We start from the raw sequence: 72,089 nt of genomic DNA, 5'->3' as shown, positions 1-72,089 counted from the left end.
AATTTATATATATATATATTCTATACAATATTCTATAGAGTAACATTAGAAAGCGTTTTGCAATAATATCTTCAATCGTAGTAGTGTACATATTCTTCCACTTAATTTCAATTTCGATTATGCTTTGTGAAAAGGCAGTAGTTCCTACGCTCGATAAGAACATAAAATTACAAATTTCACGTTTTCAACATTAACTGATAATTTAACGGGTAAAAACAATTTTAACGAGCGTCCGATCTAATCTTCAAATCACGTGTTTTTCTATAAATGCATCGAACCACTCCGATACAATGATGGAAAGATTTTACGATAAAATACAAATATACATAAATATCTTAATAATTACCGTTAATAATTACCTAAATCGTCTAACAATATAATCACGCGCTATCCATTGCAACACGAACCAAATACGCTTAACTTTCAGATTGTAGAAGTTTGATAAAACGTTTTTTCATATATATATATATATATATATATATATATTTCGTTGCATAATTTCGATACGAGATTAAATATTTCTTGTTTGAAGTAAAAATAGCAAATAAAAAGATTAATTACTCCAAGTAACTTTATTTGAAAATAACGCTTGAAAACGAATTATTATTGCTAGAATTGCATTTAATATCGTGCAAATATACATACAATTTCGCCATTACTAGCTTTATTACACATTCTGCAATAGGTATTCTCAGAAGTAGGTATTTAAACTAAATACTGCGAGATAGAATGCTTGTCTTGTGAACAATTTAAGTTTCCAAGTCTGTGCAAATTATTGCGAAGCTTATAAAATGAGGTATGTGAGATATTCATAAGCTTATTCCACGGAATTTAATACACGGAATTTAATACAATTTAATACTGTAAATTTAATGCTTGAAAAGAGGAAGGTTTTTCTTCGAGTCGGGTTGTATACTACCGCATAAAAATTTAATCCTCCAATTACACCACATTAACGTTTAGATACATTATTTCATTATATATTTCGTCATATACTTTGCAATATATATCGCAAGATATATATTATTCGCAACATTATTGCAATGATTTTATTCTTTATAACCAATATTGCAATATTCTATTTAGAAGTATTAGGACATTCGTGTGAAATTTGACGATTAACATGCAAAATATAAAAGTCAGAGTATCAACAGAAATCCACTTATATTTTCTCACGTGATCTGTAATTAGAGGTAACTTCAAAATCGTAATTTTATTTTTATACTTCCATGTATAATTCGTTAATTATTATAATAATCTTATAATATAGAATCACTTATTAATCAATCAATAACCGATGTATACATATCTTGTAGTTTTATCTTTGTATCATCATTTCGTAATATGTTGGATGTAATTTACGATAATGTTATTGTATCTTTATGTTAAATAATGTATTCTACTTATTAACTTGCAGTATGATATGATTATGTATTATAATTTAGTCGCTGGAACCGTGTCATTTGCTATTGCCAATAATTAAATTCTGGACGTTTGTGCATATTAAATTTACAGAAAACGTATGATATATATACGCATATAAAATATGCGCAGTACGTCGGCAGTACGTCAGTACATCATACAAGCTAATATGTCGAACATTATTATACATATAATATTTAACGATCAATATTTAACAGCACTTCTATAATTATTCTGATATGCGCAGTTTGCGCGATAAATTATCAGGTATTTGCCCAAATTTGTAAATGTCAACTGATGAAGTTTATGCAGAACAAGGACGTAAAGTTGGATATTCACTATTATACACGTATAAGATGACAGTTGGATACTGTTGAAAATATTGATGATAGAAAAAAATGTTAAGAAAATCAAAAATATTGCACGGGGAAGAAAATTTGGTGTAATTGAATTTTTTGCACGAGGGCATTTCAAGTTCGCTAAACATAATGATGAATTCAACGACTATACTCATTCAAGATTATTCAAAATCAATCTAAGTCACAGAAAATTTGGTGGTGTTCGTGGTCGATTTTACGAAGCCCACAAGGATTCTCTGTTGCTCGGTACATATTTCCTTGTTCCTTTGATTTTGTTAGTTATGGTACACGGTCGCTATCTACGAGGTTCCGTGAAAGGAAATCTACGTGGGCCATTCGTTTACCTTCTCGGTACATTATGTCAAAAGTAAAATTTTGTAAATAAGCCCACCACCTGTAAACCCCGTCATTCACTTTATTACCGGTTCCCTTCAACGAATTACAATCAATAACAACAAGAAATTCCCGTCCATGTAGATAGTGGCGAAAATGTTTAACGGCGTTTACAACTGCCAACGTCTCTAGTTCATACGAATGATACGTAGAATCCACAGGACTCGTTTTCTTACTATACTATACTATTCTATTAGTCGGTTTTTACCGTCGACCTTATTGGTCAAAATAGCCCCGTATCCACGCGATCTAACGTTAGGATGTAATTCTATCGGATAATTAATTAGGGTTGAACATCATTTACGCCAGTTCATCAGTCAGGACGGAAATTACCTTTTGGCTTATATTTTCATGTTTATCTGTCCAATTTAAGGTAAGCAACAAGATACGAGTAGACGAGGTCGCCCAAGACCTTGGGAACAGCCAAACGACGTCGTTACGTACTCGTATTGCCCGTTGGGGGTGAAAACTGCTGTATATTCTGTAGAATTAGGATGAATGGGAATTTCATGGAACCCGCTGGCCATGTTCGGGCTAATAAGAGGTAGAAGATATCGATCCGCGACAGTATTTTTATTTAGTTCCCGAAAATCTACGCACAATCTGTCCGAGCCGTCCTTTTTCTTTACGAGTTTTCTTTACATAACCGTGAATTACTAGGCCTTATAATTTTTACTCTAATTAATTCGCTTATTCTATCACGCATTATTCTTCGCTCTTTCTCGCTCAATCTATAAGGGCTTCTTCCTTGCACGGCAACGTTTGGATCAATAAACCGTATTTCTAGCTGGGTCGTATCTACACGAGTGCGTGGGAAGCCCGTAACGAATGAACTTTTGAACTTTTCGAGAACAAAGATCAAACGACTTTTAGCATGATCAAGTACCCCTCGGTATCAACTTCATAAACATCGATCTTCTTCTCAGCGGTTTTGTCACAGACATTAACAACTTTTGTTTTACAAATAGCAAGACATTTCTGTAATATTCACGTTAAAAGCTTGTCTCAAAATTTCACGATCAATCATGATATCATATTCCAAGTAAGTAACTATCAGCAAGGACATGAAAAATGATCTCCCATGTAAAACCATTAATACATACTGTGAACAAAATTTGTGATGTACATTTAATACAATGTTTTCTATCCCTCGCAGTATTACTAAATTACTCATTCTTTTGCCGGAAAATTTTGGGGCTACGGATTCTTCAATTAGTGAGCATTCAGCTCCCGAAACAAAGTTAAATTGGAACGATTCACCCAGATGATTTAATCTACCAATTGGATCTTCCTCTACGCGGGAGTCTACTCGACGTTCGTTATTACAATCGTAGTTTTTCCTCCACAATAACGGACAATTAGGCGCGACATATCCCTTCTAGCGGCACTTGAAGCAAGATGCCGTCGATGATGTGGCTGATCGGTTTTCATCAGAGTTTCGTATATTCTTCACCTGCTCCAATTTTATCCTCTTGCGACAACCCGACATTCGATGTCCGTAGTGGCCACAGTGATGGCACTTTATCCGGGGCTTTCTGACGAAGCCGTCGACTTCTCCTCGTCGCAGAGAAATCACATTTCACTCTGAAATTGATCTTCCGTCTCTATGTCATTCGTGAGTGCTAGTCGTTCGGAGAGTTGATCTTGTAGACCGAGGCAAAGAGCGGCGGCATTAATTATTTCGGCCGTCAATAAATTTTGCCATCTTGTCTTCAGAAGGGAACGGAGACGATTACCGTAAGCTCCTGAGGATTCGCTCTTCGATAGTCCTTCCTTGTATATCTCCATTAGCGCCGAGGTCGCCGTCTCTTGGCCACCAAAACGCGTGATGAAAAGTTCATTAATTACCGGCTAGGTAATTTCTTCATCGTTCAGTACTTGCGTAATCCAATGCGCTGCAGAACCCTCTAAAGCACGATTCAAGGCAGAAAATAACTCGCTGCCTCGTAAAGGATTTTCTTTCATCATTAGGTTAACGATTATGCACCATGCAGCCGGGTCGGCGCTCACGATACCGGGGTTAAAACGTGGTAGCGTTAAATTTCCAAGTCCGCCGCTCGATCTTTGCTCTCGCGGCTGAGTCAACTCGCGCACAATAGGTCACGAGCTGTTGCATCGTTACAATCGGCACTGATCCCACTTCTGTGATGTCGGGTTATCATTAAGATTAAAGTTGTCACACAATCGAGGTAACGTTTATTAACACAAGTATGGATGTGACAATAACTATATAATAAGTATGGATGTTCGATAACGAATCCGCGGTCAACGGGATAACAGATGTACTTTGCTTAGTTTTTATCATTTTCAATAACTATCATCGACGATGGAAATTCTTTTTGACTAAGAATAATCACTAGCGTTATCGGCGATAAAAACATTTTTGGATTATTTCTGACCAAATGGTTGGCAAAGCTAACCTAAGCTATTCTAAGAACAATTTATTTGTTATATATATGCAAAATGGAGAGGATAGTCGTAGTACAATCGGAAACAGGCTGATTCTACATGAAAAAATAAGTCGAAACTGTACAATAAAATTTGTTCATATGACGCTTCGTTTCTGAGAAAATCAAATTTGAAAATTTGTCAAGCATACTTTAATTTTCCTATGTTTTTCCTATATTTTTTTACTTATTTTCAAATGAAATTTAAATCCCTGTCGATTATTTACCCTTATCCGGAATTAAGCAAATTTAGGTATATTTGTCAAATCTTCAAAGTCGATTTTCTTGAAAGCGAAGCCGCAGACGAACGAATACCATACGAAATTGCTTTCATATTTTTCACGTGGAATCACCCCTGCCGGGTCGTACTGCGACTACCGCTCCATCTCGTGTAATAAAATTTTTCGATATGAAATAGCATTTATATTAACTTTTATTCTTACAGTAGATTTCAATTTAATATCTATAATTCGAGAGGGTAACATTTTTGTCCAAATATTGGCTTCGTAAAGACGTCAAAATCCGTAAACGTCAAGCTTTGACAAATAATTTGAAACTTGGTAAACTAGATTGAAGATCTTTCAATTCGTTACGTTTCTATGTTCTCGTGATCCCACGAAAAACAGTTTACAAGCTTCAACGTTCCGTCTCTCATGTTACAACCCCTGGTTAACTCCCCAATCTAATTTTTCTGCGCTGATTTGATTCGCTTGCCGAGCGGATTTCAAATTGTATCTACCGATCGATTTGTTGACCAGGCACGTTTCACTTTCGCGACACGACGACTGCGTTTATTCGCAGCAAACGTATTACGTTACATGGAATGTAAAAGCTCCAACACGATACGAGAACAAAGAGGGGCTCTAGTCCCGTTGAAAATGTTTCCGCGGTCGAGGCATACGAGCCGACTCTCCACCTCACTCGCTTTTTCCCTGCCTCGTCCATGATAAAACCAATAGATCGCCTTGGTCGAACAGGAAAAAATTTGATCTCATCTTGTTAATATGAACGTTCCTCCTCCTTAAGCACCAAATGCCGAAGATTTTATGGAAATGGCACGGCTGTTATATTCCTTCGAGGGGGAGCAATGATCGCATAGGCACTATCGGTTTCCATTATACGTCTCGATTCCATATTGTCGATCGCCTATTTGAGGGGGTTGAACGATAGGCGGAAGTATCAGAGGTCGAGGGTTGAAGCTTAGGGAAACGGAGATTGTAACTACAGGTCGGTTAGAGGTATTGCATCGTAATGTTTCGTTGCAGTGTACCGTTGCTCGTAAGTATAGTTCATAAACGTTGGTAATCTGTGACGATATCATTGATAGCTGATAATGTATCTAGGCAATTGAAACGATTTGCGACAACATTATTTAGATTTGTTTGAAGTGTAGAAATTAATGGTAAATATGATTATAATTAGAAGTCTAGTATAGTAATTAAAAAAACTATTGGCACATACTGTTATTCTCCAATGAAGCAGTCTTCCGTCAGATTTTGTTCTTCAAATTTTTGTAACCATATTAAAGTACTACTGATATGAAAATGATATTGATAATGAAATGTAGTATATTTTGACCTAATTAATTAGCATGTAAATGCTGTAATAAATAGAATGGTATGCCGATAGTTTCTGTAGCCGCGTGTGCCTTTTTATGCAATCACCAAACTATAATAATAAATTATCTATTAAAAAACAGCAACATTATATTTTCCTATCTAGCGTGTACAATTTGCTATTTAAATATCGCTGATTTTAATATCGGAAGTCAAATTACAACTGAAAGAGATCTGCAAGATTTCTCTTTATCTAATTTATAATCAAAAGATTAAAAAGTTAAAAAATTTGTAGCTGAAGACTTCGTCAATAGTTTTGTAATATTTTACGATTACAAACACCAGTTTTATTGTTGCGTATTAGCTTCGAAAAATTAATTCAATCCGACCATAATATATTATTATATGAAACTAAAGTAATTACGAATGTAGTTATAATAATTTATTCTTAATTTTGTAAAATATACATCAAAAATAAACAAGTGTCTTAATACTTTTTAAGAGTAATGCACACTTTGGTCGATTTGTATGAACAAGACACGAATGCTACTAAAACACATGGTAGAACAAATAAACATCCAGGACCACTTTATTCTCTGTTACAGTCATCCCTGAATATCATAACAGCCTGTTATGCCCGGAGCTATCAAATATTATGGAAGAGTCTTGTTACCGAAAGAATCCATTGTTTTTAGCTCACTCGGTGATAAAGCTATATATACAGTAGATATGATGGAAACGGATTGAATAAATTGATAGATAGAATATTGCGATTAACCGAGGCAATAATATTTAATGTTATTTAACACCTAGATCAATCACGTATTCAATTCAATCAGTACGACACTGATATAGTTTTAAATGAATAATTATTCCACAACAGGATTATGAAAGATGATTAATTCATACGTTTTAGTAACATTCGTGCATTGTCAAAACAAATCAATTAACATATCCAAATACATAGGAGCGAAATCCTACGTAAACATTACAATTTGGTTTAGACACATGTTTAATTTCAGAATATTATAATTTTAATTGATGTTCTACACTTTATACGACGTATGTTATTAATAATAACATGCACAGATTTTGTTATATAGTATACTTTAATGTCACGATCGTTTATCATATATATGTGAATTTTTAACAAATTAAAAACGGATAAAATGTAGAATATAGATAAATAAATATGACGGATGTAAGTGCAATGAAACAAATCAGCCTATTTCTACAACAAACTGAAATTTAACTTTCAGAAAGACTTTTAACAAACTAGGATTTAACCTAGCCGTTTAGAATGTTGTTCATCCTTATAAAAAGTAACCAATTTTTGTTCTCTTTCCATCAATCACGTACGTATTACGCGCAAATTCTGTCAAACATTTTTAAATACAAAGTGTAAGAATTGTCGATCTTTCCAGGGAAATTCAAATTACTTTTCACTGAAATTTCATTGAAGCTTTGGAACGAAATATTTTATTTTTTGTTTCGACATAAATTGATTTATTTTTAGACATTTACAATTTCTATTTATTTGACAATCATCAAATAACGTGTCACACAAACTGTTGTCGTTTAATATTTTGCGACAGTGCTTAAAGAATTCATAGCTAGAAGATAATGTACGCATTATAGGACTGTGTAAAATAGTACGTAGCAATTGAAATGCTGCACAAAGGAAATTATTTGATCGTTGACCCAATAGAAGTGAAATAGAAATAATTATGTCGTGTCTTATTATCGAGAAATAACCCTTTATCCTTGTTGAAAAATGTATAATAAAATTGGCCAAAATGTACGCCATGCTGTTGTGAGAAATTTATACGTTTCTAAAGGATATTCCCGCTTTAAAATTTCATTAGTTACCGCTAAGGACATTTCATTAAATCTTCCGACGAGAAGAGTCAACAGAAAAACAAATTTAAAACCAGAATAATTATTTGCAGAAAGAGAGGAATGTGTTTTTCGATCAAATATGAGAGCATATACATCAGAAAATTTAGTCCACCGTAAAACCAGAGAAAATTAATACCGCTGCAAAACAAATACACGTAATCCCCGCAGATATTAAACCGCCAATGTAATTTATTTTTGCTCCTCGCTACTTTTAATTTAGTTTTTATCTTTCCGCTAAATTTCATAAGATTTTTCATAAATTTTCATAAATTTTCACAAGTCTAATTTCCATATGTGCATAGTATTATAATATTTATACGTATCTAATATTTGCGTATTATTTTTCTATATTATATTATATTATATTAATAAATATTTTTACGTTATCCCTTTTATACGTATACACCTGCTAAATACTATAAAAAATACTACACTTTGAATGTTTCAAATATTTGTATATCGTCTCTTCAATTTTTACGTCTTTAAAATTGAACATTATTGATTATGACATTATTTCCTATTATATCCTATTATGGAAATTGTTAATTTTAGAGTCATCATTCTTGTGGATCTGAATACATTTCTATGTGTACATTATTTTCGTTATAGTCTCCCTATTATCGTATTACAATAGACAGATCCATTGGTTATAAGTTAGACATATACGTACATTCTGCCTGTTTATTCTTTCCAATTTCAAATCTTAGTGCACAAATTGCAGATTTTTCGTAACTGTAGTCAATGATTGACCGGATTTGAAAGTAGTACTACAGAAATTGCGAACCACGCGAATAAGTGATCGCAAAAAAAAAAGAAAAAAAGAAATTTTTTCAGGAAGTACCGAACCCTCTGATAATTCCTGTAAAATTCTACCGTAATTCAACCCTCACTGTGTTGCTTCCTACGCGCGAATAGAAGCTGGAGGATGCGCCAACGCGGTATGGATGACGGAAGGGGGAAGTTATCGATCGTCCGCCACAAACACGGTCGAGGAGGCACGCTTCAAAAGAAACGTCCAAGCTACTGATGTTTAGAATAGTTGCGAAAGAACGTTTATGCAATACCTTAAGGACTAGAGACGATATTCTTTCGCTTTACCGACCATAACAGAGCCGATCCTCGCTGTCGAAGATTATACATTCCGTGAATCGACGAGCTGGCCATCGTTGACGTAATTTAACACCGTATCAAAGACCTTAAAAGTATTATAGTTCCTGTCAAAGGAGCATCTAGTATCGAGATAACGAACCATTATTTTCCTATAGTACGTCATCATACGCCGTTTTATAATAGGTTTGATCGCGCGATGTAACACGATTTTGGTACCGTTTATCGTCTCACATGCGAAATGAATTTTACTTTTACTATGCATGACTTTCTGTATCAAGACTCTGATGAATTTTAACCTATTAACTAGGGTCATCCTTTGATCAAAAACTTCTATAACCGATCAAAGTCAACGACAAAACCAGCACAGCATAGACGCAATAACTTATATTATATTATTATATTATAATAATATAATAATTTTTGTAACCTCTATATAGATTTTCAGACTCGTTACAAATTTGAGCAGCGTAGTCACGATATATTTGTGTTTTATTACAATATTGGCGAAACTTCAAAATGTTACGTATAGCAAATAGAATATATGTGAGTCGCAACATGTGGACCATTTTGTCGATTTACATCAACAATTCACGAATGTTACTAAAATATATAGATAAATGACAAATTAATAATCAAAGCCATATTTATTATCTTCTTATGGAATCATTAGATTTTTTAAATTACGCATAACGGTTGTTACGTCGAGTGACACCCTCATCGACCGGATCATCTACCGCGGGCAGACTGGCAACCAGATGTTCGCACATTGTCACGGCGCCCCTTCAATGTCGTGTTTCTAACCGTCGCTAGCGGTCCGCCGGCGTCGTATATCAATACAATGTATCGACGAGTGTATGGTTGCCACCTGGCCGCGAGTTCCAGAGACTTTTATCTCTTGTGACGCTCATATTAGTGTATGACTAATCGTTGAATATAGACGATATTTTAACCTATTAACACAGTGATAAATTCATTAAACCGCTCCGGTTATCCTAATCGAAACACGAGGAACCACTACTTCGCGGTGTCGATTACACGAATCGTAGCGAGAATTTACCCCTCTCGCTGACGCGTTTTCCCCGCGACCGCGTCTCTCCGCAAACGGTCGTAACAACGTTCGACGAGATAAATACGTCACATAAATACGTGATAGATACGTTTGCATATGGCCTTAAACATAAATATGCAAAACATGCATCATACAAAGAACGTGAAATAAAACAATACATTTTTATAGTCTGCTAATCATTCTAACAAACTTCTATCTTTATATATTTCATTTTATTTATTATTTATTTATTAATTTCGTTCTCCTATTTGCATTCTATAAAAAAGCACATTTGCATAAACGTCAGCAGTGTCATAACATGTACAACGTACATATCTATAAAAATGTTCTATGGTAAATGTCGGAAAACTTTCATGAGCCACTGTGTGTAAGTAGTACTTGACGTAACTGACAAGAAAAACATACATGGTGAACAAAGGAAAGAGAGAAAAAGGAAAAGAAAAGGAAAAAAAAGAAAGAAAAGGAAAGAAAGAAAGAAAGAAAAGGAAAGAAAGAAAGAAAGAAAAAGAAAGAAAGAAATATTATAATGCAAACTGTAACAGCAGGTAGAACCGCAGAAAAATTCGACTCGATAACCGCAGGAATATCAATGAGCCGGTCGCATTCTTCGATTACAAATAGTTGTTATTGTGACACACGGCAAGCAGAACGTAATTTGCGTTGCTCGTTCGCGATGTGACTGTTAAAACAAACGAGTAACCGGCCCGTGGCTGTTCACTTCGAGAACATCAGAGCTCGTAATGGATGACAGCTATTAGTGTCTGGTGCACGCCCGAAAATTGCTGGCGTTAACTTTATCATCGTGGTCAGTGAAACTGTTGATTATTGTCGGTTACGGTTTAAACGGTATTGGACCATGCTGCAACAAATCATTGGAACGCATCGATTGCCCGGCTAAGCTTCACGCGATTGCTTTTTTCACGCACCGAGTGTGCCGATGGATACGATTAAAAATCAAATTTCGAATAATTTCATACTGGCCAAGGCAGATAGAAAATTGTTAACCTGTTGATAACTAGGTCATTTCTTAACCAGAAACGTCTACAATTAATGAATTAAAAATTTACAAAAAGAATCAACCTCGGTTAAATTAATTATAGTATTTGCAAATATACGTATATAAGTATTGTATACGTATGTACATACAGTGCTGGACAAAAGTATTGGCACAGCATGATTGTTATGATAGAAATGCTTATAACTACTAAACAAATTGATTTAAACAAAAAACTTTTTGACGTATTTATTTATTATCTATTCTAGTTTATTACATAACAAGAGCAACAATATAAATAAAATAATACGCAAAATAATAACAAAAATATATTTTTTGAACATTTTATGGGTGGACAAAACTATTGGCACAGTAGAATATTTACGCTTATAACTAATTACATAATAAACTTCTAATATTTTGTTGGCAGTCCTTTTCTTTTAAGGACTTCCTTTAATCTTCTGGGCATCGAGTGGACTAATTTTTTAGTGAATTCAGGTACAATATTGCTCCATTCCTGCAGAAGAACTTTCTTCAGTTCAGACTTGCTTGTGATATTATGTTTCCTAATTCTTTTTTCCAATTCGTTCCACACGTGCTCAATGGGATTCATATCGGGACTTTGAGGTGGTGTGTTTAATGTGTGGGCAGTATTATATATTATCCACTGACGAACAATATACGCCATATGTTTAGGATCTCGATCCTGCTGAAAATAGAAATCCCTGGGGAGGTTTAATTTTTGAGTACTTTTCAAAAGATTTTGCTTGAGTATATTTAAATATACATATTTATCCATTATCTCATCAATGAATATAAGTTCTCCTACACCCGATGATGCCATACATCCCCACACCATTAAACCACCACCCCCATGTTTCATGGTGGCTTGCAGATTCAGTTCGTCCATCTCTGTGTTGGGTTTTCGCCATACTAATATTCTGCCGTCAGATTTAAAAATATTAAACTTACTTTCATCTGAAAACATGATCTTTTCCCAAAAATCAGTATCTTTCGTAACAAACTCTTTCGCGAATTCCACTCTTTTCTTTTGGTTTATTTTACTGATGTAGGGCTTTCTTCGTGCTGCACGGGCAGAATAACCGGCATCCTTCAATACCCTACGTACAGTTTTGGTACTTACTTCTTTTTCACACTCAGCTTTTAACATCGAAGCAATTTCAGTCGAATTAGTTTTTGGATCCTTCTTTACAATATTTACGATTTTCCTTTTTTCTCGAATTGTTACCTTAGAAGGGCGACCACTCCTAATTTGATTCTCTAGATTTTCTTCACTTTTAAAGCGTTTTATGACTGAACGCACAGTAAAACGACTTCTGTTTATGATTTGTGCAATTTCGTTGTAAGATTTATTCATCTTATATAAATTTAATATTATTTTTCTTTCTTCAATTGTGGTTTCTTTCGTTTTTCTAGACATTATTACTCTTTCTTGGTTTTTTGTTGTTTAATAACTGAAGTCTCCAGTTTCACTGATCGAGTGTTATAATTAAGAAGATTAAAGGAAGTCCTTAAAAGAAAAGGACTGCCAACAAAATATTAGAAGTTTATTATGTAATTAGTTATAAGCGTAAATATTCTACTGTGCCAATACTTTTGTCCACCCATAAAATGTTCAAAAAATATATTTTTGTTATTATTTTGCGTATTATTTTATTTATATTGTTGCTCTTGTTATGTAATAAACTAGGATAGATAATAAATAAATACGTCAAAAAGTTTTTTGTTTAAATCAATTTGTTTAATAGTTATAAGCATTTGTATCATAACAATCTTGCTGTGCCAATACTTTTGTCCAGCACTGTATGTATGTACGTATGTACATCATTCGACAAGTAACGTCGAATTTTTAAAATGTAAAAATTTAGTTACATTCATTGACGAGTATATACCATTTGTTTCGTTCCTGGAACATGTTCTGCCACTGAGGTAATTTTTAAATCCCTCTTTTATAAATATAAATAATGGAAAATATTCCTCTTAACTGGAAATTTTTCCGTAAATGAAACCTGTTAACGTAGCGCTTGAAAATAATAGCATTTATTCTTTTAATTACCAATTCTCGGTTTCTGCAGTTACCATTTCATTTTTATATTGAATTTCTATATTGAAAACATTGATACGTATATTAAATCCCAAATTGAAAACGATATTGATACAATATTTAGCTATTGACCGGTGTATACGGCAGTACACAATGTAGAATATATTAAATTTCATTTTTGGAAGAAATAAAAATTACTCTATAACTTTGAATAAAATTTATATTTAATGCACTAAAATATTGTTTTAAACGAAATAGTTTACTTTCGTAATTTTAAATATACACAAATTCATGTTGTTTCGTATAAAGGAAAAATCAAGCTTTGACTAACAAAACTATAATTATTTATGTTTCGGATCAGGAATCGTAAACGAGCAAGTGAGATTTTTATCGGCAAAGCAAAACTTATAATTTGATAGCAAAGGAAGACTATTTTTTAAAGCTGTATAAACCTGCAATATCCTAGTGATTCGATATATGTATCAATATCTTGAATATAAAAATTGTTTTATTTAGGTATAAGATAAAAGTTTGAATATCTAAGCTTAAATGAAGAAAAAAAAAAAAGAATTTAGTATATCAACTGAGGTTTTATTCCACGTTTTCATCTAATCGGTGACTTTACTTAATGTTTTCATCGAAGGTTGGAAATTTTAACCACTGTCCGATTTTATGATAATATTTTCACCTAATATTAATATTCGGATATTAATCCATCGTAACCAAGTCGTCCATAGTTCATTTACGCGACTAAAGCGCAAATGTCGTCACTATATTCAAAATGCCGCTGATTGGAAAATTAACGGTGTACACGGCAACCGATCAATATGCGTCCTGTACAAACCACTTTCAGATGGATGCAAACGAAATCAGAGTTAAACCTATACTGAAACGGTTCGGTGCAATCAAAACGCATAAACGCATAAACGCTTGTAATTTTAGTAGCCCATCGAAGTGATATGATTTACGGGAGACGTCATTTCGACGTATTTCGAATTTCATGCGGAAAATTACACGAGCCATTTACATTTCTCTGCCATTAACTTTTATCCACTTAGCAATATAAATGTATATCGAAATTCATTTTTTGCAAAGCTTTCCAAAGTTTCCAAGCTTTCTGTGTAGTATACCTATATCTATACGCGTCTATTTGACGCATTCGAAATGTGCGTAAACCTAGTGTTAAAGTTGTTATATTTTAAAATCAAACAAACGATCATCTCCAATCAATTTCCTTAATCCAACAGTTCTCGGGGAAATAAAGAATATCTAAGTTTTTCAAGTTGGAACTAGATGAACAATCGGAGACAGATACGGCAATCCAATTTACACGTTTTGCATCGTTTTGATAAATAGTTACACGAGATATCTCCTCCACAGTGTCACCCGAGGAATATTATCTCGACCATTTATTAAATATTTCAGCCATAGAAACGAAAGAGTTAAGTAAATACCTGAGCTGCTGTAATTAAAAACTGTAACTGAAAAAGAAAATCGTACAATCTGTGTAACCTAACCCCTCCCTATCTCATAGGTACTATATCTTAAAGGAAAAGCTTCTTATCGCTAAAATTTACTCGAAGATGTAATTTAATTTAACAGGAATAAAAAAGTGAAACACAGCGCACAGATTAGTTGATGACACTTTTGTCACGACATTACGACTGTTCAAAATTCTACAGATATTATCAATATATACATAAACAAGTATACACATATACGTAAATATTTCTGTTTTTTATAAAGATAAGGCTCATAACCGCCAGAAATAAAATTTGAATCAAAAATGTTATCCAAATAACATTTTCTAAAGTAAATATCTACAACAAATATTGCAAGAATTATCCGGTTCTAAAATTGTTTGTTCGCTGATATTTCAAGTAGCGCACGCTTTAAATTCTTCCTCCATTTCAGCAGATCTCGAATTTAATTTATTACGAATACAGAGCTTTATCGAAGTGTTGCTTCCTGACCTAAATAATATAATCAACCATAAGGAAACCTTAAAGGAATTTAATAAAACAAAGTCGTAAGAAAAATTAAACAAGTTACCTACCTATTATTGGCATAGACATGATACTTGATACTTAAAACAATTCATGGTAATTATTTAGAAAGCTGCCGCCGCCTTGAATTTTTATGCTTTTTTAATATATTGTCGGGCTCATGATTCTAAACAACTTTTTCCTGCACGTATAACCGCTGCTCGGTCTTAATATCCGAGACATTTGCAAAAATCTGTCGATATTACAGTGAATTGTACCTGTTGCACGATTATGCGCCCGAGACAACGTATGCTGATTGTCGACCGCTGTGAAGTCTAATCCAATAAAATAACAGCTAACCCAAACCTAATTCTCATCTTTTGTTTATAGTTTATATGTATAGGTTAGAATTAGGTATCATTTTATCAGGCCATTTTATCACCAATGAGATATAAGACTTTACCAAATGTCCTTCAGGGCAAATTGTAAAAACCAAAATAAAATAAAATAAAAAATAAATATAGCATGTGGGTGGCTACCCCCAGCGGGGTGCCAGCTTCGTTTTTTCTAAGTTATACCTTTTATGTTTTGATTACATATGTAGATAAAAATATAAGCAACAATTTTTCAATAGTAACGGTAACAGGAAAAAAATGAAACTATAAACTTAGTATCGTAAAAACATCGTATCTATAATAATATTAATTAATATATATTAATTAATATAATTAAATTAATCATTGGTAGAAATTGGTATCAACAAAAATCTATTATATTTACATTTATTGTTTCTAGCCAATATACTAACAATATAACTTTTATATAATATAACTATAATAATTTATTATAATATAACTTTTGGAATATTTAGAATTGGATTTTATTCCAGTTGTTAGTGAGTAATATCCATTTTCCATGTCGTTATTTCGTATAATGTTCTTTTTTAAGTATTTATGACAGTGAAAAGATTTTTCTATGATAGTATTTACGTTAATACGTGATCATGTTTATGGTTGAAATAATAACGTTCTTTGAAACCGATGGGCTACATATCTGGCTAATGCGTCTGACAGCGACGAATACTCTCATGCGAGTAAACACTAAACGACCCGGTTTTCGGACGAAAAACAATACAGATTGGAATTACTTTGCGTACATAATACACGAAAAAACTGAATCATGGTTGAACGAGAATTTTCAGATAATATATTATCGTTTTCGAATCGGTAAAAAAATTGATGGAAAACCAATTTGTCTTTTAAACTTATATCGGTATATACACTTACATATGTGGAACGCATAATAATAATATTTTTTAGTGAGTGTTACTGGTGTGCACTTTTCACTCACCACTGAATCCGGCTCGAAGAACCAAATGTTACAACCGTTCGCGGAGAGACACCGTCGCGAGGAAAACGCGTCCGACGGGAGGCGTAAATTCTCGCTACGATTCGGTTAATCGATGCCGTGAAATAGTCGTTCCCCTTGTTTCGGTTAACGTAACAGGGGTGGTTTAATGAATGAAACCTGTTAACACTGTGTTAACAGGTTGATATATCGTCTATATTCAACAATCACTTATACAATAATATAAGCGTCACAAAGTATTTGGCGATACGTACAATTAATGTGTTACAGAGAAATTCTACCCGACTTTACGATGTCTCTCGATGAATTCGTTGGATTAAGCGACTTTATTCGTCAGTATGCAGCTCTCAATGTATGCGGTTATACCTTAGAAACTGATTGATTTACGGGTAGAGTGGTTGTTCCACTTATTGATTGCTTGGACAATCAGAACGAACTAATAATAATATTGTGGCATTTTTTAAAGATATGTTTATGATTTTTAAAGCTACTTTCTATTAAATTCTAACGTAATGAAGTTAATATTGGTAATTGTTTTCATTCCTTTTTTCCTTTATTATTTTGATACCCTTTCTTGTATAGAATTTTGATATTAAATAACTTCTCATACCTTTGTTGAAATATCGTACATGTAACATTTTGTATTAATATCTGTATTTTGTATTATAATTGTTTCAATATTGGCTATATTAAAGATTGATATGACAATTACAATGTTTTGAAATAAATTGGTATATGTATCATCCTTTTTTAACAAAACAAGGATAACGATATCGACATGTGCTGAAACAACATGTCAAAAGTTACCAGTGTCCATATAAAAGATCTAATTTTCCAACGTTAAATAGTTGTAGCGCATAGATCATGGTTTCAGTGTTAGGAACCCTTAATTAAATCCATTACGGAATACAGTTTCTGAAAAATAAATGAAATTTATGTTGCAATGTATATAACGAGGAGAGATTGGAACCCTAATCGCATTAAGCGTATACTTTGTTTAAGTATAATGAATGAAGATTGAACAATTAAACTTTATATTTAAATTTTATTTTTGATATACATATTTTTTATGAAATGAAATAAACACAAGAAAAAATAATGAAATTATGAATAATTCCATCAAGAATAATATTAATATTATTATTAAATTTTATTATTGTTAATATAATATATAATATATATAATATAAATATTATTATTAAAATTGATATTATTTTAATTTTATTTAATTAGGTAGCAATTGAATTTATTTTATAATTTTCGAAGAAAAAAGCTACATTGTTACATGTTTTTAAATTTAAAAAATTTTTGTTATGTACATTTCATAGTTACATTATTTAATATAGTTTTTCATATTACAAACCTTTTAATTTTTACTCAGTTTTTTTTTTTTTTTTTATTAAATGTAAGTTTAGTCATTTACGAGTTTTTAACTTCTTCTTTAAATTAAATAATTATGGAATTAATTATTAAGTTACAATCCACTTTTATAAGAACATATTTTACCTGAAAGAAGGATCGCAATTTCAATTCATAAACTGAAAGACTGAAAAATTTCCCAAACAATTTCTCATATTCTTTCATTAGAACTTTTAATACAAAAATTCTCCAAATAATTTTAAAGCATTTAGTTGTTACTTGAATTTGATCAAAAGAGAATGTTCCATTTCAGTCCTTTAAATTTCTTTTTTTTCAATGTTCATCTTTTCAGAAAAATATTCGTAGATGACTTCTTCCATTTCGAATTTGGGACAGATTTTGCATGCGCATTAAATGATTATAAAACCAACGATTTTTGTACAATCTATATCAATACAATCTTAATTTTGGGTCAGCTTATCAAATTATGTAAAGCATATAAAAGCCTATGGTTCACACCACTTTGTTTTTAATATACATATGTATGATTAATGCATGGAAATATGTCTTCCATTAAGTGAATTATCTTCTTGAACTGAAAAATTAAAATTTTGTATTGAAATTAAAACAAAGTTCGCTGTTATAAAAATTTATTTCCATTTTTAGTAATGTAGAGATTTAATGTTATTATCTATTGTTAACAAACTTTACATTCGAACAGAATGATCTTATGTATTTATTTCGAATAGCAATGAATTGTTATTTATCTGATCTTTAATATATTGGCAAAGCATATTTACCTATATCTGTAGATTTCAATCTATCGTGAACAATTCGAAAATTTAATTAACAATTAATTTTTTTGAAGAAAGGTCAAATTACAGTTATTCAGATTCTTCTCGCCTCTACTTTTTATTCGTGTTTAAAAAATTTCGCTTACATTGTTCTTAAGGTATATCCTTTCAAAGTCGGGTAGAATTTCTCTGTAACACATTAATTGTACGTATCGCCAAATACTTTGTGACGCTTATATTATTGTATAAGTGATTGTTGAATATAGACGATATATCAACCTGTTAACACAGTGTTAACAGGTTTCATTCATCAAATCACCCCTGTTATGTTAACCGAAACAAGGGGAACGACTATTTCGCGGCGTCGATTAACCGAATCGTAGCGAGAATTTACGCCTCCCGTCGGACGCGTTTCCCTCGCGACGGCGTCTCTCCGCGAATGGTCGTAACACATATTATCATATTATTCTCGTAAGTTACTTACACAACTTATTATATACCTGTGTTTTGAGAGTTTCGTATAATAAAAACAATAAACATTTTTTGTTTCTAGAAGTTACAATGATTGTCGCATTCCTACCTTAACTTTTACTCTATTAACGAGCAATCGTCTTTCGAAACACATCGCAGCTCATAAATATGTAAATGCATAATGTCTATAATCATCATAAATGAGAAAATTACGTTTTTCTATAAATGTGTTTTTCAATCTATAAACTCAGATTTGATGTTCTCGCGTGCCTGTTGCTCTGCAGCGCATATGTATGTGCTCACTCGTTAAAGCATATATACGCACACAAGCACACCCATATGCGCGCACATACTCCCACGTTCGAAGTGGAAATCGCGTATTACACGGGGGTAGACTAGAAAAGGAAAACCACGTCGAATGTCAGATTTGCCTGACAACAGGAGCTTGCAAAGTATGTTTCCATGGTATCCACGGTATCCATGGAACTCATATACGCACACAGGCAAAGGCACTTTTTAAATCTGAGAAAAAATTAGGCGAGGGTTGCGTGGGGTTAATAATGGCCATTCGCGCGATCCTGATTGGTCAATACTCGCTCGTGCGCGTTGCTGCTTTTTCGCAAACGGTGCAAGCAGGCTCCGTGCGCTGTGCTCTGTGTTCAGTCGAGTTCAGTCGTCTGCCGAAGAAGGAAGCCAGCTGGCGGAAGCTGAGGAAACGTCAAGCGACTTCTCTTCCTTCTAAGTCGTCATAATTGCCACCATTGTAAGTAATGTTTTTTGTCAGTTTGCTAATTTTTTTATTTTCAGCGGTATATATTTCAGAAATCAGTCGATACTTTTTGTGGTAAAGTGTACATAATTTTGTATTTCCTGATTGGGGGTCACTTTATATGTTTGATTTACTCATCCACAGTGAATAACGCGGTCAAATCAAAATAAGTGGAACATTTGAGACATTGAGAGAAGGTAGAAAATTGTTTGAAATTGAAATCCTCCCATTTTCTCTTCGGTATCATCGACCCGTTTCATAATATCGAAATTTACCTATCAAAAATTTATTGTTAGTAAAAAGTTTCAATGTGTGCCGTAGAAATCGGCTAAAAAGAATATTTCTGTCACTCTCGATCCTGGTGAAAATAGCTATAGAAATGTCCCAGAAGAGCCTAAGATATTTCTAATTCTTGAGAAAATTATTATTAGTTATTAGTGATAAGAAAAATTGTGTTATTACGCGACTGTAAAAACTTCCGATTTCGGAAGAATTTAACGCGATAGACGAAGAGATTAATGGAAAATTGCCTTCTTTGAAAAGTAGATTAGAAAAATATGTAGGTGATAGTTTTTTTTTTTTTTTTTAAATAGTTTATTTAGCCAATATTTGATTTTTTGTACATTTTTGAGATTCACAATAAACAATGAATTGAGTATAGTGTGTTTAGGCAAAAGTACCGATACGCGTCGGTACGACGTAGCCATGGTCTAATATGTGTCGTGGATTTTCGGTTTTTGCGTTTATTTTTTTGTTTTTTTGGGTTTAAGTCGCATTGGTGCGTGATTTTTGTGTATTCTTGTGTGTGTTGTATTTTGTCCTGAAACTTGGCCGCAAAACAGGACTCCTCGGTGTATTACTTTTATGCGTTGTGGGATTTTGGGGGAGGGAGATGAGAGGAAAGGGGAGGGGGGTGTTAAATTATATTATTTACAATGATTACAGTATTTACATATTTACAGTACTTACATCTAGATTACACGGTGGTAGGAATGGTTTTTTGTCGAATTGGTAGTTCTCACTTATATTTTCTTATGGGTTTGGAATCCACCAATATTTTTTTGTGTTTTTTCTGTGTTTGTCTTTAGTGTCTTTTTGGGGGAGGGCCATGTTGTACCTCCACCTGGTGTCTGCAGTCAGTCCGTTTAAGTTTTCCTCGTAGAGTATTGTCTTTATCCCTATTTTTCTTTTTATGTGGAAAATTATCGGGATATTGTTTTGGTCTTGGAGGTAATTTTTTTCGTCTAGGTATAGGAACGCTTCTGGGGGGATGTAGCCTGTTGTCATTGTATTTTTGTAATATAGTACGTTTGGGTATAAGCCGCTGAAGATTAGGCTGTTTTCTTTTATTTTTGACGCTTGTGCGAAATGATTTCTTGCTAGTTTTAGTATGTGACAGTCAATGCGGTGAATGTTGGCTAGGTCGTAGATTTTTTTGTTTTTTATATATTTTTTGTATCCGCTCTGTTCGGATCTGTACGCATTTTGGCAAACTCTAATGCATTTTCTTTCGAAAACGCGGATTCTCTCCATTAGCGATGCTGGTATGTTGTACCAGATTGGGCAACCGTATGTTATAATTGGTCTAATTAGAGTTTGGTAGCATAATGTTTTTACATTGCTCTTGAGATGTTTCGAGTAAAATAGTCTTTTTGCTCTCCAGAATGCTTTATTGGCCTTGGCGAGTTGGGTTTCTATGTGTTGTTTGTAATTTAGTTTGTCATCTATGTTTATGCCTAGGTACTTTACGCAGTTTTTGTGTGGTATGATTGACTCTTCGAATGACTTTTCTTTTAATTGGAAATTTTTGCAGTGTTTTCTTTCTGCTGGGCTGATTTCGCTGGTTTTGGGTTTGAACAGTATGCTTTCGCATTTGTTTGCGTTGATTCTTAGTTTCCATGTGTGGTAGTAATCATTGATTTTGTCGAATAGTTCTTGGAGGTCTGTGTTTATTGTTTTAGTTTTGCGGCCTGTTACGTAGATGATTAGGTCGTCTGCGAAGGCTATGGAGCGTTTGTGGGTAGATTTGTTCATGTCGAACAGGTTTAATATGTCATTGTTGTATATGTTGAAGAGTAGCGGGGAGTTTACAGTTCCTTGTTGGAGTCCGTTTTTTATGCTGAATTCTTTGTTCGATGCATGAGAACCCTCGGTCATTAGGAATGTTCTGTTTGTGATCATGTCCCATACTATTTTGATTAAGTATCTCGGGAAGTTTTTTTTTATTAATTTATAAATGAGGCCTGTGATCCAGACTGTGTCGAAGGCTTTTTCGAGATCTATTAAGCAGGCGGCTACTCGTTGTTTTGCGTTTAGTGCCCAGCAGATGTCTGACGTGAGTTTGTTTGTCGCGTGTAGTGTGGAGTGTTTGTGTCGGAAGCCAAATTGGTTTTCTGATATAATGTTTTTTTTTTTGCAGAATGTAGTTAGGGGGTTGTTGATGACTACTTCAAATACTTTGCTTATGTTGGGGAGGAGACTTATTGGTCGTAGGTTTGTGAGTGATGAGCCGTCTTTATTTTTTTTTTTTGTGATTGCTATTATTTTGGCTTTTTTCCACTTTTTCGGGAAGTATGCGTTGTTTAGCGCATTGTTGAATATTACTGTGTAGTACCATTTTATTTTGTTCGGTAGGTGCTTAAGTGAGATGTTCGGGATGCCGTCGAAGCCGGAGGATTTTTTATTATTTAGCTTGGCGAAGATTTTGTTTAGTTGGTTAAAATTTGTAAAGTAATTTATTTCTGTTTCTGGTTGTTTGGGATTGTCTGAGGTGTTTTCGTTTGAGAACGTGCTGACTGTTTTGTTTAACGTTATGTCTTGTTCTATTTCGTTTTTGAGTTTGTTCGTTTCTGCGATGATGATTCTGTTTAATTCTTCTCGGCCCATGTGTTCGTTTTGGGTGTGTGTTTTGGAGAAGTGGGTGCCTATGATGTCTAGTTTTTCTGTTGTTTTAGTTATTATGAAGTTATTCTCGGTGTCTTTGCTGGTGTTGTGTATCTCTATACCTGCTTCTTGGATGAGGGGAGCTTTCTCTGGGGGCAATTTGAGCGGAGTGCTGGGGTTTTGTTCTTTCGGTCTGAAGATTTGATTTATTTGTGGGAACATGTTGGCTGAGTCGTTTTTGGAGATATTTTTTATTTTGTTTGTCCAGTAGAGGTTTATAGAGTATGCGAATTCTTGTTTCTGTTGTAATTTTATTTTGTGTAGTAGGTATTTTAGGTATTCTAATTCCTCTCTTTTGTCGTAAGAGTAGTTGTGTTTTATATTGTTTATTTTGGAGAGTATGTAGCTTTTGTCTCGTTGTAGTTCTTTTATTTTGTTGTTGATATATGGATCGCAAGAGTTTTTTTGTTTGAAGGTTGGGACGGATTTTTGGAGTGCGCTTTGTATGTGTTTTTCGATTTCGTCTATGTATGTGTCGATTTGTCTGTTTGTTAGGTTGACGTTGTTGTAGATATTTAGGTCGCATTTCTGTTCGAGTAGTTTTTGGAATTTTTTCCAGTTTGTCTTTTTGTAGTTGTACTTGGGGGTTTCGGTTTGTGTTTCAAGTGTTAGGTAGTCGGATGTGTTTTTGTTTATCTGTAAGAGTATGGCTTTATGGTCGCTGTCGTAGTCTAGGGTTTTGAGCGTGTTATTTGGTCGTAAGTTTTGGATTTTTAGTCGTGCATCTGTTAGGCATATGTCGAGGTATGAGCCTCCTTTTGGGTAGGAGGGTAGCTCGGAGCTGTAAAGGTTTGTTTTGTAGTGTATGCTTTTATTGTCTAGCCAGTTTCTGATGAAGTTTCCTCTCGTATTGTTTAGTGGGTTTTTCCAGCTTGTGTGTTTTGCGTTAAGGTCGCCGGCTATTATGTGGAAGTTTTCTTGTTTGTCGAGCTGTAAAAGTTCGAAGAGGTTATTGAATTCGTCGTTAAATTCTTTTTCGTTTCCGTAGGTTGCGTAGGCTGCAGTGATGAGTAAGTTTTCCTTTTTGTTTATTTTTATTTTTATGGTTGTCGTCTCCAGGGTTTTAAAACTTGTTATTTTGTCGTTTTGGATTTCTTTGAATTTCAGGGGGTTTTTTATGAGGATTGCCGTTCCTCCTCCTTGGATAGCGTTTGGTCTGTCGTGTCTTATTATGGAGTAGTTTTTGAAGGATACTTTGTGTCTTTTGTTCAGTTTTGTTTCTGAGATGAGTACGATGTCGGGGGTTTCTTTGTTTATTAGGGTTAGCATACTGTATCTTTTTTGGTTTGAGATTAGAGAGTTTGCATTTATTGCAATTATTTTCAGGTGTTTTAAATCTAATTTGGATGTTTTATGCTGTGTTTGTTGGTTTGGTGTGTTTTGGCTAATTGTCGACTGCGATATCTAAGGAGTTGAAGATGGTGTTGAACCTGTCTTCATGCGATGATATTGCATTTTTTAATTCGTTGAGTTGTATTTGTTGTTGATTTAGTGCTTGGATGAGACTTTTTTTAAAATCTTCGAAAGCGTTTAATATTATTTGTTGAGGGATGAACTCGGTTGTAATTGGGATTTGGTTTGCCCGCGAATCTAGTTTTGGGTTTATTGTGTGTGGGGGGTTTTCGATTTCCTGCTTTGGTCTTGCTTGTTGTTTCACTGCGTCCGAGAACTTTAGTTCTGGGGTGTATTTTCGGCTTATCTGGTCTAGTCGTTTGATTTTTGTTTCTTTGTCTTTTTTAATTTTTTCTGAAAGTTTTTGGCGCAGCTCTATGATTTTGGGGCACCCTTTGTATGACGCGGGGTGTCCGTAGCTTTTGCAGTTGACGCAGAATATTTTATCCTTTGTGATTGAATCGTCTTTTTTTATTTTGCACTCGCCTGGGCCATGGGGCTCGGTGCATTTTACACAGCGGTAGATTAGGTTGCAGTTTTGTGCTGTGTGGCCTAATCGTTGGCATTTGTGGCATTGGGTAATGTCATTTTTTCTTATTTTTTCCCACGTTATTTTGTAGTAGCTTAGTCTATTTATTTTTTGTAATTTCACGACGTTGCTATTGGGGGATACCTGTACTATGTATATTGGGAGCAGTCTGTTACTTTCCCTTGACTTTCTTGTCGAGAAGCGCGATACTTTCGTAAACTGTATGTCGTCTATTTTTAATGCTTGTAAGTCTTCTAGTATTTCTGTCTCTGTGAGGTTAATGTCTAGTCCTTTTAATAGGAACGTGTGTTGTCTTTGTGCTTTTGGTGTGTATGTGTAGAACGTTGTGTTTGTTGTTATCAGTAATTCTTTTGCTTTAATGTAGTCGTTTAGATTATGTAGGTATAGAGCGTGTTTGTTCGCGTGTATTCTGTTAATGTGAAAGTTTCTGATTTTGAGAGCGTCTTGTAAGAGAGCAATGGTGTCTTTTGGGTCTTGATGCGTTATGTTGATTGGCGGGGGCCTGTTACCTTTTGTGGGTGAGGGGGCGTCCTGTTGTTCCTCTGTGGGGTGGTTGGTGGGCTGTTCCTGTTGTGCTTGTTCCATCGGTGTCTTTGTCGGTGGGGGTTGCTCTTTTGGTTTGATCAGATGAGTGTGTTGATTTTGTGGTGTCGGCGGCCTCCTAGGTGGGGCGAGGGGGCTGTTTGTTCGTGTGTCGTTTGATTTTTCTTGGGTGTGTGGTGTTCCCAATGTGGACGTAGTCCTCCTGTTTGCTTTGATTCGCATTTCATTGTTCTTCCTTCTTATGGCTTCCACGATCGCATTTTGTATTGTTGATTCTTTTGTTGACGTTGCTTGAGTGCGAATCTGTTGTTGTGGTAAGGTGGTTTCCTGTGTTTGTAACACTTCAAATCTGTTTTTTGTTGGTATCACTGGTGAGGGAGGGCTTCTTGTAGTTTTCATGGTTTTGCTTTCTTTGGCGGTGGGATCTTGTGTATTGTTTTCTTCTTGGATTAGAACGAGATCTTCTTCTGTGTTTTCCGGGTTGTCTGGTAGTCTTTTGGACCTTCCCACTAGTTTTGGTTGTGGGTTGAGTTTCCGCGTTTTTTGCGCGGAAAGTCTTATGCTAATGTTGTTTTCTTTGTCCGTTTTTGGCGAGATTGCTTTTCTTTTACTCGTTTTTTTTGTTGGGATTACGGAGGGTTCCGTTTTTTTGCTTTCTGCTTCATTATCGATGTCGCCTATTTTTTTATTTATTTTGTTGTTATTTTTTTTTTCCTATTTATAGCGATGGTGTCACTAATCAATTTTCCACTTTCTGTCACTTTTTTCTTTTTTTTCACTTAGACTTTCTCTACGCGAAAGATTGTCTAGTTGGCGCGCGCACTGTTCGGGTCTGGGTCAGCTGTCCCTTTTTTTTTTTTTTAGGGCTGAGAGGTCCGTTTGGCTCGGAGGTTCGCAGTCGACTCGGTAATGGCAAAAGTATGCTCATAGGAATGACATTTGAAAGAGGATATTCCCGAGACTTGTTTCATAAGTTTACAACTTACTGGTAAGTTCACAACTTACTGAAAAACAAATATCGCGCAGCTACAGATTTACACGATTAGACCCAGTTACCACGCAAGCTTGGTAAATTGCTGAAACCATTCACGTTCCGCGATGATTGAAACAGAACCTTCAAATATTTATCGCGCTGCAATGTCGCTGGCCAAAGTAACAGAAAACGTCGAAAGTTTGATATTTGGCCAACATCGATGAACGTTCGAACAATAAAACGAATCTTCGAAACAATTTTCTCGATGGCTGCATTTGAAAGATATCAAATTTTAATCAAACTAATAACATATATAGAGAATCGGTTCTTGTATTACTTGGGTTCGTGATGATATCGTGATGAAAAAATTGCAGCGATATGGATCCCAAACTAATTTAGATACTCGTGAGCTCAAGCGTTCGCCAGTGAAGTATTTCATCGCACCAATTGATTTTCTAATGCAAAAAAGGTTTATTTACTGTTTAGGACGCGATACTTTATTTTAAGTATCATGTCTCCGTCAATCAGACGTCTTACCATATGAACTAACATTTTAATACAAGAAAGCTTTATTTCTTGTTTCAGATATGATATTTCCTTAAGAGTATATAACTACTTTTTAATCATTCCAAAGTTTAATCTATTAGATGGAGTATTAAATTAGTATAATCAACACAGATAACGAGATTAGAAAATTATATAAAGATCTTTCCCACTGTATATCTATACATAAAAAATAACTGAAAATGTATTAATCTATTAAAGTGCATCAATCTACAGATAATATTATTGTATATTGCATAAGATCTTCAGTTAGGTCATATAAAAAGCAATTATATATTGCTTCTCGCAAATATGTGCAGAAAAATAAATCTCTAATCCTTGACAGCAATTCAGCCTAAACGCCTTAGGACTCGAATTATCTCCACGTAATAAAAACTATATTTATACGTTTTAAACAAAACCACTTGTTTCGCGTTATCGCGGATTGCGTTTTTGCTATAAGGTACACTCATACATCACATAAATAGAAATTATATTCGTGACAAAACTTTGTATTAATTTTAGATTTAATTGTAGTCTGTTAGATAAAATTTTAGTTGTAGGTCTACAAGCAGTTTATTAGGAAATTACAATAACATGAGAAAATTAGATTTTACACTGTTGTGGTTAACCATCGTGCGATAGAAATAGATTACGGATAGTATTTAATAACCTACAAAAAGATACAGAAGAGGGTGAAGGATATAACATGTATCGGTGAAAGCAGGCTATTAACGTTAACCTTTTACGATTAAAGTAGAATATTTAGAAATATTATCTTTTTCCAATTGTTACAATTTCTAAATAAACTTTCAATGTTTGTATCAATTTTTTCCTTATTTCTCTTTGTACATAAAGAACTTTGTTTATTTGATTTCTTGCTAGCTTGATAGCTTCAACATTAAGTCTCTTTCAACACAATTTTCAAAACTAATTAGGCGTATTATATTTTACATTGAAACTTATTCAAACTCGTACTACGTACTTGAAATCAAGCAATCACCAATCATTGTAAAATGTGTTAGATGCTAGATAAAAATTATTTGCACTATTTTTATATTTATTTCCAGAATCGAATAACATTGAATTCATGTATTATAAATTATCCCCGATATTCTGCAACTCGCTGAAATTTATATACATTTTTATTCTTGTTTGAAATTTCTCACATGAAATATGTATTTCATAATTGTTCAATTAAAAACATTTTATATCAACCTATGAAATTCTACAAAATTAAATGAAAACAACAACATTCAGTTACCAACTATCAATCACGTCTTTACATTTCCTACATCAACAATTATTAGCCGGCGGCGATTTTCGTATCTCCCTATAGAAAGTCGCGGATGAAATTTACATGTTATATAGAATTATCATAAAGAGACTTTTAAGGGATTTGTAGCGGGACGATATTTCCCGAAAGTAAAACACACCGAGACTCGAAAGTCGTATTTTCTGTGCACGTCTCAAATTGTATTTCTAGGAAGAAATTTCTTGGTTGTCTACGCTTTTTACAAACGCACACTAACAGATAATTCAGAGAAGAACAGAACTTCACATAATAATGCGTATTACGAATAACATTTTGGACGCCGAAATTACTGATGTTACATATTTCACATTACTTTTATTCGAAAAGCATTTTACGCAACACAATAGTTTCTTAAGAACTTTGTAAGAAAGGCTTTTCCGTAATTAATCGAAATCGAATCGAGTCGAAGTCGAATCGACTGTGACTATAGGGATTACACGTTAAGATTTTAACTTTGAAGATGAATCCATTCCTAAGGCTAGACTTTCTAAAAATTCAATCGTGAATAAATAATATACTAAATAACGCGTTGTCCAAGTTTCAAAGAGATCGTAAGAAAGTCGTTCTAAGCTTCGAATACCGTAATACGATAAAAAGAGCGCGGCCACAAAAATTAACAGAATAAGTAGAACGCGATTTCACGTTTTTGTGATCTTTATGCGAAGTAGTTGAAGTAAGCGATTCGAAGATATAAAGCCTTTTGAGAGTTGATAAATGTTTTGTGGGAAACGAATAAGATTGGTTTAGTTATCTATATTAATTTGTCTTTGTTAATATTATTAGTTTGCATATAGTTAATGTTAGTAATACTTTTTAAATGTTCAAGAAATCAATAGAAACGTGCATTTAATTCTGATATGAAATGGAAAGGTAGTTTTAATGTAAAGTCGATTGACAAATTATTATTGAATTTTGAAATTACTCTTCCATAAAAAATGTCACTTAATGTTTCAGAACTCATTTGAAACGTGTAGGTAGATATTGTTGATTTAATATTATTTTAAACCACAGATGATGGAAGCACGTAATAAAGGAAGGGTGAAAAGGTTATAATCTTACAAAATGTGATTGAAAAGTAGGAAAACACGATAAAGGAAATTTTCATAATTCTTTTAGCAAAGAGGAAAAATTCTATGAAGCGATTTTGTGTGACGGAAGAGTTGCAATGCAAAGTATAACTTTATTATTAAGTCATTTTGTATGGAAGAAAGTTTTTTCTGTTTCGAACTTTCAAAATAATACACAGTTTTATTGAATATTATGAAATGCTAGTAACGAAGAATAAACGCATATATAGTTACTTATTTTTAATTCGTATTACCATTTATCATTTTCATTTTTAAATTTATATTATTGCTTACTATCTTCATTTTGTATGAAAAAATGTTTATTTCTTTTTAAATAATTCGCAGTTTTACTAAATATTCTAAGATAACAGTTGAGAAATACAAGCGCACGGTTGCTCATTATTGTCTTTTATCTTCAGTTTTAAATTTGGATACTTATATTTCTTGTATCTTGATTATTATTCGGATTACAAGCAAAATAAATGGACCTATTCCATGATTAAATCACATTCTGTTAACTAATTGCCAGAGTTTTAAAAAAGCTGGTGCTAAAATCGAATGTAAAAAAAAACTCGTGGCAACTCGCACTCCCTGATTTCTCGATTCATACCCTCTGACTTCTTCACTAACGCACGTGTTCCGCGTCCGCTCGTGGCCAGGGTCACGTAGGCCTTTTTTACCAAACTATTTAATTTAACGACCGACGACACATTTGTCACGTAAAATCACAAGTCACAACTCAGATTATAAAATATACAAGAAGGTTTGGCCGAAACACAACTATTAACTTTCTTTTTTGTCGCACTTTATTATGCACTTAATAATTACAATTGCGTATACACTGAGTTGGCACTATGGGTCCAGTCCAGTCGCGGGGAGACGCGTTCGCGTTGAGGCGCGTCAACGGCACTCGTAAATTCCCGTTACGATTATACGAATCGACACTAGCAACACTATCTCGACAACGCAACTCGCACTCCCTGATTTCTCGATTCATACTCTCTGGCTTCTTCACTAACGCACGTGTTCCGCGTTCGCTCGTGGCCAGGGTCACGTAGGCCTTTTTTACCAAACTATTCAATTTAACGACCGACGACACATTTGTCACGTAAAATCACAAGTCACAACTCAGATTATAAAATATACATGAAGGTTCGGCCGAAACACAACTATTAACTTTCTTTTTTGTCGCACTTTATTATGCACTTAATAATTACAATTGCGTATACACTGAGTTGGGGAGACGCGTTCGCGTTGAGGCGCGTTAACGGGAGTCGTAAATTCCCGTTACGATTATAGGAATCGATACCGCGAGCAGGGCGATCCCCTTATTTCTTTTGGGATAATAGGGGTGTTTGTGGTTGAATAACTGTAGTCTACAGTTATATAACAGAAGTATATTTACACCAGATTACAACCCGTAGACCGTATAGAGAAAATCTTGGAGGTCGTCGGACAGTACAATGTTTGACCCGAGGGTGGATAGCGTTTGCGCGTTGAATGCCGTGAACGTGACTGAATAGTAGACTTGACTGGCCGATGTGTAGAAGAACAGTCCGAGGTATGTTAGAGCAAAGTACTTGACTGACCGAGGAGTGTAAGAGCAGTGACTTGACTCTCCGAGTAGTATTTAGGGGGAAAGCTCGATGTGGGTGTACCCTTTCGGAACCAAGCACGCGGATTCGTTGCTCACACTTTTCGTTAGAAAAGTGAGGGTAACGATCCGTGATGCCCATTGGTTATATTGGTTATAACCAGCTGTTTCGCGGGGCACAGCTGCTTTCTCCGAAATTAGCAAGAGTGTGCAATAAACCTAAGGACCGTTCAAAGGACCATCCATAAACCGAAAAGACTTGTGTGAATAGAAGTTAAGCTGGAAAGCTTCGGTTTATGGTGGTTCCTTGGGTTTCTTGCAGGTCAGTGTAACGAGGGGTAGGCCTTGGCGGCCAGCCCGAAAGGAGGGACGTCGCACGGACCATCTCGCGCGACGTAACACATATATTCAAGCGTAGATAAAAGACAATAAACTTATCTTCTTCAGTCTCCGTAATTTTTGTCTTGCACTTACGTAACAAGGTAATGGAAAAAAAAAAATAAATGAAAAAGGAAAAGAGTACTGATTTTAATGTGTATACCTACTTTCATAAAAAGCCTTTAAAGTATCTTATCGTAGAGGTAATAAAGATTTCGCTTTAAAGCCTACATGCAAATCTACTCAAGCTTAAACCACGCTTCAATTGAATACTTAGGATAAAAACGATATACACTTTTTGCTGCTGCGCAGAAAACAGTTTCTTTCAAAATATGATAGTAATGATTCTGTTGAGAATTGTGGATCTTAGTCGCCGAAATAAATGTATAGAACCATTTACAGTACACGTAGAAATGATATTAAAATAGTTTCATATTTATTTAATATGTGATTTACAAAATATTCGTAGATACCCATTGCACGTGTCTCAGCACATCTCACTATCTTTTTCCCGCCATGCGTATGCAACAGTTGCATTCCTCTGTTCTGCGGGACACTGCGCATGCACGTATTCCCCCCCCCCCCACACACACTCATACTTATATGCGTGTCGCTGCTTCGCAGCTAATCCGGAGTAACAAACAAAATTACATATATCTCAATAGATTCGTCGTTACATAACGAAACTTCATCGTATTCTTTCCATATTTCAATTCGAACATTTTTAACTGATAATGCAAGTGATCTTCCGTGTAAATTGTGAAAATCGTTAAAAGAATGAAATTTTACATTAAAATATTAAAGTAACTATGGTAAAAAGAATACAGTTTCAATCGAACAGTAAATATGAAATTGTTAAGATAGTAAATTATTTATACAAGTATGTAAATTCAGTGCAAACTTCAATTAAACGTAGTAACTAGTTTGTGAATCAACAGGTGTCACCTGTTCATTCAACAGGTGTTCCCATCAATGCATCAATGAATCAAACGTACTATAAACTCTTATAATCCAAGTTACAGTACCGCGCTAAAATAATTTACTTCTAGTTCTCAATGGGAATTGATTGTAAATGGTCTACCAAATAAAAAAAATTCTATTATCACCTTATGAAACGAAAGAAACTTCTCGGACAACCTAACATAATCGTAATCGCTTACATATTTCAATCTATTTGAAACAACTTTACATCTGAAACCATCATCGAATTCCTCCTCTACAAGTTTCATAGTATCTGGCAATGATAATTTTTTCAAGTCAGACTTGGCATAATAAGCATGAAACGCTGTAAAAGAGGAACAGGCGATAAAATCGAATCTCGCGAATAAATCGAAATGTTGCCTAAGCATGAAACAGTGTCACTTCTTGTCGAAGAAGCTGGTTGCGTATAGCGAGGTGTGGCAGTTAGGAGCCTAATTAAAAATACTTGCGTCACGAGCCAACGAAGACAAAAGGAACTTATGAATTACACGGAGAATCCTTCAGCGACCACCGCAGCTCGGCTACGAAGCGCGGATAAAAAGTCCATGCGAATGGTATGAAAAAAGAAAAGAGTCTCTGTAGTTTTTATCCTCAATGGTACGTTGTCACAATTACGAAAGAGCAAACGAGAATAAAATTGTATGTTTGAGTTAGACACGGAGATTAATTAGGTTTTTACCTGGCCTCTGGAATTTATTAGTGGGAGGCTTTGGGAATGGTTGTGGAAAAGATGGAACGTAATATGCAAATGTACATAGAATATCGGAAGTACATGTTTCGATATTCAACAAGTGAGACAAATTTATATCCAGGCCTGTTTCCCTTACGCTCATACAAGTATAAATTTTCAATCTAATCATGAAACTTGATTTCTAAACATCAACGATAAAGTGTTTCAGCGTTTGTATGAACTTTCCCGAATATTAAATTTGTGCTTTCAGCAGCTTTTACGATGTATTTTTCAAGTTGGAACTCATAAAAAAGATGGTAGCTTTTAATACTATTATTTAATATTCATAGCACTTTAAATATTCAACAGACGTGCAATTATAGTAAATTTCTACTCTTTTCGCGTACTCGACATTCGTTCTTCTAAAATTATTCCTACGATATGATCAAAGGATAAAAAGTTTGCCTTTATCCGTTGATTTTGATTGGTCAGAAAGCTGATCAAAAGATTGGTTTCAGTCAATTTCAGTTGCCACTTTGTCTACCGACTTCGTTCTCTAACATTGGTTCCAACTGTTTAGATGAACCTGATGAGGAGGACAGTGTGGATGAAGGAATTGGATTACCGCCGACGTACGAGGCGTCGAGTAGCTCAAATGACTCGAGTAGCTCGGCTGGCCCGAGTGGCTTGGCTGGCCCGAGTGGCTCGGCTGGCCCGAGTGGCTCGGCTGGCCCGAGTGGCTCGAGTGGCTCGAGAATCGTCCAACAATTATGACAATATGCAACCTCGTAACGAAGTGGTACGTACACAAATCTATTTACGATCAATTTCTCATCCTTTTTTTCGCTTTTTGTACTTCAGCAAATTGACTTTTCTGATCACGAGATGATCAGAAAACGAGATGATCACTGTCCATGAAACGATGCCAAACGGTTCTTATTTTCATATTCTGTGTAAAATAAAATATCTTGATACTTTGAAGAATAAAAGATAAAAAAAAGTAAAAAAGAATAAAATACTTTGATAATGTTTGCGTCCACCAGGATTTATACATATGAAATCCAACAGAGGTTTGCTCCTGCTGTCAAATGAAATGTTTACACATATCGTTGGATAAAGGGCTTTGAAAAATGCACCGGATATAGGATATTCGTTGGATCTGTCGCAATATCGTCTAGCCATGTTTATGCCAATTACAATTGCACGACGTGAAACTTTTATTTACGAATGTAAGCTATGTGCGTGATAATTTAGGTATTATTCTAATATCATTAGGTTATTTTTATATACAAGCTTTAATAATTTAATATTTTTTACTTTAACATAGCTATTTCTATCTTCTAATATTTTTGATTTTAATATAGAAACTGGAATCTTGACTAATTTTATCAAATATTATGTATTCAGGGATACTGAAAGTAGTATATCACTTAAGTTAAGCAGTTGGGGGAAATTTTTCTTGAAACAACAATTTTTAGTTACCGATGACATGATTAAATATTGTCAAATAATATTGAAATAATGATATTTTACAGACATGGAAGTTTACGAAAAATTCGTTAATTCAACGTATTTTTTCAATATTTCTTTACTTTCTCTTATCATTTCATATATTTATGTTCATTCTATCGGCATTCTATATTGAATCAAATTTTAGAAAAAGCGACATAAATATTCTGCAGAAATTGGAAATTGCACAGTTGGAGCAAGAAAAAATGTTGATAACGTTGAATAGAAGTACGAAAAAGAGTTAATAATCTCAGAACTAATATGTTTTTAATCTATAACAAAAATGATCATTTCATTAATTATTGATGGTAGTAGATATAATAATCGATAGTAGTAGAATGTAATTTACTAAATTGGTTTTCTATATTTATATAAACTATATAACTTGCTGCAACTTATTGTATATTTCTTAAACTTTTAGAAAGGAATTATAAATTGGTAATTTTAATCATTCGAGTAATTCTAGCATCAAAAGTTTCTTAACATATATTTCATTTTTATGTAAACTGTATGAAAAATTAAAAACTAGTAATTTTGATGATTCTAATAATTCCACCGCTTCGAGGATATATCTTTATTAATAATTTGTGCATTTGTATGAACTATATCATTTATTATATGGTCATAAAACGCAATGGTAAGAAAAATTGCGGGTTGATAATTTTAATCACGCTAGTAGCTAAAGCAAATCACATTAAAACAAGCTTCACCGTGTAAAAACTCAATAATCTCGTTGGTTCGATCCAGTGTCGGATAGTATCACGGATTCGAAACAAGTTCCGTCATTTTATCGACTGGATTATTGCGTTACGATCTTGCTACCTTACAAAAGTTTCCGTAAACTGTGCGTCACCGTGTCGAGAGCAACAGGCGTGTCACGTTCCGATAATGATATCGGCGTAACGCTCAGCGAGCGAACACACGGATGAGATAGAAGGTCAATAACGAACGAATAAACGAACGAAAGACGATCTGAACGAGGTTCTGACGACAATTCCACCGTTGAAATGAAATACGTGCAACGAAACGATTATAAAGTTCATTGCCAACGGTTTGGTGGTTACACGTTAAAGGGATTGGATAGCAAGTTTTGGATCTATACTGGGTGTCCCAATTAAACGTAATATCTACCTTATTTACGATTGTATGCAAATACTTCTCAGGACAAAGTTGAACCATTTCAATGGGCATGTGTGTAATGCTAGAAAGAAATTTTTCGTTTTCTTTTCTTTTTTTTTTTTTTTTTTTTTTTTTTTAGGAGATTTCTAGTCGTTTCAAGTTATCGGTATTTTCGTTAAATAGAGCTCCATATATTTGTTTATACCAATGGATTGTTCTCTGCGCGAAAGTATCAAGGTAATTGCGTAAGAAATGCTTGTTTAAAAGATATTCCGATTTTATTTAATTTCATCGAATGTAGCGTAGGAAAGACAGGGAAACATAAACCGTGTATCACTTTGCGCCGTTTTACGAGTTTTACAAAATTAAGGTCAAAATTAAGGTCTTTTAAACTAAGCATTTTCAGATACCTTAATACCTTAATACTTTTATATAAAGAATGAAAAGTGTATCGATCACCCCTTGAAATCTCGTGAAACATCATCGTTGCGAGCTACCCTTGAAATACAATAGTTGCCTTCAGAAGTGTTTTTTCGCACAATCGTAAATAAGGCAGATATTTAGGTGATCTCGTTTGTGAGACACCCTGTATAAGTTCAATTTGTGGCCGTAGCTTTCAACATTGTTACAATATCGACATCGATACAAAGTACGCATTGATTCTGAAACGTTAACACATTGTGTACTGGAATTACATTTTAAGCGTATTGCAATTACGATATTGAGTATTTTCCGATATTTTTGATCCTTTGCGTGTGATCCTTTCGAGCATACATGTACAATTTTTATAAATATGTGTATTTCAATTGTTGGAATTCTTACATTACTCGAACTACGAGAAGTCTTCTTCTTTTAAAAGATTGATGGAAAATTAGTTGGACATTATATTCTGACTACCTTGATTTTCTCAATGAGGAGTTGACGAAATATTTTGTTCTAGAAAGGAAATGTACTAATTTTCATGGGCCGGAAATAAGATTCAATAGGATTCAAAGGATTATTTCATATAGATATCTACAAATTTTAAACAAATCGAAATCTCACTAAATTGTAAATGATCAAATAATGAATTATATATGTAGTAACTTTAAGTGTATTGTTTAATTCTCACAAAATTAAAAGTGTCTGGTAACAATAGTTTTTATGCATATATTTATGCAATTGCTTACTTGTTACAAGTTTGCTGTTCTATTTGTGTTGCATGAAATATAACTATGCAGTACATCTAGAACGCAAATCCTGTGGCAGGTCTCAGCGTCATATGTGGTAGATAAATATTTATATATATATATATACAGTGCTTGTCCCATCGATACAAATAAATAGTAATCGAACGGAGCCAAGTCTGGTGAGTAAGCCGCATGCGAAAGTATTTCCCAACTGAACGCTTCGATCGTTTCCTTGACCGGTTTTGCTGTATGCGATGGTGCATTATCATGGAGCAAAATTACTTTGTGTTGCCTTTTTTCATATTCTGGTCGTTTTGCACGCAAAGCTTGATTCAAATCGATCGTTTGTTGTCGGTAGCGCTCAGTATTAACGGTTTCGCCAGGTTTTAACAGCTCATAATAGATCACATCCTTCTAATCCCACCAAACACAGAGCATCGTTTTCCGTCCATAGCGATTTGTTCTTGTAGCCGATGTCGGTGGTAAAGCTGATATCAACTGGTAAAGCTGATCCTTTATCGTATGCTTCACGTGCATATAGAGATTATTTAATCGGACATTGTTTACGTATTTTAACCGGTACTGTTGGAGATGCTCATTTATCTTCAATATTAGAATATGGACAAACTATTATGGCTTCTGCTGGAATAGATGCTGGATTTTTATGTACTGACAAAGTTACAGTTACACGTAAGTTTAAATAATATCTTGTTTAATGAGTTCATTGGTGGTATTGGATGGCATTAAATTTCTTTCTTCCTTTTTTTTCTTTAACTAATAAATAGAATTTGGTGAATCAATGTTTTAGATTGCGAAGATGAAATTGGATTATGGTGGGGAGCAGTTATATATCTAGCAGCATGTTGGAAATTGAAAGAAGACGATTCACAAGCATGGAGCATTGTTTAAAGCAAATTTCCTTATGAAAAATGTTATCAACTTTGCAATAATAATAATAGTATTAGTCCACTACCATATATTGTTTTAAATGCTTTGCAAGCAACAAAAGCGACTACTAAATCAGTCTCTATGCGTTTTATTGATCAGGCAGGAATATTGCTTGAACAATGTTTGGTTTATTATAATTGCAAGCAACAGTCATCCCAAAACGTTTTGGTAAGATATTTAAATATTATGTTTATAATATATTAATATATTCAATTCTTTTATACAAAAATTATTATAATTACTTATATCTTTTTGCAATGCTTTTATTTTACACAGATAATAAATTTAGAAATTATGAAGTAATAAATTATATAACATATGATTCGAATACGGAAATAAAATATTTAATTTTTTTTATATTTTTTGAAATTTATGATTTTTGAAAAATCTGTTTTTATGTTATTTATCTTCTCAAAATGAATATCATTACACTTTTTTTCATAAAACAAAAGAAAATGATCAAATAATGAATTATATATGTAGTAACTTTAAGTATATTGTTTAATTCTCACAAAATTAAAGGTGTCTGGTAACAATAGTTTTTATGCATATATTTATGCAATTGCTTACTTGTTACAAGTCTGCATAGTAGCTGTGTTGCATGAAATATGACTATGCAATACTTCTACAATGCAACTCCTGTGGCAGGTCTCAGCGTCATATGTGGTGGATAAATATTTATATATATACAGTGCGTGTCCCATCGATACAAGTAAATAGTAATCGAACGGAGCCAAGTCTGGTGAGTAAGCCGCGTGCGAAAGTATTTCCCAACTGAACGCTTCGATCGTTTCCTTGACCGGTTTTGCTGTATGCAATGGTGCATTATCATGGAGCAAAATTACTTTGTGTTGCCTTTTTTCATATTCTGGTCGTTTTGCACGCAAAGCTTGATTCAAATCGATCGTTTGTTGTCGGTAGCGCTCAGTATTAACGGTTTCGCCAGGTTTTAACAGCTCATAATAGATCACATCCTTCTGATCCCACCAAACACAGAGCATCGTTTTCCGTCCATAGCGATTTGTTATTGTAGCCGATGTCGGTGGTAAAGCTGATACCAACTAGTAAAGCTGATCCTTTATCGTATGCTTCACGTGCATATAGAGATTATTTAATCGGACATTGTTTACGTATTTTAACCGGTACTGTTGGAGATGCTCATTTATCTTCAATATTAGAATATGGACAAACTATTATGGCTTCTGCTGGAATAGATGCTGGATTTTTATGTACTAACAAAGTTACAGTTACACGTAAGTTTAAATAATATCTTGTTTAATGAGTTCATTGGTGGTATTGGATGGCATTAAATTTCTTTCTTCCTTTTTTTTCTTTAACTAATAAATAGAATTTGGTGAATCAATGTTTTAGATTGCGAAGATGAAATTGGATTATGGTGGGGAGCAGTTATATATCTAGCAGCATGTTGGAGATTGAAAGAAGACGATTCACAAGCATGGAGCATTGTTGAAAGCAAATTTCCTTATGAAAAATGTTATCAACTTTGCAATAATAATAATAGTATTAGTCCACTACCATATATTGTTTTAAATGCTTTGCAAGCAGCAAAAGCGACTACTAAATCAGTCTCTATGCGTTTTATTGATCAGGCAGGAATATTGCTTGAACAATGTTTGGTTTATTATAATTGCAAGCAACAGTCATCCCAAAACGTTTTGGTAAGATATTTAAATATTATGTTTATAATATATTAATATATTCAATTCTTTTATACAAAAATTGTTATAATTACTTATATCTTTTTGCAATGCTTTTATTTTACACAGATAATAAATTTAGAAATTATGAAGTAATAAATTATATAACATATGATTCGAATACGGAAATAAAATATTTAATTTTTTTTATATTTTTTGAAATTTATGATTTTTGAAAAATCTGTTTTTATGTTATTTATCTTCTCAAAATGAATATCATTACACTTTTTTTCATAAAACAAAAGAAAATGATCAAATAATGAATTATATATGTAGTAACTTTAAGTATATTGTGTAATTCTCACAAAATTAAAAGTGTCTGGTAACAATAGTTTTTATGCATATATTTATGCAATTGCTTACTTGTTACAAGTTTGCAGTTCTAGTTGTGTTGCATGAAATATAACTATGCAGTACATCTAGAACGCAAATCCTGTGGCAGGTCTCAGCGTCATATGTGGTAGATAAATATTTATATATATATATATATACAGTGCTTGTCCCATCGATACAAATAAATAGTAATCGAACGGAGCCAAGTCTGGTGAGTAAGCCGCATGCGAAAGTATTTCCCAACTGAACGCTTGTCTGGTAACAATAGTTTTTATGCATATATTTATGCAATTGCTTACTTGCTACAAGTCTGTATAGTAGCTGTGTTGCATGAAATATGACTATGCAATACTTCTACAATGCAACTCCTGTGGCAGGTCTCAGCGTCATATGAGGTGGATAAATATTTATATATATACAGTGCGTGTCCCATCGATACAAATAAATACGATAGTAATCGAACGGAGCCAAGTCTGGTGAGTAAGCCGCGTGCGAAAGTATTTCCCAACTGAACGCTTGTCTGGTAACAATAGTTTTTATGCATATATTTATGCAATTGCTTACTTGCTACAAGTCTGTATAGTAGCTGTGTTGCATGAAATATGACTATGCAATACTTCTACAATGCAACTCCTGTGGCAGGTCTCAGCGTCATATGAGGTGGATAAATATTTATATATATACAGTGCGTGTCCCATCGATACAAATAAATAGTAATCGAACGGAGCCAAGTCTGGTGAGTAAGCCGCGTGCGAAAGTATTTCCCAACTGAACGCTTGTCTGGTAACAATAGTTTTTATGCATATATTTATGCAATTGCTTACTTGTTACAAGTGAGCACTCTAGTGGCATTGCATGAAATATAACTATGCAGTACTTCTAGAGTGAAACTCCTGTGGCAGGTCTCAGCGTCATATGTGGTAGATAAATATATATATACAGGGTAGACGAAATAAAATGTTATAGACTGTTTTCTTATAAACTATTGTACATATTTTCTTTCTTTCCTAAATTAAACATGATAGCGGGGTAATCATTTGGAGTGCAATCAATTTTTTTAAGACTACTAAGAAAAGTTTAAAGGCAGCCTCCTTCATTTATCTTAAATGCATTTTCTTCGTTTAGGTAACTCATATCAAACAGAGTAACATTTACTTAAAACATTTCTTTTTATTCTGCACAATTAAAGAGATTTAATAAATAATTCAATGCAGTTCTAGATACATTTAGAGACAAGAATATATTTCAACTCTTTTTATAAACATATTTTTTTACCTATTTGTTTGATAATAGAAAGGTAATTTCTTGAAATATTTTATGAACAATGTAAATTTTAAATTCTTTAGAGAGATGAACCGTACAATTTAATCATCTTCTCATATGATGATTAAATATTTAATATATCCTACAATAAAGGAAAATATAAACTTAAAAGTATTTACTGCGCATACACATTGGTTATTTCATTAACGCTATGAAATGCTTAAAACAGTATTTATGAAAGACTTAATAGGTGTTTAGAAATCTAAAGACATCATTTTAAACATTTATTAAAATAATTTTCACTTTGGAATACATTTATACATATATTTTTCCCCTCCTTTCTTCTCTGTTTACCTTCTGGAGTTTCTCTTGAGAGAAACACGTATTTTTTACCATAACTCTTTAACTGTGCAAAGTCAAAAAATATTCAAGTTAAATATTATTCTTATATATATTTAATAAGATAAATATTAAATATTATAAATATTTAATAAGAGCTCTTTGAATAAAGAAATGTTAATATCTCACTCCATTTGAAATTAAAGGGATTCTCTTTACCTATGTATAGTAGTCTTCCTAAAAAATTTTTTACATACCAGATGATTTATCAACTCCTTTGTCCTTAATTTAAAAAGAAATGAAATGATTTCTAAGAATTTGGCTTATAATATTTTACAGGATGGTAGAAAATGGAATCAAAACTTTTTCTTAGGGATAGATAGCATTTAACAGCTCCTGAATCCAACAAATCAATCAAATCTACAAAATTAATAATAATTTTCTTATTAGCTTTGATTATTGTTTTAGCTTACTCAATTGTGGATTTGTGATTGGTTACTTGAAATGCGAACTACACTTTGGCAGGAATTAGATAACGATTTAGAAAAATTAACTACAAATATATCTCTTGGAGGTTTTCAACGTGATTTAGCTTGTTTGAGACAATTATGTCAACATATTCCAGTAAGTTTATATATATTTTCTAATATTATAATTTATAAGTTAATTATTGTTTTTAACAATTGTCACGTATTTTTTAGTCTACTTTAGCAAGAGTATTTGTTTATGAAGCCACAACACGTATAATGGCGGGAGCAACACCAGTGAAAACTCAAATATTGTTAGACCGTAGCTTACATCACAGAAATTCACGTTCTTCAATTATCCGTGGAAAAGATCGTTCACAAGATCAATATACTGGAGAAAGAGAACACGCGGTAGCTTTATGTTTAGCTTGCCGACATTTACCTCCACTATTATTAGCCTCTCCTGGAGAACGTGCAGGCATGCTTGCAGAAGCTGCTAAAACTCTTGAGAGGGTAGGAGATATAAAGAGACTTCAAGAATGTTACAAATTAATGAGGCAATTAGGACCAGCTATCTCTGCTAACTGATATATTACTGGTATAAGAATATACCTCATTCAATCTTGTCTTTTACATGGGTTTATCTTTTTCATGACTCATTATTGTACCAGGTATGTAAATATGAAACCGGAATTTTTATATAGAAAATACACGTTTATTGTATGAAAATGATTAAAAATATTTTATTCGAAGTATTGCCCATCGCTAGCTATACATTTTTCCCACCTGTCTGGCTATTGGTGGATGCCACGTCAAAAAAACTGTGTCTCTTTTTAGGCAAACCAGTCATCGAGCCATTTTCGTAAGAAGCGAAGTGCTGGTCAGAAAGTGCGTGTCCCATCGATACAAATAAATAGTAATCGAACGGAGCCAAGTCTGGTGAGTAAGCCGCGTGCGAAAGTATTTCCCAACTGAACGCTTGTCTGGTAACAATAGTTTTTATGCATATATTTATGCAATTGCTTACTTGCTACAAGTCTGTATAGTAGCTGTGTTGCATGAAATATGACTATGCAATACTTCTACAATGCAACTCCTGTGGCAGGTCTCAGCGTCATATGAGGTGGATAAATATTTATATATATACAGTGCGTGTCCCATCGATACAAATAAATAGTAATCGAACGGAGCCAAGTCTGGTGAGTAAGCCGCGTGCGAAAGTATTTCCCAACTGAACGCTTGTCTGGTAACAATAGTTTTTATGCATATATTTATGCAATTGCTTACTTGCTACAAGTCTGTATAGTAGCTGTGTTGCATGAAATATGACTATGCAATACTTCTACAATGCAACTCCTGTGGCAGGTCTCAGCGTCATATGAGGTGGATAAATATTTATATATATACAGTGCGTGTCCCATCGATACAAATAAATAGTAATCGAACGGAGCCAAGTCTGGTGAGTAAGCCGCGTGCGAAAGTATTTCCCAACTGAACGCTTGTCTGGTAACAATAGTTTTTATGCATATATTTATGCAATTGCTTACTTGTTACAAGTGAGCACTCTAGTGGCATTGCATGAAATATAACTATGCAGTACTTCTAGAGTGAAACTCCTGTGGCAGGTCTCAGCGTCATATGTGGTAGATAAATATATATATACAGGGTAGACGAAATAAAATGTTATAGACTGTTTTCTTATAAACTATTGTACATATTTTCTTTCTTTCCTAAATTAAACGTGATAGCGGGGTAATCATTTGGAGTGCAATCAATTTTTTTAAGACTACTAAGAAAAGTTTAAAGGCAGCCTCCTTCATTTATCTTAAATGCATTTTCTTCGTTTAGGTAACTCATATCAAACAGAGTAACATTTACTTAAAACATTTCTTTTTATTCTGCACAATTAAAGAGATTTAATAAATAATTCAATGCAGTTCTAGATACATTTAGAGACAAGAATATATTTCAACTCTTTTTATAAACATATTTTTTTACCTATTTGTTTGATAATAGAAAGGTAATTTCTTGAAATATTTTATGAACAATGTAAATTTTAAATTCTTTAGAGAGATGAACCGTACTATTTAATCATCTTCTCATATGATGATTAAATATTTAATATATCCTACAATAAAGGAAAATATAAACTTAAAAGTATTTACTGCGCATACACATTGGTTATTTCATTAACGCTATGAAATGCTTAAAACAGTATTTATGAAAGACTTAATAGGTGTTTAGAAATCTAAAGACATCATTTTAAACATTTATTAAAATAATTTTCACTTTGGAATACATTTATACATATATTTTTCCCCTCCTTTCTTCTCTGTTTACCTTCTGGAGTTTCTCTTGAGAGAAACACGTATTTTTTACCATAACTCTTTAACTGTGCAAAGTCAAAAAATATTCAAGTTAAATATTATTCTTATATATATTTAATAAGATAAATATTAAATATTATAAATATTTAATAAGAGCTCTTTGAATAAAGAAATGTTAATATCTCACTCCATTTGAAATTAAAGGGATTCTCTTTACCTATGTATAGTAGTCTTCCTAAAAAATTTTTTACATACCAGATGATTTATCAACTCCTTTGTCCTTAATTTAAAAAGAAATGAAATGATTTCTAAGAATTTGGCTTATAATATTTTACAGGATGGTAGAAAATGGAATCAAAACTTTTTCTTAGGGATAGATAGCATTTAACAGCTCCTGAATCCAACAAATCAATCAAATCTACAAAATTAATAATAATTTTCTTATTAGCTTTGATTATTGTTTTAGCTTACTCAATTGTGGATTTGTGATTGGTTACTTGAAATGCGAACTACACTTTGGCAGGAATTAGATAACGATTTAGAAAAATTAACTACAAATATATCTCTTGGAGGTTTTCAACGTGATTTAGCTTGTTTGAGACAATTATGTCAACATATTCCAGTAAGTTTATATATATTTTCTAATATTATAATTTATAAGTTAATTATTGTTTTTAACAATTGTCACGTATTTTTTAGTCTACTTTAGCAAGAGTATTTGTTTATGAAGCCACAACACGTATAATGGCGGGAGCAACACCAGTGAAAACTCAAATATTGTTAGACCGTAGCTTACATCACAGAAATTCACGTTCTTCAATTATCCGTGGAAAAGATCGTTCACAAGATCAATATACTGGAGAAAGAGAACACGCGGTAGCTTTATGTTTAGCTTGCCGACATTTACCTCCACTATTATTAGCCTCTCCTGGAGAACGTGCAGGCATGCTTGCAGAAGCTGCTAAAACTCTTGAGAGGGTAGGAGATATAAAGAGACTTCAAGAATGTTACAAATTAATGAGGCAATTAGGACCAGCTATCTCTGCTAACTGATATATTACTGGTATAAGAATATACCTCATTCAATCTTGTCTTTTACATGGGTTTATCTTTTTCATGACTCATTATTGTACCAGGTATGTAAATATGAAACCGGAATTTTTATATAGAAAATACACGTTTATTGTATGAAAATGATTAAAAATATTTTATTCGAAGTATTGCCCATCGCTAGCTATACATTTTTCCCACCTGTCTGGCTATTGGTGGATGCCACGTCAAAAAAACTGTGTCTCTTTTTAGGCAAACCAGTCATCGAGCCATTTTCGTAAGAAGCGAAGTGCTGGTCAGAAAGTGCGTGTCCCATCGATACAAATAAATAGTAATCGAACGGAGCCAAGTCTGGTGAGTAAGCCGCGTGCGAAAGTATTTCCCAACTGAACGCTTGTCTGGTAACAATAGTTTTTATGCATATATTTATGCAATTGCTTACTTGCTACAAGTCTGTATAGTAGCTGTGTTGCATGAAATATGACTATGCAATACTTCTACAATGCAACTCCTGTGGCAGGTCTCAGCGTCATATGAGGTGGATAAATATTTATATATATACAGTGCGTGTCCCATCGATACAAATAAATAGTAATCGAACGGAGCCAAGTCTGGTGAGTAAGCCGCGTGCGAAAGTATTTCCCAACTGAACGCTTGTCTGGTAACAATAGTTTTTATGCATATATTTATGCAATTGCTTACTTGCTACAAGTCTGTATAGTAGCTGTGTTGCATGAAATATGACTATGCAATACTTCTACAATGCAACTCCTGTGGCAGGTCTCAGCGTCATATGAGGTGGATAAATATTTATATATATACAGTGCGTGTCCCATCGATACAAATAAATAGTAATCGAACGGAGCCAAGTCTGGTGAGTAAGCCGCGTGCGAAAGTATTTCCCAACTGAACGCTTGTCTGGTAACAATAGTTTTTATGCATATATTTATGCAATTGCTTACTTGTTACAAGTGAGCACTCTAGTGGCATTGCATGAAATATAACTATGCAGTACTTCTAGAGTGAAACTCCTGTGGCAGGTCTCAGCGTCATATGTGGTAGATAAATATATATATACAGGGTAGACGAAATAAAATGTTATAGACTGTTTTCTTATAAACTATTGTACATATTTTCTTTCTTTCCTAAATTAAACGTGATAGCGGGGTAATCATTTGGAGTGCAATCAATTTTTTTAAGACTACTAAGAAAAGTTTAAAGGCAGCCTCCTTCATTTATCTTAAATGCATTTTCTTCGTTTAGGTAACTCATATCAAACAGAGTAACATTTACTTAAAACATTTCTTTTTATTCTGCACAATTAAAGAGATTTAATAAATAATTCAATGCAGTTCTAGATACATTTAGAGACAAGAATATATTTCAACTCTTTTTATAAACATATTTTTTTACCTATTTGTTTGATAATAGAAAGGTAATTTCTTGAAATATTTTATGAACAATGTAAATTTTAAATTCTTTAGAGAGATGAACCGTACTATTTAATCATCTTCTCATATGATGATTAAATATTTAATATATCCTACAATAAAGGAAAATATAAACTTAAAAGTATTTACTGCGCATACACATTGGTTATTTCATTAACGCTATGAAATGCTTAAAACAGTATTTATGAAAGACTTAATAGGTGTTTAGAAATCTAAAGACATCATTTTAAACATTTATTAAAATAATTTTCACTTTGGAATACATTTATACATATATTTTTCCCCTCCTTTCTTCTCTGTTTACCTTCTGGAGTTTCTCTTGAGAGAAACACGTATTTTTTACCATAACTCTTTAACTGTGCAAAGTCAAAAAATATTCAAGTTAAATATTATTCTTATATATATTTAATAAGATAAATATTAAATATTATAAATATTTAATAAGAGCTCTTTGAATAAAGAAATGTTAATATCTCACTCCATTTGAAATTAAAGGGATTCTCTTTACCTATGTATAGTAGTCTTCCTAAAAAATTTTTTACATACCAGATGATTTATCAACTCCTTTGTCCTTAATTTAAAAAGAAATGAAATGATTTCTAAGAATTTGGCTTATAATATTTTACAGGATGGTAGAAAATGGAATCAAAACTTTTTCTTAGGGATAGATAGCATTTAACAGCTCCTGAATCCAACAAATCAATCAAATCTACAAAATTAATAATAATTTTCTTATTAGCTTTGATTATTGTTTTAGCTTACTCAATTGTGGATTTGTGATTGGTTACTTGAAATGCGAACTACACTTTGGCAGGAATTAGATAACGATTTAGAAAAATTAACTACAAATATATCTCTTGGAGGTTTTCAACGTGATTTAGCTTGTTTGAGACAATTATGTCAACATATTCCAGTAAGTTTATATATATTTTCTAATATTATAATTTATAAGTTAATTATTGTTTTTAACAATTGTCACGTATTTTTTAGTCTACTTTAGCAAGAGTATTTGTTTATGAAGCCACAACACGTATAATGGCGGGAGCAACACCAGTGAAAACTCAAATATTGTTAGACCGTAGCTTACATCACAGAAATTCACGTTCTTCAATTATCCGTGGAAAAGATCGTTCACAAGATCAATATACTGGAGAAAGAGAACACGCGGTAGCTTTATGTTTAGCTTGCCGACATTTACCTCCACTATTATTAGCCTCTCCTGGAGAACGTGCAGGCATGCTTGCAGAAGCTGCTAAAACTCTTGAGAGGGTAGGAGATATAAAGAGACTTCAAGAATGTTACAAATTAATGAGGCAATTAGGACCAGCTATCTCTGCTAACTGATATATTACTGGTATAAGAATATACCTCATTCAATCTTGTCTTTTACATGGGTTTATCTTTTTCATGACTCATTATTGTACCAGGTATGTAAATATGAAACCGGAATTTTTATATAGAAAATACACGTTTATTGTATGAAAATGATTAAAAATATTTTATTCGAAGTATTGCCCATCGCTAGCTATACATTTTTCCCACCTGTCTGGCTATTGGTGGATGCCACGTCAAAAAAACTGTGTCTCTTTTTAGGCAAACCAGTCATCGAGCCATTTTCGTAAGAAGCGAAGTGCTGGTCAGAAAGTGCGTGTCCCATCGATACAAATAAATAGTAATCGAACGGAGCCAAGTCTGGTGAGTAAGCCGCGTGCGAAAGTATTTCCCAACTGAACGCTTGTCTGGTAACAATAGTTTTTATGCATATATTTATGCAATTGCTTACTTGCTACAAGTCTGTATAGTAGCTGTGTTGCATGAAATATGACTATGCAATACTTCTACAATGCAACTCCTGTGGCAGGTCTCAGCGTCATATGAGGTGGATAAATATTTATATATATACAGTGCGTGTCCCATCGATACAAATAAATAGTAATCGAACGGAGCCAAGTGTGGTGAGTAAGCCGCGTGCGAAAGTATTTCCCAACTGAACGCTTGTCTGGTAACAATAGTTTTTATGCATATATTTATGCAATTGCTTACTTGCTACAAGTCTGTATAGTAGCTGTGTTGCATGAAATATGACTATGCAATACTTCTACAATGCAACTCCTGTGGCAGGTCTCAGCGTCATATGAGGTGGATAAATATTTATATATATACAGTGCGTGTCCCATCGATACAAATAAATAGTAATCGAACGGAGCCAAGTCTGGTGAGTAAGCCGCGTGCGAAAGTATTTCCCAACTGAACGCTTGTCTGGTAACAATAGTTTTTATGCATATATTTATGCAATTGCTTACTTGTTACAAGTGAGCACTCTAGTGGCATTGCATGAAATATAACTATGCAGTACTTCTAGAGTGAAACTCCTGTGGCAGGTCTCAGCGTCATATGAGGTGGATAAATATTTATATATATACAGTGCGTGTCCCATCGATACAAATAAATAGTAATCGAACGGAGCCAAGTCTGGTGAGTAAGCCGCGTGCGAAAGTATTTCCCAACTGAACGCTTGTCTGGTAACAATAGTTTTTATGCATATATTTATGCAATTGCTTACTTGTTACAAGTGAGCACTCTAGTGGCATTGCATGAAATATAACTATGCAGTACTTCTAGAGTGAAACTCCTGTGGCAGGTCTCAGCGTCATATGTGGTAGATAAATATATATATACAGGGTAGACGAAATAAAATGTTATAGACTGTTTTCTTATAAACTATTGTACATATTTTCTTTCTTTCCTAAATTAAACGTGATAGCGGGGTAATCATTTGGAGTGCAATCAATTTTTTTAAGACTACTAAGAAAAGTTTAAAGGCAGCCTCCTTCATTTATCTTAAATGCATTTTCTTCGTTTAGGTAACTCATATCAAACAGAGTAACATTTACTTAAAACATTTCTTTTTATTCTGCACAATTAAAGAGATTTAATAAATAATTCAATGCAGTTCTAGATACATTTAGAGACAAGAATATATTTCAACTCTTTTTATAAACATATTTTTTTACCTATTTGTTTGATAATAGAAAGGTAATTTCTTGAAATATTTTATGAACAATGTAAATTTTAAATTCTTTAGAGAGATGAACCGTACTATTTAATCATCTTCTCATATGATGATTAAATATTTAATATATCCTACAATAAAGGAAAATATAAACTTAAAAGTATTTACTGCGCATACACATTGGTTATTTCATTAACGCTATGAAATGCTTAAAACAGTATTTATGAAAGACTTAATAGGTGTTTAGAAATCTAAAGACATCATTTTAAACATTTATTAAAATAATTTTCACTTTGGAATACATTTATACATATATTTTTCCCCTCCTTTCTTCTCTGTTTACCTTCTGGAGTTTCTCTTGAGAGAAACACGTATTTTTTACCATAACTCTTTAACTGTGCAAAGTCAAAAAATATTCAAGTTAAATATTATTCTTATATATATTTAATAAGATAAATATTAAATATTATAAATATTTAATAAGAGCTCTTTGAATAAAGAAATGTTAATATCTCACTCCATTTGAAATTAAAGGGATTCTCTTTACCTATGTATAGTAGTCTTCCTAAAAAATTTTTTACATACCAGATGATTTATCAACTCCTTTGTCCTTAATTTAAAAAGAAATGAAATGATTTCTAAGAATTTGGCTTATAATATTTTACAGGATGGTAGAAAATGGAATCAAAACTTTTTCTTAGGGATAGATAGCATTTAACAGCTCCTGAATCCAACAAATCAATCAAATCTACAAAATTAATAATAATTTTCTTATTAGCTTTGATTATTGTTTTAGCTTACTCAATTGTGGATTTGTGATTGGTTACTTGAAATGCGAACTACACTTTGGCAGGAATTAGATAACGATTTAGAAAAATTAACTACAAATATATCTCTTGGAGGTTTTCAACGTGATTTAGCTTGTTTGAGACAATTATGTCAACATATTCCAGTAAGTTTATATATATTTTCTAATATTATAATTTATAAGTTAATTATTGTTTTTAACAATTGTCACGTATTTTTTAGTCTACTTTAGCAAGAGTATTTGTTTATGAAGCCACAACACGTATAATGGCGGGAGCAACACCAGTGAAAACTCAAATATTGTTAGACCGTAGCTTACATCACAGAAATTCACGTTCTTCAATTATCCGTGGAAAAGATCGTTCACAAGATCAATATACTGGAGAAAGAGAACACGCGGTAGCTTTATGTTTAGCTTGCCGACATTTACCTCCACTATTATTAGCCTCTCCTGGAGAACGTGCAGGCATGCTTGCAGAAGCTGCTAAAACTCTTGAGAGGGTAGGAGATATAAAGAGACTTCAAGAATGTTACAAATTAATGAGGCAATTAGGACCAGCTATCTCTGCTAACTGATATATTACTGGTATAAGAATATACCTCATTCAATCTTGTCTTTTACATGGGTTTATCTTTTTCATGACTCATTATTGTACCAGGTATGTAAATATGAAACCGGAATTTTTATATAGAAAATACACGTTTATTGTATGAAAATGATTAAAAATATTTTATTCGAAGTATTGCCCATCGCTAGCTATACATTTTTCCCACCTGTCTGGCTATTGGTGGATGCCACGTCAAAAAAACTGTGTCTCTTTTTAGGCAAACCAGTCATCGAGCCATTTTCGTAAGAAGCGAAGTGCTGGTCAGAAAGTGCGTGTCCCATCGATACAAATAAATAGTAATCGAACGGAGCCAAGTCTGGTGAGTAAGCCGCGTGCGAAAGTATTTCCCAACTGAACGCTTCGATCGTTTCCTTGACCGGTTTTGCTGTATGCGATGGTGCATTATCATGGAGCAAAATTACTTTGTGTTGCCTTTTTTCATATTCTGGTCGTTTTTCACGCAAAGCTCGATTCAAATCGATCGTTTGTTGTCGGTAGCGCTCAGTATTAACGGTTTCGCCAGGTTTTAACAGCTCATGATAGATCACATCCTTCTGATCCCACCAAACACAGAGCATCGTTTTCCGTCCATAGCGATTTGTTCTTGTAGCCGATGTCGGTGGTAAAGCTGATATCAACTGGTAAAGCTGATCCTTTATCGTATGCTTCACGTGCATATAGAGATTATTTAATCGGACATTGTTTACGTATTTTAACCGGTACTGTTGGAGATGCTCATTTATCTTCAATATTAGAATATGGACAAACTATTATGGTTTCTGCTGGAATAGATGCTGGATTTTTATGTACTGACAAAGTTACAGTTACACGTAAGTTTAAATAATATCTTGTTTAATGAGTTCATTGGTGGTATTGGATGGCATTAAATTTCTTTCTTCCTTTTTTTTCTTTAACTAATAAATAGAATTTGGTGAATCAATGTTTTAGATTGCGAAGATGAAATTGGATTATGGTGGGGAGCAGTTATATATCTAGCAGCATGTTGGAAATTGAAAGAAGACGATTCACAAGCATGGAGCATTGTTGAAAGCAAATTTCCTTATGAAAAATGTTATCAACTTTGCAATAATAATAATAGTATTAGTCCACTACCATATATTATTTAAATGCTTTGCAAGCAACAAAAGCGACTACTAAATCAGTCTCTGTGCGTTTTATTGATCAGGCAGGAATATTGCTTGAACAATGTTTGGTTTATTATAATTGCAAGCAACAGTCATCCCAAAACGTTTTGGTAAGATATTTAAATATTATGTTTATAATATATTAATATATTCAATTCTTTTATACAAAAATTATTATAATTACTTATATCTTTTTGCAATGCTTTTATTTTACACAGATAATAAATTTAGAAATTATGAAGTAATAAATTATATAACATATGATTCGAATACGGAAATAAAATATTTAATTTTTTTTATATTTTTTGAAATTTATGATTTTTGAAAAATCTGTTTTTATGTTATTTATCTTCTCAAAATGAATATCATTACACTTTTTTTCATAAAACAAAAGAAAATGATCAAATAATGAATTATATATGTAGTAACTTTAAGTATATTGTTTAATTCTCACAAAATTAAAGGTGTCTGGTAACAATAGTTTTTATGCATATATTTATGCAATTGCTTACTTGTTACAAGTCTGCATAGTAGCTGTGTTGCATGAAATATGACTATGCAATACTTCTACAATGCAACTCCTGTGGCAGGTCTCAGCGTCATATGTGGTGGATAAATATTTATATATATACAGTGCGTGTCCCATCGATACAAGTAAATAGTAATCGAACGGAGCCAAGTCTGGTGAGTAAGCCGCGTGCGAAAGTATTTCCCAACTGAACGCTTGTCTGGTAACAATAGTTTTTATGCATATATTTATGCAATTGCTTACTTGTTACAAGTTAGCATTCTAGTGGCATTGCATGAAATATAACTATGCAGTACTTCTAGAGTGAAACTCCTGTGGCAGGTCTCAGCGTCATATGTGGTAGATAAATATATATATACAGGGTAGACGAAATAAAATGTTATAGACTGTTTTCTTATAAACTATTGTACATATTTTCTTTCTTTCCTAAATTAAACATGATAGCGGGGTAATCATTTGGAGTGCAATCAATTTTTTTAAGACTACTAAGAAAAGTTTAAAGGCAGCCTCCTTCATTTATCTTAAATGCATTTTCTTCGTTTAGGTAACTCATATCAAACAGAGTAACATTTACTTAAAACATTTCTTTTTATTCTGCACAATTAAAGAGATTTAATAAATAATTCAATGCAGTTCTAGATACATTTAGAGACAAGAATATATTTCAACTCTTTTTATAAACATATTTTTTTACCTATTTGTTTGATAATAGAAAGGTAATTTCTTGAAATATTTTATGAACAATGTAAATTTTAAATTCTTTAGAGAGATGAACCGTACAATTTAATCATCTTCTCATATGATGATTAAATATTTAATATATCCTACAATAAAGGAAAATATAAACTTAAAAGTATTTACTGCGCATACACATTGGTTATTTCATTAACGCTATGAAATGCTTAAAACAGTATTTATGAAAGACTTAATAGGTGTTTAGAAATCTAAAGACATCATTTTAAACATTTATTAAAATAATTTTCACTTTGGAATACATTTATACATATATTTTTCCCCTCCTTTCTTCTCTGTTTACCTTCTGGAGTTTCTCTTGAGAGAAACACGTATTTTTTACCATAACTCTTTAACTGTGCAAAGTCAAAAAATATTCAAGTTAAATATTATTCTTATATATATTTAATAAGATAAATATTAAATATTATAAATATTTAATAAGAGCTCTTTGAATAAAGAAATGTTAATATCTCACTCCATTTGAAATTAAAGGGATTCTCTTTACCTATGTATAGTAGTCTTCCTAAAAAATTTTTTACATACCAGATGATTTATCAACTCCTTTGTCCTTAATTTAAAAAGAAATGAAATGATTTCTAAGAATTTGGCTTATAATATTTTACAGGATGGTAGAAAATGGAATCAAAACTTTTTCTTAGGGATAGATAGCATTTAACAGCTCCTGAATCCAACAAATCAATCAAATCTACAAAATTAATAATAATTTTCTTATTAGCTTTGATTATTGTTTTAGCTTACTCAATTGTGGATTTGTGATTGGTTACTTGAAATGCGAACTACACTTTGGCAGGAATTAGATAACGATTTAGAAAAATTAACTACAAATATATCTCTTGGAGGTTTTCAACGTGATTTAGCTTGTTTGAGACAATTATGTCAACATATTCCAGTAAGTTTATATATATTTTCTAATATTATAATTTATAAGTTAATTATTGTTTTTAACAATTGTCACGTATTTTTTAGTCTACTTTAGCAAGAGTATTTGTTTATGAAGCCACAACACGTATAATGGCGGGAGCAACACCAGTGAAAACTCAAATATTGTTAGACCGTAGCTTACATCACAGAAATTCACGTTCTTCAATTATCCGTGGAAAAGATCGTTCACAAGATCAATATACTGGAGAAAGAGAACACGCGGTAGCTTTATGTTTAGCTTGCCGACATTTACCTCCACTATTATTAGCCTCTCCTGGAGAACGTGCAGGCATGCTTGCAGAAGCTGCTAAAACTCTTGAGAGGGTAGGAGATATAAAGAGACTTCAAGAATGTTACAAATTAATGAGGCAATTAGGACCAGCTATCTCTGCTAACTGATATATTACTGGTATAAGAATATACCTCATTCAATCTTGTCTTTTACATGGGTTTATCTTTTTCATGACTCATTATTGTACCAGGTATGTAAATATGAAACCGGAATTTTTATATAGAAAATACACGTTTATTGTATGAAAATGATTAAAAATATTTTATTCGAAGTATTGCCCATCGCTAGCTATACATTTTTCCCACCTGTCTGGCTATTGGTGGATGCCACGTCAAAAAAACTGTGTCTCTTTTTAGGCAAACCAGTCATCGAGCCATTTTCGTAAGAAGCGAAGTGCTGGTCAGAAAGTGCGTGTCCCATCGATACAAATAAATAGTAATCGAACGGAGCCAAGTCTGGTGAGTAAGCCGCGTGCGAAAGTATTTCCCAACTGAACGCTTGTCTGGTAACAATAGTTTTTATGCATATATTTATGCAATTGCTTACTTGCTACAAGTCTGTATAGTAGCTGTGTTGCATGAAATATGACTATGCAATACTTCTACAATGCAACTCCTGTGGCAGGTCTCAGCGTCATATGAGGTGGATAAATATTTATATATATACAGTGCGTGTCCCATCGATACAAATAAATAGTAATCGAACGGAGCCAAGTCTGGTGAGTAAGCCGCGTGCGAAAGTATTTCCCAACTGAACGCTTGTCTGGTAACAATAGTTTTTATGCATATATTTATGCAATTGCTTACTTGCTACAAGTCTGTATAGTAGCTGTGTTGCATGAAATATGACTATGCAATACTTCTACAATGCAACTCCTGTGGCAGGTCTCAGCGTCATATGAGGTGGATAAATATTTATATATATACAGTGCGTGTCCCATCGATACAAATAAATAGTAATCGAACGGAGCCAAGTCTGGTGAGTAAGCCGCGTGCGAAAGTATTTCCCAACTGAACGCTTGTCTGGTAACAATAGTTTTTATGCATATATTTATGCAATTGCTTACTTGTTACAAGTGAGCACTCTAGTGGCATTGCATGAAATATAACTATGCAGTACTTCTAGAGTGAAACTCCTGTGGCAGGTCTCAGCGTCATATGTGGTAGATAAATATATATATACAGGGTAGACGAAATAAAATGTTATAGACTGTTTTCTTATAAACTATTGTACATATTTTCTTTCTTTCCTAAATTAAACGTGATAGCGGGGTAATCATTTGGAGTGCAATCAATTTTTTTAAGACTACTAAGAAAAGTTTAAAGGCAGCCTCCTTCATTTATCTTAAATGCATTTTCTTCGTTTAGGTAACTCATATCAAACAGAGTAACATTTACTTAAAACATTTCTTTTTATTCTGCACAATTAAAGAGATTTAATAAATAATTCAATGCAGTTCTAGATACATTTAGAGACAAGAATATATTTCAACTCTTTTTATAAACATATTTTTTTACCTATTTGTTTGATAATAGAAAGGTAATTTCTTGAAATATTTTATGAACAATGTAAATTTTAAATTCTTTAGAGAGATGAACCGTACTATTTAATCATCTTCTCATATGATGATTAAATATTTAATATATCCTACAATAAAGGAAAATATAAACTTAAAAGTATTTACTGCGCATACACATTGGTTATTTCATTAACGCTATGAAATGCTTAAAACAGTATTTATGAAAGACTTAATAGGTGTTTAGAAATCTAAAGACATCATTTTAAACATTTATTAAAATAATTTTCACTTTGGAATACATTTATACATATATTTTTCCCCTCCTTTCTTCTCTGTTTACCTTCTGGAGTTTCTCTTGAGAGAAACACGTATTTTTTACCATAACTCTTTAACTGTGCAAAGTCAAAAAATATTCAAGTTAAATATTATTCTTATATATATTTAATAAGATAAATATTAAATATTATAAATATTTAATAAGAGCTCTTTGAATAAAGAAATGTTAATATCTCACTCCATTTGAAATTAAAGGGATTCTCTTTACCTATGTATAGTAGTCTTCCTAAAAAATTTTTTACATACCAGATGATTTATCAACTCCTTTGTCCTTAATTTAAAAAGAAATGAAATGATTTCTAAGAATTTGGCTTATAATATTTTACAGGATGGTAGAAAATGGAATCAAAACTTTTTCTTAGGGATAGATAGCATTTAACAGCTCCTGAATCCAACAAATCAATCAAATCTACAAAATTAATAATAATTTTCTTATTAGCTTTGATTATTGTTTTAGCTTACTCAATTGTGGATTTGTGATTGGTTACTTGAAATGCGAACTACACTTTGGCAGGAATTAGATAACGATTTAGAAAAATTAACTACAAATATATCTCTTGGAGGTTTTCAACGTGATTTAGCTTGTTTGAGACAATTATGTCAACATATTCCAGTAAGTTTATATATATTTTCTAATATTATAATTTATAAGTTAATTATTGTTTTTAACAATTGTCACGTACTTTTTAGTCTACTTTAGCAAGAGTATTTGTTTATGAAGCCACAACACGTATAATGGCGGGAGCAACACCAGTGAAAACTCAAATATCGTTAGACCGTAGCTTACATCACAGAAATTCACGTTCTTCAATTATCCGTGGAAAAGATCGTTCACAAGATCAATATACTGGAGAAAGAGAACACGCGGTAGCTTTATGTTTAGCTTGCCGACATTTACCTCCACTATTATTAGCCTCTCCTGGAGAACGTGCAGGCATGCTTGCAGAAGCTGCTAAAACTCTTGAGAGGGTAGGAGATATAAAGAGACTTCAAGAATGTTACAAATTAATGAGGCAATTAGGACCAGCTATCTCTGCTAACTGATATATTACTGGTATAAGAATATACCTCATTCAATCTTGTCTTTTACATGGGTTTATCTTTTTCATGACTCATTATTGTACCAGGTATGTAAATATGAAACCGGAATTTTTATATAGAAAATACACGTTTATTGTATGAAAATGATTAAAAATATTTTATTCGAAGTATTGCCCATCGCTAGCTATACATTTTTCCCACCTGTCTGGCTATTGGTGGATGCCACGTCAAAAAAACTGTGTCTCTTTTTAGGCAAACCAGTCATCGAGCCATTTTCGTAAGAAGCGAAGTGCTGGTCAGAAAGTGCGTGTCCCATCGATACAAATAAATAGTAATCGAACGGAGCCAAGTCTGGTGAGTAAGCCGCGTGCGAAAGTATTTCCCAACTGAACGCTTCGATCGTTTCCTTGACCGGTTTTGCTGTATGCGATGGTGCATTATCATGGAGCAAAATTACTTTGTGTTGCCTTTTTTCATATTCTGGTCGTTTTTCACGCAAAGCTCGATTCAAATCGATCGTTTGTTGTCGGTAGCGCTCAGTATTAACGGTTTCGCCAGGTTTTAACAGCTCATGATAGATCACATCCTTCTGATCCCACCAAACACAGAGCATCGTTTTCCGTCCATAGCGATTTGTTCTTGTAGCCGATGTCGGTGGTAAAGCTGATATCAACTGGTAAAGCTGATCCTTTATTGTATGCTTCACGTGCATATAGAGATTATTTAATCGGACATTGTTTACGTATTTTAACCGGTACTGTTGGAGATGCTCATTTATCTTCAATATTAGAATATGGACAAACTATTATGGCTTCTGCTGGAATAGATGCTGGATTTTTATGTACTGACAAAGTTACAGTTACACGTAAGTTTAAATAATATCTTGTTTAATGAGTTCATTGGTGGTATTGGATGGCATTAAATTTCTTTCTTCCTTTTTTTTCTTTAACTAATAAATAGAATTTGGTGAATCAATGTTTTAGATTGCGAAGATGAAATTGGATTATGGTGGGGAGCAGTTATATATCTAGCAGCATGTTGGAAATTGAAAGAAGACGATTCACAAGCATGGAGCATTGTTGAAAGCAAATTTCCTTATGAAAAATGTTATCAACTTTGCAATAATAATAATAGTATTAGTCCACTACCATATATTGTTTTAAATGCTTTGCAAGCAACAAAAGCGACTACTAAATCAGTCTCTATGCGTTTTATTGATCAGGCAGGAATATTGCTTGAACAATGTTTGGTTTATTATAATTGCAAGCAACAGTCATCCCAAAACGTTTTGGTAAGATATTTAAATATTATGTTTATAATATATTAATATATTCAATTCTTTTATACAAAAATTATTATAATTACTTATATCTTTTTGCAATGCTTTTATTTTACACAGATAATAAATTTAGAAATTATGAAGTAATAAATTATATAACATATGATTCGAATACGGAAATAGAATATTTAATTTTTTTTATATTTTTTGAAATTTATGATTTTCGAAAAATCTGTTTTTATGTTATTTATCTTCTCAAAATGAATATCATTACACTTTTTTTCATAAAACAAAAGAAAATGATCAAATAATGAATTATATATGTAGTAACTTTAAGTATATTGTTTAATTCTCACAAAATTAAAGGTGTCTGGTAACAATAGTTTTTATGCATATATTTATGCAATTGCTTACTTGTTACAAGTGAGCACTCTAGTGGCATTGCATGAAATATAACTATGCAGTACTTCTAGAGTGAAACTCCTGTGGCAGGTCTCAGCGTCATATGTGGTAGATAAATATATATATACAGGGTAGACGAAATAAAATGTTATAGACTGTTTTCTTATAAACTATTGTACATATTTTCTTTCTTTCCTAAATTAAACGTGATAGCGGGGTAATCATTTGGAGTGCAATCAATTTTTTTAAGACTACTAAGAAAAGTTTAAAGGCAGCCTCCTTCATTTATCTTAAATGCATTTTCTTCGTTTAGGTAACTCATATCAAACAGAGTAACATTTACTTAAAACATTTCTTTTTATTCTGCACAATTAAAGAGATTTAATAAATAATTCAATGCAGTTCTAGATACATTTAGAGACAAGAATATATTTCAACTCTTTTTATAAACATATTTTTTTACCTATTTGTTTGATAATAGAAAGGTAATTTCTTGAAATATTTTATGAACAATGTAAATTTTAAATTCTTTAGAGAGATGAACCGTACAATTTAATCATCTTCTCATATGATGATTAAATATTTAATATATCCTACAATAAAGGAAAATATAAACTTAAAAGTATTTACTGCGCATACACATTGGTTATTTCATTAACGCTATGAAATGCTTAAAACAGTATTTATGAAAGACTTAATAGGTGTTTAGAAATCTAAAGACATCATTTTAAACATTTATTAAAATAATTTTCACTTTGGAATACATTTATACATATATTTTTCCCCTCCTTTCTTCTCTGTTTACCTTCTGGAGTTTCTCTTGAGAGAAACACGTATTTTTTACCATAACTCTTTAACTGTGCAAAGTCAAAAAATATTCAAGTTAAATATTATTCTTATATATATTTAATAAGATAAATATTAAATATTATAAATATTTAATAAGAGCTCTTTGAATAAAGAAATGTTAATATCTCACTCCATTTGAAATTAAAGGGATTCTCTTTACCTATGTATAGTAGTCTTCCTAAAAAATTTTTTACATACCAGATGATTTATCAACTCCTTTGTCCTTAATTTAAAAAGAAATGAAATGATTTCTAAGAATTTGGCTTATAATACTTTACAGGATGGTAGAAAATGGAATCAAAACTTTTTCTTAGGGATAGATAGCATTTAACAGCTCCTGAATCCAACAAATCAATCAAATCTACAAAATTAATAATAATTTTCTTATTAGCTTTGATTATTGTTTTAGCTTACTCAATTGTGGATTTGTGATTGGTTACTTGAAATGCGAACTACACTTTGGCAGGAATTAGATAACGATTTAGAAAAATTAACTACAAATATATCTCTTGGAGGTTTTCAACGTGATTTAGCTTGTTTGAGACAATTATGTCAACATATTCCAGTAAGTTTATATATATTTTCTAATATTATAATTTATAAGTTAATTATTGTTTTTAACAATTGTCACGTACTTTTTAGTCTACTTTAGCAAGAGTATTTGTTTATGAAGCCACAACACGTATAATGGCGGGAGCAACACCAGTGAAAACTCAAATATCGTTAGACCGTAGCTTACATCACAGAAATTCACGTTCTTCAATTATCCGTGGAAAAGATCGTTCACAAGATCAATATACTGGAGAAAGAGAACACGCGGTAGCTTTATGTTTAGCTTGCCGACATTTACCTCCACTATTATTAGCCTCTCCTGGAGAACGTGCAGGCATGCTTGCAGAAGCTGCTAAAACTCTTGAGAGGGTAGGAGATATAAAGAGACTTCAAGAATGTTACAAATTAATGAGGCAATTAGGACCAGCTATCTCTGCTAACTGATATATTACTGGTATAAGAATATACCTCATTCAATCTTGTCTTTTACATGGGTTTATCTTTTTCATGACTCATTATTGTACCAGGTATGTAAATATGAAACCGGAATTTTTATATAGAAAATACACGTTTATTGTATGAAAATGATTAAAAATATTTTATTCGAAGTATTGCCCATCGCTAGCTATACATTTTTCCCACCTGTCTGGCTATTGGTGGATGCCACGTCAAAAAAACTGTGTCTCTTTTTAGGCAAACCAGTCATCGAGCCATTTTCGTAAGAAGCGAAGTGCTGGTCAGAAAGTGCGTGTCCCATCGATACAAATAAATAGTAATCGAACGGAGCCAAGTCTGGTGAGTAAGCCGCGTGCGAAAGTATTTCCCAACTGAACGCTTGTCTGGTAACAATAGTTTTTATGCATATATTTATGCAATTGCTTACTTGTTACAAGTCTGTATAGTAGCTGTGTTGCATGAAATATGACTATGCAATACTTCTACAATGCAACTCCTGTGGCAGGTCTCAGCGTCATATGAGGTGGATAAATATTTATATATATACAGTGCGTGTCCCATCGATACAAATAAATAGTAATCGAACGGAGCCAAGTCTGGTGAGTAAGCCGCGTGCGAAAGTATTTCCCAACTGAACGCTTGTCTGGTAACAATAGTTTTTATGCATATATTTATGCAATTGCTTACTTGCTACAAGTCTGTATAGTAGCTGTGTTGCATGAAATATGACTATGCAATACTTCTACAATGCAACTCCTGTGGCAGGTCTCAGCGTCATATGAGGTGGATAAATATTTATATATATACAGTGCGTGTCCCATCGATACAAATAAATAGTAATCGAACGGAGCCAAGTCTGGTGAGTAAGCCGCGTGCGAAAGTATTTCCCAACTGAACGCTTGTCTGGTAACAATAGTTTTTATGCATATATTTATGCAATTGCTTACTTGTTACAAGTGAGCACTCTAGTGGCATTGCATGAAATATAACTATGCAGTACTTCTAGAGTGAAACTCCTGTGGCAGGTCTCAGCGTCATATGTGGTAGATAAATATATATATACAGGGTAGACGAAATAAAATGTTATAGACTGTTTTCTTATAAACTATTGTACATATTTTCTTTCTTTCCTAAATTAAACGTGATAGCGGGGTAATCATTTGGAGTGCAATCAATTTTTTTAAGACTACTAAGAAAAGTTTAAAGGCAGCCTCCTTCATTTATCTTAAATGCATTTTCTTCGTTTAGGTAACTCATATCAAACAGAGTAACATTTACTTAAAACATTTCTTTTTATTCTGCACAATTAAAGAGATTTAATAAATAATTCAATGCAGTTCTAGATACATTTAGAGACAAGAATATATTTCAACTCTTTTTATAAACATATTTTTTTACCTATTTGTTTGATAATAGAAAGGTAATTTCTTGAAATATTTTATGAACAATGTAAATTTTAAATTCTTTAGAGAGATGAACCGTACTATTTAATCATCTTCTCATATGATGATTAAATATTTAATATATCCTACAATAAAGGAAAATATAAACTTAAAAGTATTTACTGCGCATACACATTGGTTATTTCATTAACGCTATGAAATGCTTAAAACAGTATTTATGAAAGACTTAATAGGTGTTTAGAAATCTAAAGACATCATTTTAAACATTTATTAAAATAATTTTCACTTTGGAATACATTTATACATATATTTTTCCCCTCCTTTCTTCTCTGTTTACCTTCTGGAGTTTCTCTTGAGAGAAACACGTATTTTTTACCATAACTCTTTAACTGTGCAAAGTCAAAAAATATTCAAGTTAAATATTATTCTTATATATATTTAATAAGATAAATATTAAATATTATAAATATTTAATAAGAGCTCTTTGAATAAAGAAATGTTAATATCTCACTCCATTTGAAATTAAAGGGATTCTCTTTACCTATGTATAGTAGTCTTCCTAAAAAATTTTTTACATACCAGATGATTTATCAACTCCTTTGTCCTTAATTTAAAAAGAAATGAAATGATTTCTAAGAATTTGGCTTATAATATTTTACAGGATGGTAGAAAATGGAATCAAAACTTTTTCTTAGGGATAGATAGCATTTAACAGCTCCTGAATCCAACAAATCAATCAAATCTACAAAATTAATAATAATTTTCTTATTAGCTTTGATTATTGTTTTAGCTTACTCAATTGTGGATTTGTGATTGGTTACTTGAAATGCGAACTACACTTTGGCAGGAATTAGATAACGATTTAGAAAAATTAACTACAAATATATCTCTTGGAGGTTTTCAACGTGATTTAGCTTGTTTGAGACAATTATGTCAACATATTCCAGTAAGTTTATATATATTTTCTAATATTATAATTTATAAGTTAATTATTGTTTTTAACAATTGTCACGTACTTTTTAGTCTACTTTAGCAAGAGTATTTGTTTATGAAGCCACAACACGTATAATGGCGGGAGCAACACCAGTGAAAACTCAAATATTGTTAGACCGTAGCTTACATCACAGAAATTCACGTTCTTCAATTATCCGTGGAAAAGATCGTTCACAAGATCAATATACTGGAGAAAGAGAACACGCGGTAGCTTTATGTTTAGCTTGCCGACATTTACCTCCACTATTATTAGCCTCTCCTGGAGAACGTGCAGGCATGCTTGCAGAAGCTGCTAAAACTCTTGAGAGGGTAGGAGATATAAAGAGACTTCAAGAATGTTACAAATTAATGAGGCAATTAGGACCAGCTATCTCTGCTAACTGATATATTACTGGTATAAGAATATACCTCATTCAATCTTGTCTTTTACATGGGTTTATCTTTTTCATGACTCATTATTGTACCAGGTATGTAAATATGAAACCGGAATTTTTATATAGAAAATACACGTTTATTGTATGAAAATGATTAAAAATATTTTATTCGAAGTATTGCCCATCGCTAGCTATACATTTTTCCCACCTGTCTGGCTATTGGTGGATGCCACGTCAAAAAAACTGTGTCTCTTTTTAGGCAAACCAGTCATCGAGCCATTTTCGTAAGAAGCGAAGTGCTGGTCAGAAAGTGCGTGTCCCATCGATACAAATAAATAGTAATCGAACGGAGCCAAGTCTGGTGAGTAAGCCGCGTGCGAAAGTATTTCCCAACTGAACGCTTGTCTGGTAACAATAGTTTTTATGCATATATTTATGCAATTGCTTACTTGCTACAAGTCTGTATAGTAGCTGTGTTGCATGAAATATGACTATGCAATACTTCTACAATGCAACTCCTGTGGCAGGTCTCAGCGTCATATGAGGTGGATAAATATTTATATATATACAGTGCGTGTCCCATCGATACAAATAAATAGTAATCGAACGGAGCCAAGTCTGGTGAGTAAGCCGCGTGCGAAAGTATTTCCCAACTGAACGCTTGTCTGGTAACAATAGTTTTTATGCATATATTTATGCAATTGCTTACTTGTTACAAGTCTGTATAGTAGCTGTGTTGCATGAAATATGACTATGCAATACTTCTACAATGCAACTCCTGTGGCAGGTCTCAGCGTCATATGAGGTGGATAAATATTTATATATATACAGTGCGTGTCCCATCGATACAAATAAATAGTAATCGAACGGAGCCAAGTCTGGTGAGTAAGCCGCGTGCGAAAGTATTTCCCAACTGAACGCTTGTCTGGTAACAATAGTTTTTATGCATATATTTATGCAATTGCTTACTTGTTACAAGTGAGCACTCTAGTGGCATTGCATGAAATATAACTATGCAGTACTTCTAGAGTGAAACTCCTGTGGCAGGTCTCAGCGTCATATGAGGTGGATAAATATTTATATATATACAGTGCGTGTCCCATCGATACAAATAAATAGTAATCGAACGGAGCCAAGTCTGGTGAGTAAGCCGCGTGCGAAAGTATTTCCCAACTGAACGCTTGTCTGGTAACAATAGTTTTTATGCATATATTTATGCAATTGCTTACTTGTTACAAGTGAGCACTCTAGTGGCATTGCATGAAATATAACTATGCAGTACTTCTAGAGTGAAACTCCTGTGGCAGGTCTCAGCGTCATATGTGGTAGATAAATATATATATACAGGGTAGACGAAATAAAATGTTATAGACTGTTTTCTTATAAACTATTGTACATATTTTCTTTCTTTCCTAAATTAAACATGATAGCGGGGTAATCATTTGGAGTGCAATCAATTTTTTTAAGACTACTAAGAAAAGTTTAAAGGCAGCCTCCTTCATTTATCTTAAATGCATTTTCTTCGTTTAGGTAACTCATATCAAACAGAGTAACATTTACTTAAAACATTTCTTTTTATTCTGCACAATTAAAGAGATTTAATAAATAATTCAATGCAGTTCTAGATACATTTAGAGACAAGAATATATTTCAACTCTTTTTATAAACATATTTTTTTACCTATTTGTTTGATAATAGAAAGGTAATTTCTTGAAATATTTTATGAACAATGTAAATTTTAAATTCTTTAGAGAGATGAACCGTACTATTTAATCATCTTCTCATATGATGATTAAATATTTAATATATCCTACAATAAAGGAAAATATAAACTTAAAAGTATTTACTGCGCATACACATTGGTTATTTCATTAACGCTATGAAATGCTTAAAACAGTATAAAAATGTGTCAATTACAGATATCTTTCTGTAGCAATATTTCTGGGTAATAGAAACAGTGTGATTTCCAGCAAGGAAAAAAGATATTATTTCCATGAAAAGTAGACGAAGGTATTCATTGAGAATTTACCCCATTTTATTCATATGACATTTGACATTTCTAAAATAGTTTTTACATCCAAAAAAAAAAAAGAAGAAAAAAAATCGTAAAGCTACCCAGAAAAATAACAAAATATTATCGAATGTGCCGCTTAATGATACGCTAATTCTATAATGAAAGCACAATACCTTTAAAATTTTCTTAAATTTCGTTATAAACTTTCAAAACTGCCTAATAAAATACTTCTTATGATATTTAATACGTGAAACAGTTCTCTGCCTACGTTTCGTTTTCTTAATTATATTCATAAAAATATGAATTTGTATAAATATCAACAGCCTGTACATGATCATTTCCGTTTTTTTTCTATATGGTTTTCTTTGATGTTTACTCGAATTTTCTCTCTCCTCTTTCTCTTTCTACCTTTTTTAGAAGCGTTCTTTTACTCGTCGATGTCATACCAAGCCTTGACATTGTTAATTAATGTAAGACCTAGGGGACGACTTCCAATGAACTTCGAGTGGCAATGCCGCCGTCGCGATGGATTCACGTTTCTTCGTTAGGTACGAACCGTGTATAGTAATTAATGACATGTTCCGCCGACTCATCGCGTTCTTTTTATTCGTTCTTTCTGCGATCTTTTTCTACCGTCGAGTGTACATAGAAGGTATGAGCCGTTTCGTTAAGCTCTGTATGTGCATTCGTTTCCATAGATTTTCAAATGTTTTATGCTTTTTCAAATTCAAAAGTGTCGTGGGAATTAAGGGAAATCCTCCAATGCTATTTGGAAATATTGATTTTCTCATTTAATTTATGCGTTTTTCTTTCTTAATGAGAAAAGTTGGTGATATCCTCAAACCTTTATATCTCTATCTTCAAATAAGGTTAATATAATATAAGGTCAATAATAAGGTTTAAGGTTAAGGACGCTGCGTTCGCTTAACTTCAAATTTTAAATCGAAATCTAATAAATATTTAACAGAATTTTTTCTCACTATATTTTGAACAATATTACACATTTCTGAAATCAATTATTTCATATAGAAGGACGTAGCAATATCAAAGTTTAAATTACTATAATCCTACTAAGATATCTCGTTACTGTAACTTCTTCAACATCCCCGTAAAATAGCTGAAAATGAAAAAGATATATCTGCCTGTAACAACGTATATTCGTATTAACTACCTTATCCAACTGTCGTGGCATTGTTTCGCACAAGAATATAACATGGAATGCAATCATACGAGACTAAACGTATGAATTTTCTCTTTCCGTTCCAGATCGCAGACCATTACCCTGATGTATGCATGATCCGTGTAAGCGGATATAAATATCGGCGCGAGAACAACAACGAGGTCCACCGACCTCCGGTCCTCGAAATATTTTATTCTCCGCTGCCCGAAGGAAGCGAGATTGTATTGGATTTCGAACAAATAGCAACCGGTGGAGTAGTGGCCGCTCCGGCCACAATTAGGACACATAACAGAAGGGGTAAGGTCCTTCGGCTTTACATTTTTCTCTTATCTTATTTTCAAACAACTTATAGGTAGGCCAAATATAAAATACTGTGTCCGGACGGACACGATTTTCTGATTACAGGTGTGCAATACCACGGACCGGAACGGCTTATATGACAAGAAGTTCGCCGTATTAGTACTAAATGCTTTAGATGTAGATGTTTTAGATGTAGATGTTATACATACATGTTTTGCGTGTTAAAATAAAATATAATAAAATGTCGTGTAAGTGTTGTAACCGTAGGATTTGATGTTTATTACTGTAAATTACTGTATAGTTATGCAAAATAAAAGAAACTCCTACGGTATGTCGATTTTCTTTCGATTTTCCCTTTATCATTATATTATCTATATTATATATGTGTAATATACGTCATGGTTCTAAAGCAACAGAAGCTTCACAGTAAAAATCAAGGACGCACATTCCGAAGCCAAAGACATCAAAGCAGGTGTTCCACAAGGAAGCGTCCTAGGACCCATACTATACACACTATACACGGCCAACATTCCAACAACTACCAATAGCAAAATACTGACATTCGCGGACGACACAGCCGTGCTAGTCAGACACACTAACCCTGTAACAGCAGCCACAATACTACAAGAGCACATCACAAAAATAGAAAAGTGGCTACAAGACAAACAAATCAAAGCTATCCCTAACAAATGCAACCACATCACATTCACATTGAGAAAACAGATAACACCAAACATCTTCCTGAACGGCACGCAAATAACACAAACAAGGCAAGTCAAATACCTTGGACTTTACATAGATACACACTTCACATGGGGAGCACGAGGCGGGTATGGGTTCTCAGTGCGTAGCATCATGCCCTGAGAAACCCCGATGTATCTGATGTTCACCTATAGTCGGGTGGCGGCTGGCCGGCGCTGTGGCGCCCGTCAGATCGCTGATCCGGTGCGGAGAACTTCGGAGAAGTTGGTGGGCCCATATCTGTCAAGACCACTCACCTCACCTTCACGCGGGGCTCCCCGTCACCCTGCATCGGTCCCGACCGGGGTAGGGTGCGAAAGAGTGAGTGGCACCAAGACGAGAAAGCACCAAGACGATAAAACAAACCCTTTATGATGGAGATAATGATGATATGTCGGAAAATATAAATAATGAAGTTTACGGTGCAGGGGAGGGATACCCCAGTACCGGCGCAGACGTGGGTGGACAAGCGGGCTCCGCTGTGTCGTTAGCTTGTGACCGTGGCCGGATGGGGGTGGACCACCAGGCCCCCATTCATGTTATCACGACTGGTGAGGAGGAAGAAGGAGACATTGAAATGGAAGAGGCTCCGATAGAATAAGCTACATCAAAGGAAGGTACCGCGAAGGCGGATAGGAAGGAACGGGACAAGGAGAAGCGAGCCGAAAAAGAAAAGATAAGAAGCAGGAACGGAAGTAGAAGTAGTAGTCGGGAGGGGAAGTTGTCATCATCCTCCCCACCCGCAGTAAAAACGCTGACCGCTGTGGACGATAGCGAGATCTTTCGGGTCCCCAGAAGAGTAGGGGAGAGAGGGAAATCAAAGGATGGAGTAAGATCGAGGGATAGTTCCAGAGAACAGTCGAGAGCGAGAGCTGACTCGATATCTGAAACCCGATCGGAGGACGAGGAATCAGTGGCCTCGATCACCTCCAGGGGTAAGATGCAGAAGATAATCGGACCGGAAGTGTCGGACCGGCTGAAGGCCTCACCAAGGGATGTCGGCGCTGAAGTCCTGCGCCATCAGGCAGAAGTCCTAAGGGTGGCAGTCAGGTCCTCTAATCTAAAGGGGACGTACATTAGAACCCATAGAGACGCTACGGAATACATTGTTGCGGCATGGTCTCACCAGACTTCCGCCTTTCCAATGCCGGACTTCCTAGACGAAAGGACGAGGGAGGCGTGCAAGGCGAAGTTGGAATCAATGGAAAGAAGGATTGAGGACATGGTAAGAACAATGAACGAGTTCCAGAAGGGAACAACAGGGGCAGCGGTACCAACGGAATCGGACAGGCAGAGCAGCCCAATAAAGGATCGCGGAAGAGATGATGTAAGGCCTGAAATGGAGGCCCTGAAAAAGAAGTTTGAAAGAAGATTGAAATGATAAAAACATTTTGGACATTAGCACCACAGTCGACCTGGTGTAATCAGTACAAAGAGGAAGTCTTCGGCTAATGTACCCACGATGCCATTACACAGATGTATGTAACATTACTCTTCCTCGCCGATAGTCGGCATTCTAACTATCGGCCTTCGGCACGACGTTTTTTCGGTTATAAATATGATATTTATAAATTTATTTATAAATATGATATTTGTAACCGAAAAAACTTCGTGCCTGTTGAAATTAACATTTCACAGGACGACTATTATCTGATTTAACAAAATCGTCCTACCGATAAATTTCTACTTTCAAAATTCACTAAAAAAATAAATATGATATTTATAACCGAAAAAACTTCGTGCCTGTTGAAATTAACATTTCACAGGACGACTATTATCTGATTTAACAAAATCGTCCTACCGATAAATTTCTAGTTTCAAAATTCACTAAAAAAATAAATATCATATTTATAACCGAAAAAACTTCGTGCCTGTTGAAATTAACATTTCACACGATGATGATTATCTGATTTAACAAAACATTTCTACCGATAAAACATTAGTTTTCTAGAAAACTACTTCTGTACATCAATTTAACAAATTACCATTCAATAGTCTTATTCGACTAATGTTCTATATAAAATAGAAAAATTGTACAACTTATCATTTTGTCAACCTACAGATATTACCAGTAAATCATTATGCATAAAGGTCTCGAAGTTGAAATAATAATAAATATTTGTTAAACTATTCACACGGAAATCGCGGCAGAAGCAGCAAGCATTACCGACACCGTGCATCTCCAGATTGCAATACCGTGGCCAGCTTTGGAAGCAGTTCCTCTGAGAGTCGAGGAGGACTGAAACGATATTACCGTCAAGCTTGGGAAAATCTGCATGAGACGGCCGGTCATAAGACCAATCATCCTCCTCTTCGTCGCAAGGAGACCCTGGATGAACCAGGATACCGAGAAAATTACCGTGGCAACAACACCGAGAGAGATGGTTCAGAATTAGTTGCGAGCGATGTAGCCACGTACCCGTCTAACAAGCACGCCAGCATTTCTGACAAGAAACGCCATCATCATCATCATCATCATCACCACGGTAACTCTACGCCCGAGTGGAGGCAGTCTCAGTCTCATCACAGATACTAAACATAAAATCGGTTACCTAGAACCGTTTATTTTTTTGAGATTTTCGGTGAATCGATTATTGTGACGAGTCGCGATTAGATCACGAGCAAGTTGTATTTTTTATGCTGTATGCATATTTTATAAATGGTGACGCACTGGATGATGATGACTTTATGTTAGGAAATACATACAAAATGTAAGGTAAATTTCCTTCAATATAGAGTTTTAATTTCAGCAAATGTATTTTTGATTATTTGTTGAAAGATATAATTAATTGAATGTTTATTTGGTAATATTTGGATTTAAAAATATTTGTACAGACAAATTTGTTTACATAAGTGAAATACTTCTTGTGTATGTGTATTTTTATATATAAGAACATCTCTTTTTTATTTCTTCAATACAGTAGTATGTGAATTTTATATATTGATCTGATTCTTTAAGAAAAAAATTGATGAATTCATACATTGCTTTAATTTCAATTTTAATTTCTAAATAACTTTATTTTTTATAGAAAAGCACATCTATCTCAAAATCTTTTGAGGTGGATCGTTGACATTTTCTATAATATTCTAGATCTAAATTACACATATACATTTTGAAACATGTATAAAATCTTGTGTTTAAAATTCAACTAACTGTTTCTAGTAATTCAGCTAATTCTGAGTTAGAATATCAAAAATGTATATTGTTTTCCATTTACAATTCAAAGTTTACTTAGAAGAATGTATATTTAACATGAATTATAAATCTTTGTCCCAAATTTTTTCAAGAAATATGTATATGTATATCTAATATTCTTAGAACAATATTTTGTAGTCATTTGACGAAGAAATTAGTAAAATAAAATATTACCAAATGCATATATGTATATCATAACAAACGTTTGACAAATATTTAAAATCATTTTTTTTTAGAAATAAAGTTTCATGTGGATAAATTTTCTTATATTTCATCTTCTTTTTAGCATTAAATCACCATCCATCCATGTATTCTGCTATATCATTTATGAAATAATTTGTAACTCCATTTAAAATGGAAACTTAAAAGAACATGGTGAACAATTCAAACGTTGCGTAGGAGAATTTTTAAGCGTGATTCATAGATAGAAAAACTAATTCATCCTACATTTATTGTTCTGTTATACAGTAAATTATTTACGACTACCTTGTTACGTAATGTAAATACCGTATACTGCAGTAGCGTAAGTCAAAGATGAAAGTTGTGAATGTAGGAGGATCACGAGTTGATCGAAGGATATGCCAAAAAAATGAGAAAGTAATATATGTATATGTATAATTACTGATCAAACGAATTCTAATAATTTTTAAACGAATTCGATACAAACTATTATAAGAATGT

General features: G+C 33.3%; 8 protein-coding genes across 8 annotated transcripts; all 8 read left to right on the top strand.

Annotated features, from left to right (window-relative positions):
- Window positions 1–38,790: 38,790 nt before the first annotated feature.
- LOC132915896 (sterol regulatory element-binding protein 1-like) lies at window positions 38,791–42,669 on the top strand. The gene is made up of 4 exons (XM_060975664.1): window positions 38,791–39,007; window positions 39,126–39,433; window positions 41,876–42,031; window positions 42,109–42,669. The coding sequence occupies exons 1-4, from the start codon at window positions 38,791–38,793 to the stop codon at window positions 42,460–42,462; spliced, it is 1,035 nt and encodes a 344-aa protein (XP_060831647.1). The 3' UTR covers window positions 42,463–42,669.
- A 1,972-nt stretch (window positions 42,670–44,641) lies between these two features.
- On the top strand, window positions 44,642–45,469 carry LOC132915888 (sterol regulatory element-binding protein 2-like). Its single transcript, XM_060975653.1, has 2 exons — window positions 44,642–44,823; window positions 44,901–45,469. The coding sequence occupies exons 1-2, from the start codon at window positions 44,704–44,706 to the stop codon at window positions 45,252–45,254; spliced, it is 474 nt and encodes a 157-aa protein (XP_060831636.1). The 5' UTR covers window positions 44,642–44,703; the 3' UTR covers window positions 45,255–45,469.
- Window positions 45,470–47,433: 1,964 nt separating this feature from the next.
- LOC132915887 (sterol regulatory element-binding protein 2-like) lies at window positions 47,434–48,277 on the top strand. Its single transcript, XM_060975652.1, has 2 exons — window positions 47,434–47,615; window positions 47,693–48,277. The coding sequence occupies exons 1-2, from the start codon at window positions 47,496–47,498 to the stop codon at window positions 48,044–48,046; spliced, it is 474 nt and encodes a 157-aa protein (XP_060831635.1). The 5' UTR covers window positions 47,434–47,495; the 3' UTR covers window positions 48,047–48,277.
- A 2,208-nt stretch (window positions 48,278–50,485) lies between these two features.
- Window positions 50,486–51,322, top strand: LOC132915884 (sterol regulatory element-binding protein 2-like). Its single transcript, XM_060975649.1, has 2 exons — window positions 50,486–50,667; window positions 50,745–51,322. The coding sequence occupies exons 1-2, from the start codon at window positions 50,548–50,550 to the stop codon at window positions 51,096–51,098; spliced, it is 474 nt and encodes a 157-aa protein (XP_060831632.1). The 5' UTR covers window positions 50,486–50,547; the 3' UTR covers window positions 51,099–51,322.
- Window positions 51,323–51,743: 421 nt separating this feature from the next.
- On the top strand, window positions 51,744–55,112 carry LOC132915895 (sterol regulatory element-binding protein 1-like). Its single transcript, XM_060975663.1, has 5 exons — window positions 51,744–51,960; window positions 52,079–52,173; window positions 52,236–52,385; window positions 54,294–54,449; window positions 54,527–55,112. The coding sequence occupies exons 1-5, from the start codon at window positions 51,744–51,746 to the stop codon at window positions 54,878–54,880; spliced, it is 972 nt and encodes a 323-aa protein (XP_060831646.1). The 3' UTR covers window positions 54,881–55,112.
- A 1,947-nt stretch (window positions 55,113–57,059) lies between these two features.
- Window positions 57,060–57,900, top strand: LOC132915894 (sterol regulatory element-binding protein 2-like). Its single transcript, XM_060975661.1, has 2 exons — window positions 57,060–57,241; window positions 57,319–57,900. Exons 1-2 carry the CDS (start codon window positions 57,122–57,124, stop codon window positions 57,670–57,672), a joined length of 474 nt encoding a protein of 157 aa, XP_060831644.1. The 5' UTR covers window positions 57,060–57,121; the 3' UTR covers window positions 57,673–57,900.
- A 465-nt stretch (window positions 57,901–58,365) lies between these two features.
- Window positions 58,366–61,432, top strand: LOC132915883 (sterol regulatory element-binding protein 2-like). The gene is made up of 4 exons (XM_060975648.1): window positions 58,366–58,534; window positions 58,653–58,960; window positions 60,609–60,764; window positions 60,842–61,432. Exons 1-4 carry the CDS (start codon window positions 58,477–58,479, stop codon window positions 61,193–61,195), a joined length of 876 nt encoding a protein of 291 aa, XP_060831631.1. The 5' UTR covers window positions 58,366–58,476; the 3' UTR covers window positions 61,196–61,432.
- Window positions 61,433–63,375: 1,943 nt separating this feature from the next.
- On the top strand, window positions 63,376–64,217 carry LOC132915886 (sterol regulatory element-binding protein 2-like). Its single transcript, XM_060975651.1, has 2 exons — window positions 63,376–63,556; window positions 63,634–64,217. The coding sequence occupies exons 1-2, from the start codon at window positions 63,437–63,439 to the stop codon at window positions 63,985–63,987; spliced, it is 474 nt and encodes a 157-aa protein (XP_060831634.1). The 5' UTR covers window positions 63,376–63,436; the 3' UTR covers window positions 63,988–64,217.
- Window positions 64,218–72,089: the final 7,872 nt, after the last annotated feature.

This window comes from Bombus pascuorum, unplaced genomic scaffold (genome assembly GCF_905332965.1).
Source record: "Bombus pascuorum unplaced genomic scaffold, iyBomPasc1.1, whole genome shotgun sequence".
Classification (NCBI taxonomy): Eukaryota; Metazoa; Arthropoda; class Insecta; order Hymenoptera; family Apidae; genus Bombus; species Bombus pascuorum.
Note: the sequence above shows the minus strand (reverse complement) of the source record. Positions and strands in the feature narration are given on the sequence as shown.

Coding starts and splice junctions, on each gene's coding strand:
- LOC132915896 (XM_060975664.1), top strand. CDS start 38,791: ATGTCGGTGGTAAAGCTGATACCAACTAGTAAAGCTGATCCTTTATCG. Junction 39,434..41,875: donor AGTCATCCCAAAACGTTTTG/GTAAGATATTTA, acceptor TTATTGTTTTAG/CTTACTCAATTGTGGATTTG. Junction 42,032..42,108: donor AATTATGTCAACATATTCCA/GTAAGTTTATAT, acceptor CGTATTTTTTAG/TCTACTTTAGCAAGAGTATT.
- LOC132915888 (XM_060975653.1), top strand. CDS start 44,704: ATGCGAACTACACTTTGGCAGGAATTAGATAACGATTTAGAAAAATTA. Junction 44,824..44,900: donor AATTATGTCAACATATTCCA/GTAAGTTTATAT, acceptor CGTATTTTTTAG/TCTACTTTAGCAAGAGTATT.
- LOC132915887 (XM_060975652.1), top strand. CDS start 47,496: ATGCGAACTACACTTTGGCAGGAATTAGATAACGATTTAGAAAAATTA. Junction 47,616..47,692: donor AATTATGTCAACATATTCCA/GTAAGTTTATAT, acceptor CGTATTTTTTAG/TCTACTTTAGCAAGAGTATT.
- LOC132915884 (XM_060975649.1), top strand. CDS start 50,548: ATGCGAACTACACTTTGGCAGGAATTAGATAACGATTTAGAAAAATTA. Junction 50,668..50,744: donor AATTATGTCAACATATTCCA/GTAAGTTTATAT, acceptor CGTATTTTTTAG/TCTACTTTAGCAAGAGTATT.
- LOC132915895 (XM_060975663.1), top strand. CDS start 51,744: ATGTCGGTGGTAAAGCTGATATCAACTGGTAAAGCTGATCCTTTATCG. Junction 51,961..52,078: donor TGACAAAGTTACAGTTACAC/GTAAGTTTAAAT, acceptor TCAATGTTTTAG/ATTGCGAAGATGAAATTGGA. Junction 52,386..54,293: donor AGTCATCCCAAAACGTTTTG/GTAAGATATTTA, acceptor TTATTGTTTTAG/CTTACTCAATTGTGGATTTG.
- LOC132915894 (XM_060975661.1), top strand. CDS start 57,122: ATGCGAACTACACTTTGGCAGGAATTAGATAACGATTTAGAAAAATTA. Junction 57,242..57,318: donor AATTATGTCAACATATTCCA/GTAAGTTTATAT, acceptor CGTACTTTTTAG/TCTACTTTAGCAAGAGTATT.
- LOC132915883 (XM_060975648.1), top strand. CDS start 58,477: ATGGCTTCTGCTGGAATAGATGCTGGATTTTTATGTACTGACAAAGTT. Junction 58,961..60,608: donor AGTCATCCCAAAACGTTTTG/GTAAGATATTTA, acceptor TTATTGTTTTAG/CTTACTCAATTGTGGATTTG. Junction 60,765..60,841: donor AATTATGTCAACATATTCCA/GTAAGTTTATAT, acceptor CGTACTTTTTAG/TCTACTTTAGCAAGAGTATT.
- LOC132915886 (XM_060975651.1), top strand. CDS start 63,437: ATGCGAACTACACTTTGGCAGGAATTAGATAACGATTTAGAAAAATTA. Junction 63,557..63,633: donor AATTATGTCAACATATTCCA/GTAAGTTTATAT, acceptor CGTACTTTTTAG/TCTACTTTAGCAAGAGTATT.